General features: G+C 46.0%; 1 protein-coding gene across 1 annotated transcript; it reads left to right on the top strand.

Moving 5' to 3' along the window:
* Positions 1-41381: 41381 nt before the first annotated feature.
* Positions 41382-62728, top strand: DMBX1 (diencephalon/mesencephalon homeobox 1). Its single transcript, XM_039384729.1, has 5 exons — positions 41382-41427; positions 55920-56085; positions 60148-60326; positions 61501-61855; positions 62328-62728. The coding sequence occupies exons 2-5, from the start codon at positions 55932-55934 to the stop codon at positions 62726-62728; spliced, it is 1089 nt and encodes a 362-aa protein (XP_039240663.1). The 5' UTR covers positions 41382-41427; positions 55920-55931.
* Positions 62729-71521: the final 8793 nt, after the last annotated feature.

Raw genomic sequence — 71521 nt, 5'->3', positions numbered from 1 at the left:
CCACTCTCTGTGCTGCTCACCCCCTACATGCCTGTGGCTCTGCCTCATCCTCTACAGCAGCTTCCCCAGAGCACCTTCATCTAATCCCAGCTCTCCCTGGGGATTCAGACAGTCAGAAATAACAGCCCTTACCTGTCTCTGATGGAGAGGTAGGCAGAATTAGCTAATGTTTATAAAGCTCTTAGCAGATGACAGTGCTGTTGTGTAGTACTACACCCATATTATAGCTGGATGCTGCTTGATAGTCAGGCATGGAATCAATTTTTGAATAATGGATGTTAAAAATGCCAACTATGACACCCAGCCATAATGCCTGCCGTGTGCTGAGTGCCTACATATTGTTTCACACACTTAATATACAGTGGAGGCACTGTAATTACTCCTTGCTAATCCCCACACTTCATAATCTGCCCATACATAGAAAACCTGGCTGCCTCTTCCCACCTCTCTGCAAAGATTTCAGAGCACACGCTGCACCTAGCTGTCACTGTGCTAAGACACCTCTCTCCTTTTTTTTCCCCCCCAAAATACTGTGAGTTGCCAAGCAAAGATTTTACTCATTGCACTTATCCAGATCCCTCGACCTGTTCTCAGCCTGCATCTATTACCAGCAGTCACTGAGCATCAGTGGGATGGGAAAAGTTGTCCCTCCAGAGGGGGAAAGACAGAGGCTCTCAAATAAACACTGCCAGAAATTATGCACAAAGGAAATACGTTTGTTTGCAGCGTAAACTGTGGGAAATGTGGGCACAGAGGGCTCAGCCTCACTTAGAATTAGCCATCTGAAAAATAATATGGAATCTAAACAAATCTAGGCAAGTTGTCTTTGTTTACAGTTCCTTGGGCTTTGAGCCAGCTTCTGCTGCCAGTCTAGTTCTGTTTCTGCTAGACTCATCCACTGATACCCATGAGGGGTAGGTGAGGTCATGACAAGGACACGGGGTAGCTGGGAAGTGACCATGAATATCCCCAGACTGGAAAAGAAGAACCTTTTCACCAACAGAAATAGTTTGAAACAGTCCTTCCAGCTGGAGCAGAGGGACCTGAAACAATCAAACTAAGCTTTAGGTAGAGCTTATTGGGATGAAAGAAGGGTAACAATAATTTAGATAGGTATAGATTTGTCCAGCCTCTGGTTCAGCCTCCTGCTCCAAGCAGGGACCACTCAGCATTATATCAGGTTGTCCAGAGCCTTGTCAAGCTGAGCTTTGACTGTCTCCAAGGATGGAGAACCCATAGCCTCTCTGGACCCTTTTACAGTGTTGACAACAGACTGCACAACGTGGATAGCAGGAACGGGGGAAGAGGGCAGGTGAACAGAAAGGGGAGAAAGCCCAAAATACCAGTCTTCATCTGCATCACCTGAACCAATCCTGCTGCAGGAAAGGAGTTGTGCACATGCCTTTCCTCTGGAAAAGTCCCCATCTGCCCCCCCAGTCCATCTCATTGCCTCCAGGCAGCAGCACAGGCTGCAGAGGGACTGCTATTGGGGAATATAGCTTTATTAATTAGATCCAGGCCCAGTTTTCTCACAGGAAAAGCAAATTACCTGCACTTGAGCTGAGTAGGAAAAGCCTCTTTTCTGCTCTTATTGCGCATTTTATCTCCCACTCTACCCATGAGTTTTGTGCTATGCCAGAACCCCTGCATGGGCAGGTCCTCCCAACTGGAACTAGGGCACTGCAACACCCCTGAAGATGAGTCAGAAGAGGAAGAATTTTTCTGGGATAGTGACTGGATTTTACCCCTCGAGCTCCATCTCAAACAACTCTCCACTCCATGAAAGCTTTAGGACTTAAATGAGGTCAGATATGCCACCATAGATGACACAACACTGATGACCTGAGGGCTCAGATACAAAAGAAAGGGTCCTTGAGGCAGCCTTTTCTCACAGTCACCCTAGACATAAAGCCCACTCGGCTTTAGAAAACAACCTGTGGGTGTCATATATGGAAACACTGTAAGGGTGCCACCACCATCTCAAAGCAGGTCTTTACTTACACATCATAGAGGTAGACTGAGGTATGCAGCAGTGGAGAGGGAAATGTAAGCTGGACCTGTCCCCTTTTCTTTTTAGTGGAATTGCTTGGATTTTTGTGTTCTATCATTTAGGGGCAACCCAGATATGGACCAGGGCCCCAGGATGCTGCATGTTGACATATAGCAGAAAGCCAATCTCTGCCCAAGCGTCTCTAATTCCCCCTCCATACTGAGGGACCAGGGGTCAGAAAATAGAGAAACTTTCTATTTACAAGTTACAGTTTAAAAACAAAAACCTAGCACGTTTACAAGGCTGTGCAAAATATGCTGCTTATTCAGGTGCTCTGCTCTCCATGTTCAGGCTCTGCCTCCTTAAAGTCACTTATTGGTTTAGCCCAGAGTTGCAGCAGACTAACACCGCTGAGTCTCGGTTCACAGCATCTGGGGATCCAATTTGGTTTATTTTAAACCTAGAGAGTGCTGGGGAAGCAGGCTGACACCCACCCACTCAAAATCAACGGTACCAGCGCCGTGACTCCCCGTGCACACATGGCACGGCCGCTGCCCACCGCGCTGGGAGCCAGCAGGATCTGTGCCAACCCGCCACGCACAGACCCGGCATCGCGGCCCCAGAGCTCTGCGAGCCGAGCGAGACAGGCAGCACGCCAGCCTGAAACGGCTCTGAGCCCAAAACTCGATTATTGCTTAACTTTCCTGCCAAGCCTCCAGGTCCCTCTGTGCTAAATCATTCCCCATCGATCCGTTCCCATTATAAAGCTCCTGTCTCCCCCATGAGCATGCGACTCCATACGACTCGACTTCCAGCACAATTGAGCTCGGACCCTAAAAATCAATACTGCAGCAACCCAAGGATCAGAGGCCAATGAGGTCTTTAACAAACGTGTCTGGTGCTCTTGACTTGAGTAGGCTTCAGCCTACTTTGAGGTCCTTTCTGATCCATCATGGGTTTGTTCAAGTTGTCATAAAGCAAATTTGCAGTCATTGATCCAGGCAGAATGAAGTTGTGAATATCAGATGGGGGATGGAGGGGGGAGAATAACCCTAGAGAAAGAGTTTTAATAGCTTATAGGCAACACATGTCTGAGCCAGAGAAAAGCAAATTAGGAAAATGCAAACGAAATAAGCTTTTGCTTTTTTGTTTTTTTTCAGCCTTTCTTCCCTCTGGAGAGGGAAGCTGCCCTGGCTCTTAAGAAAAACAAAAGGAAACAATAAATATTATTAACTATAATATAGGGCAGGGTTTTTTCCAATGAGGGCTGTGTTTACATATACTTGAGATATTAACTGTAAACCATGTTAAATAATGATAACTTACAAATATATAGAAAATAACAGGCCAGATCCTTCTCTGCCATGAAACCATGTGGCTCCTCTGAAGCCAATTCAGCTCCTGCCAGCAGACAGGATCCAGGGAAACTCATTTCAAAGCAAAATAACTGAAGAGGGAGGAAAGTTGCTTTCCATATAGCGCGATTCCAGTGACAAATGACCCAACCACCTGCAAAATGTATTAACGAGGCTTCTCTATGCAACAAATTGCACAAAAGCCAATTGAATTTAATATAAGGGTCATTCATCTCCCTGGCTTTTTGTTACTTTTAATTCAGCTCCAAATCTTTTCAAAACTCATTAAATGAAACATAATCAAAATTCACATTTCTGTACCTTTTCTTTTCATTCCAAATCAGGACCCTAGATCCCAACACTCCCAGCTTGGCTCAGCTCTGCTTCCAGAGCCATCACCCATCCTCTGCACAGATAAAACTATTTCAGGTTTTGAAGATCACTTAGAAATGGGGATCAAGATTGGGATTTCTTGTGCAGGAGATGTTCGCTTCACCTCCACATTATCTAAAACATTAGTATATTCAGAGCAAATATGAGATGTTCACTGAGATTTTAATGGCAGATCTGGAAAATGAGAAGCAGCTACAAACCAGGAACCCTCCTGAGCTCTGCTCTTGCAAGCTCTGGGGAGAAGAGCAATCCCTGCCTTCTCCCCACAGTCCTTCCCTGGACATTTCCAACTGGCCTGCCATAATATTCAAGACAGGTCCCAGTTATAACCCTCACTGTAATGGTTTGCTCCCTGCTGTGCCAAGCTGGTGGACTCCTGGCATCCCTCACTCCCATGATGAGGATGCAGCAGCAGAGCTTCAACAGGCAGTGCCCTGAGTCACCTGTCCTCTCACTGTCAACAGTTCTCACTACCCTCTCTCTCCATCCCTCTAAACAGCTCAGGATTTGGGGACTGGCAGTCTCATGCAGAAGGAGAAGGGGCAGGGCTGGGTGAACAGTTTCCATGCAGATGTTTCCACCCTGATGTCGGTGGGAGCCACTGAGTACCGAGGAAAGACAGCTTGGCCCTGTGAAATGGAGAAGGTGTTGGGAAGGGAGCTGTAGAAGAATATCAGAAAGTAATTCAGCAACGGATTCACTGTGGTTTACACCATCAATAATTTCATTCCCCAGACTTGTGCACCCATGTGCATCTCTACAGAAGCATGGGGCACACTGTCCCTGTGCTCATCAACCCCCCGGCTCCCCTCTCCTTTAAGGGTGTGAGCTGAACCCATTTGGTACCACAAGATGTCATGAGCTTGCTCCATCTTCTTGCCTGATCTCTGAGTAGCAGCCTCTGACTGCTCACAGCTTTCCCTGTCACTCAAGATTTATCCTTTAAGAAGTCCCAGTGAAACTACCCTCGGGTTCAGTCATCACTGGTTAGGCCCAGAAATCCCAGTTCAAGAAAGATTTTCAACTTTTCTCCCGTCACTCACTGTGGCTGAGTGGTGACAGGGGTGTCCCTTTTACAGGAAAACCCATGATTTCATTTTTCCTGCCAGTCCAAACAGTAATAAAAACAAAAAGTGCTCCTATTCTCTTCCCTGCCAAGTAGGAGTGAGTTGAGGTGGATGAAATTAAGTTGCCTTTTCAATTTTGTTTACATTTTTCACCTAAGAGTTTTGGTTTGATGCTCATTTTTAGCCAAAACCTGAAAACAGTCTGTCCTGTCACTCCTGTGTTAATGAGACTGAAAACAGTTTCCACTTCTGACCAGTTCTTCTCTAAAACCTTTTGTGCTTCTCATATCAACATTATCCATCGAAAACGGGCTCAGGGAGAAATTTCCAGCTGGGTGCATTTGCATCTTTGCACACTTGGCCGTTTCCAGGGAAGTCAATAGGGCAACCCAGCAATTTTAAGCACTTCTGCGGAGCGGAGGCTCGGTACCTATGCTGTCCCCATCTCTGTTTCATATTGCGGTGATGGAGGAGCAAACAAGACTTCCATTCCTGATGAACAGAGAGAATCAAGGATTGCTTTCACTGCCTTTGATCCATTTGTCTGAAAGCATCCCTCCCTTAAACTCATTCCCTTTTAGAGCCACCTTTCTTCAATTGAAATTACTCCTTAATTCCTCCTTTTCGATCACACCTGACTAGTAGCTTTTCTTCATATCCATCAGGCCTTGTGCTCACCGTAATAGTCTGCATGAATGTTTGCTCATAATACTGCTGCTTCCAAGTGATGCAGCCTCCACCTTTTACTCTCTGCTCCATCTCCACCCATCACTTTACCCCGCTGCCTGTCTGAGAGCGGCTGCACACACTTCTGCAAAGCGTTATCTCATTATTTCAATTCTATCTGCTAAAGCATTTGGAGAGACAGTGTATTAAAGACACTATATAAAAATAAATTGAATCGAGGGGAAATCTATATACCTAAAGTTGTAAAAAGGAATAGTCTCCGGTGATGACTCCATTTCCAGCAACGGCATTGTAACAAGCCGGAGCCCATCTCCCAGCTGAATTTTAAATAGATCTGCTCAAATTGAGCAGAGCTGTCCAGGCTCGCAAGGCTGGGGTTGTGTCCCAGGGAGCAGGGGCTCAGGGAGGCCTGGGAGAGGAGTGCACGGAGCAGGGGATTGGTGTATCCCATTCCTGGGCTCCTCTGGACCACTGACCCACCAGCACAACTCGCCCAGCTCAACTGGGAGCTGTAAAGAGGGACAGACTGCCTCTCACTCAGCTGGAATAAAATATTCCTATCTGGAAGAAATATTCTCCCAGCCTTGCACAGTGACCACGAGCACCCATACAATGCTATTGCAAAGGAGGAAGGACCTATAGCCAACCACGGGATGCTTTCAGCACCTCATGCTGCCTGCAGCCCTGAAGAGCAATGACTTGGTAAGGTGTTCCCAGCATCATTTGTTCTCTCTGTCTTCCCAGGACTTGAAGGTTATTGCCAAAAATACGTTTGCCATTCTTTGACTTGTTCAGGGAGCAACCTGCATCCCAGGTATTTAATGATTCAATTCAGTGGCTTTGCTCAGGTGGTGAAATTCAGACCCTTCAATTCCTCAAGATTCCTCTATTTTAATAGAAATTAAATCTTCCAAAGGGCAGTGAGAAAACCAGTGGAGTAGGCTATAAGGTGGGAAAGCAGTTCTCTCAGAAAAGCAACCTTTGCAAGTCTTGATCACAGCTATAGCAAAAAAATATAACAATAAAAAAACCCCAAATGTCTGGAGGAATTTCTCCTCCCTTTCTTCCTCTCTTTCCAGCTCATTATTTCTTTATAGGTTCATTACTATCAGGTCTGAGACTCGGGCACTGACCCACGAAGGCCTGGAGGGAGGAAAGCTTTCAGACACTGTCAGACCCAGTTGGACTGATTGGGGAGAGATACAGAGAGGAGAGTGAGGTGACAACCAAAGGGAAGGGTTTCCTGAGGCCTTGAACTGGAAGTGGCAGGATCGGGCTCCACTAGCACGTGCTCAGCTCTGCACAGCCTCAGCATTTCAGCTTCACTGGGAATGATGATTTTCCAGTATACCAGACTCTGAATCCAAAGGGGATTTACTGAAATCCCAGGGGAAAAACTTTAAACAAACAACGTACAATAAAAAATATTGGTCTTTTCTATGTTCACCAGTTCAGGGGTTCCCAACTGAAGCCTCCTTTTATCAGGACTGCTGTGCTCTCCTCCCTTCCCATGCTACAGTTCTGTGTATTCCTGTCCCCTTCCCTGTGTATCCTTGAGAAGTTGTGTCAGTTCAAGGAATTGGTCTGGCTGCAAACTGAAAGAGCAGGGGGTGAGGAGTTGGGAAGAAAGAGAAAAACTAAGCATTTTTCCAAAGCAAAACACTCTTCCTCTTGGAAATATCACTGTGTTAAATAACCTTGCTTGTTGTTTGGGTTCCCCCTACGCAGCCAAATCCAGGGATGGTCCTCAAGCCCTTGTTTGATACAGCATCATGAAGCCTAATGGCCCCTGCAGGACCACTTCTCTACCCTGACCTGGGATGCTGGGATTTTAAGATCTTTTGGGGAGATTTGAAATCTCCCAGAGGACTGCAGTGATGGTATCCTGTTTGCACTCATATTCACGTGAGAGCTGCAAAGGCTCTCATCCTCATTTTTACTGTATAGCCCAAGATTTTCTGCTGGACCCTCCAATTCTTTCCCCAGTTTCTCTTCAGGCCCATTCCCCTACTTCCTTGGCTGATTTTTTTCCTTGCTGTATGTCCCTACCAGCTTATTCATTCTGTGGTGTTGATTCTCCCTGCAGCAGAGACTGTATCTGCTTTCTTGCATTCAGCAGCACACCACAGCCCTTCTTGCATCTGAGTTTTGGGTTTGCTAGCAAGTGAGGGGCAGCACTTAGCTGAGTTTACAGCTGAGTAAGCCTTTCTGCTGCAAACTCTTGGGAGAGAACATTATCTCTTAGTGGTGTGTGACATGCCTTGAAGAAGGGACTACAACAGGTTGGTGGAAAAACACTGTAATAAATAACATGCCTGATGGTCATAACAGGCAAGTGAGGACATATGACATAATCGGGGGATAATAAAGAATCTCACCAGGCTTTCAGGAGCGTGGGGCTCAGAGGGACACAGAGCAACAAGGCAATGCCACTGCCGGGCTCATTCCTCGCTGCCAGGAGTGAAACAACTTCATTCCAGCCACTGAAAAGTGTTTTTTGTGAGAGCCTGGGATATATTCACTGGGGAGAAAATTACCTGTCAAAAGAATGATAAAGCCACGGTGTGCTTTGCTACTGGAATCCATTTGTTCTGACTGGTGATGGGGAAGAGCTCAGGCTGCATCACGTTCCTCTACCAGGTCTTTTGCTGCTGAATGGATGGATGCAGGGGAAAGTATTAAAGAGTAGTGTCTACATTTATATCATGGTGAGATGATATACTGAATAGCTCTTTTTTCAAAGTATGCAATCCTCTGTATTGCCATACTTAAGGCTAAATCCACGCATGTGTTTGCAAACCTGAGCCTGCAAGTAATATGTACTTTGTAGGGACTGACACGGTTCCTGGTGTGGCTGTGACAGGGGAAATGTGTCACATACACAAACCAAACCAAGAGCAGGAATCACCTGTGCTAGAGAAAATCATGGCAAATCACACCCATTCACACCATGCCCAGGAGCAGCTCTGTAGATGTCCCTGTACAAGAACTTGTGAGCAGTCGTGGCAGTTTCACAGTTGTTTAGTTGTGGGTCACCTACTCACAGCAGTTAGGGTGGAAGGCACTTCAAGAGGTCACTTGTTGCCATGTTTCTAAGCAGGGATCTAATGCTGCTTACAGCTAACTGGAGGTGTTTAGAAAGACAACAGAGCCAGAACATTTCTCAGCAGTACCAAACCATGTAAGATGGAGCAATATCCACAAATTGTGGCTTGGGAGGTTCATGTTGGAGAGCAGGGAACAATTAAACACCGTGCAGGTGGTGCAGCACTGGGACAGGACACCAGAGGTGGGGGTCCTCCATCCTTGGAGGTGTTCAAGCCCTGCCTAAACACAACGATGGCCAACTTGATCCTGCACTGGCAACAGCCCTGCTCTGGATGGGAGGTGGGTCTGAAGAACCCAGAAGTACCCCAGCATCAGGCCAGGATGGCACTAATTATCCCCTTCTCACTGTCAGGTCTGCTATGGCCACCTGCAGTGTGGTGCCAGATGCCACACTGTAAACAGCTGGGGATCCTCTAAGCAATCCTGTGGGACCTGTGGACAAGGACAGATGGGAAGCAGGTTGTGCCACACCTCTAAATCCTCTTCATAATGTCTCACTGGTCATGCTCACCTATGAAACCCTTACCTAATCCATTCCTCTGGATACCTAGAAGGTGCTTGAGGATCCTCTGCAGTTCCCATGGTGTCTATCATATACATCCACTCCTTCAGCTGTAGGCTTCCCATCCTCCCAGCTAATGAGATGTTTGCAGGTGAGTGGTAAAAGGAAACCTTTCTATCCCACATGTAGTGACTGGAAAACAACAATGGGAAACTAAAAGCCAAGGCAAAACTCTTCAGAGCAGACAGTAGGAGAGAAGTGAAAATGCTATTGTCATTCTTCCACATGAGAAGAGTGACAAAGGGAGACCTCTCTACCCAGCCTTCTGGGTGCTGCTCAGATTTTCCAGCAAGGTCACAGTAATAAGCAATCAGCTGATTGAAACGCCACATTTCAGCCAACCAGGAGAATAAGAGGACTTTCTATCAGGATTCTCCACAACAGAGCACTCATTGTGATAAATGAACTGGAGAACAAGACAAATGAATATAACCCACTGCTGTGCATGGATTCATCAACTCAGAGAAAGCTTCTGACAGAGACAGAGGGAAGCAAAAGACACTACACGGGGAGATTTTGGAGGAGGGGGGACACAGGAAGGTTGCACTGAGCTCCTAGGAAGCACAAGGGTTGAAGTGGAGGCCTGTGGTAGGCCCTTGCTGAGGTGACCACAAGGTTATGGGGAAAAGTAGGATTTTACTGACCTGTGGTTGCTCAGAACTGGTGTTGGGCACAGGGAATGCACCATTTATATGACAGCTCCTTGCTGTCTAATCTTGACTCCCTGATGTGTGCACATGGATCAGACCAGTGAAGACAGGGTGGTCCTCGAGCAGGCATAAACATATGAAAAATCAAAGCAAATTTCCTGTATGGTCCTGCTGTTCTCCAAGGCAGGCTCTGGGATGACAGGACCTTCACCCATGGATATACCCTTCCCACCTCCCACGTACCACAGACAGGTTCATGGTCTGTGGCTCCTTTACCTGGCATAAAGCCCTTTTTAACCCAGAAGACAAAGATATAATGACATCCATTGCTGGCAGCTGGAGCCAGCAAGGTTCAAACCAGTCAGAGCTCGCAAATCACTGGCAGTCAAAGGTAATTAGCCATTGCAATGGATTACCAGGAGTTGGAAGGAACCCTCCATCACTTACCTTCTTCATTACTGACAGTCAGGAATTCAGGAGCAGAGGCTTTCTAAAAGACACAGCCAAGCCTGGCCAGAAAACGCTGGGAGAGGTTCAGGAAGGATGGAGAAACCTTTTTTACGGGGTCACTCAAAATTGCAGCAGGCCTTGCTGGCTCTTTAAATGTAATGTTGGTGACTCCCATTATGCCATTCTGCAGTGTCCAGTCAGCAAATGGAGTTAGCAAGGAGTCGGGTTCAACAGAGGAGTATGAGAAGCCATTGAACTTGCCTCTACTTTCAGGATTAAATTCTTGTCCAACATTTGTGTTTTGCAAAGAAATTTAAATTCATATCATTGTAGATGTTAGGGTGATTTTTTTCTCCCCTTCCTATGATGCAGAAATAGCCTGCAATGAGACTTTGTTTAAAGCTACGGAGTTAATTTTCTATAATAATTGTTAACAGTAGGAGTTTTTCTTTCTTCAAGCTCAAGGGAGAATCATGGACAGATTTATTAATGGTGTCCCCTATGTGATTGATGGGCTGTCGAACAGGGAAACTTCACACCTGAAAAAACTTGAAACAAGAACACTTATACCAAAAATAACATCTGTGCCTGGTACCTCTGCAAGTCTCTCTGTAGTGACTTGTGCCTGAGCCTTCTGTCGTGGCTTAACCCCAGCTGGCAACTCAGCCCCACACAGCCACTCACAGCCTGGGTGGGATGGGAGAGAGAACTGGAAGAGTAAGACTGAGAAAACTCGTGGTTTGAGATAAAGACAAATAGGTAAATTAATAGGTAAAGCAAAAACCACATGTGCAAGCAAAGCAAACTAAGGAATTCATTCACCACTTCTCATGAACAACCAGGTCTTCAGCAATCTCCAGGAAAGCCAGGCTACATCACACAGAACAGTTACTTGGGAAGGCAAACACCATCTCTCCAAATGTCACTCCCTTCCTCCTTCCTCCCCCAGCTTTATATGCTGAATGTCATATGGTATGGAATGTCCCTCTGGTCAGTTGGGGTCAGCTGCCCCAGCTTATGGCATCACAGATACAGTGATGGATGATGTGAAAGAAGGGAGACCCTCTCTCCAAATGGGTGAGCAGGCAGAGAATAGATTCCCTCCCTGTCAAAGAGTTTCCTCCAACACAAGTCCCTATCAAATCTGGCAAACGAGGCTCACACATGTAATTTTTCACAATGCTACTCCACTGCCTTGATCAACAAGGTTTTATGGGACACCAGCACACCCTCAAGCACCAGGAGAGCCAGAAGTGTCTCTAGGGGCACGTAGGGTAGTTACTGAAAGGCAGAAGACCTTGTGAGTCCTCACAGGTGAAATGAAGCAGCACTGGAAACCATCTCTGCATGTGATAGGAGTGGGGAAAAGTTCAAGCCTTTCCCACTGATCACAACTTCTATTCCCATGGCAAAAAATAATCTGTTTTAATAATCTTAATAATCTTTCTCTAGTATCCTTTGTCCATATGGCTGGTAATCTGGCTTCTTAGGAATGAATTATAAAAAAAATCCTCAAATAGGGATCTGAGGGCTTAGCTCAGAGAATCAAAGAAATTAGAGGCAGAGAAGCCCTAGCTGGCTACTTAGTCTTCCTTACCATCCAGGCCTCCTTCCCACAGGGTCCTGCCAGCTGGAGGGACAGTTTTGGATCAGACTCCTGAGTGGAAACCATGTCCCAGCTCTTCCCTGGCTTCTCATCACTGTTGCCATTTCTCTTGCTGCCTCATTTCTCCTCCCACTTATCAAGACTACCTGTCCTTCGGGACAGCAAATGTCCCTTGCAATGACTTTACACAATGCCCAGCATACAGAGACTGGGGGCAGACCCTTGGCATGCTGTGCCAACAGTGACAATGAAGTACAAAATCTTCCTGTAGGAGGATTTTTGTCCTCTTCCAGGGTTTACCAAGGCCTTAGATGGTATCACACAAATGTTTCTTCCCATCTTTGTCTTTAGCATAGGATGTGGGCAAGGAGGGAGCTGATCCAGCTGCTCTCTGGTGCAAATCAGCACAGCCACTGACTTCACTGGTGTGACCCTACTCTGATGAGAGGAGCTGGCTGAGGCAGTTGTTGCTGGGAGGAGGAAGCTTGTATCTCATCTATTTTTATTTGTGAAGCTTCATCCTGACCAAACCAGAGCCACCCTGGCAATACTGACACACAGGAGTGCAAACAAGACCTAGGGCAGAAAGCAGGAGCTGCAGGACCCTGGCCTGCTGGTGGTCTACAATGGGCTTTTAATTTATTTAACCATTGGTAAACAGATGTAATCAACATAACCTTCCCCATCTCCTTTGGCACCACATCAGAGCCACAGACAAGCTCCGCTGGGGACCGGCCGTCACATTGGGATGAGACTGTGAAGCCTTGAGGTTATGAGACCACTGCTGTGAGTTTTGCCCAAATCTTTACATGCCCAGTTGGTCTCAGCAAGACACCATTAACTTACAGAGGAAGAAGAAAGGAGCCCCATCTGGAGCTTAGAAAGCACAAATCTGCCATTCTCTCCTCACAGGCTGGGGCCGTCTGAACAGAAGGTAAAGGTTGCAGGGAGATGCTTTCATAGGGAACAATGCATGGGAAACAGAGACAATACACTGTGATCTTTCCACTCCCTCTCAAGTACTTCTCTTCGGGAGCAGGTACCCAAAATCAAGAGCAAAGAAAACTGCAAGTTAGGATAATCAGTTCTGCTTTCAGCAATTCTTCCCTTGCTCTTCTCTAAGCTAATAAATACTTTGCACTATTGCACCAGTGCAGCATTACCAAGACCTCTGATCAAAGAAAATACAACCTACCCATGCACTGATTTTATATTGCAACAGCCAAACCTATAAACCAGACGTTGGCCACAGTCACTGCAGGTAGTGAATTACATCAGCTTGCTCTTAGGGGAGCTCCAGGTGCAGGATTTTAAAGGATTTCAAAGAAGTGTACTGTCAGAAATGCTGAAATCTGTGTGTTTTCTTTCCCTGACAGAAGCCCTCCAAATTGACGATAGTGCTGTTTGTCTGCTCTGCTCTGAATAAATTAGTAAATGAAGTTATTTCTTTTCCCCTTTTTATTTTGCTCTATTTGCATAGGCAATCTCTGCATTCTGTACTTATTTTTGAAGCATGACAATATTTCAGTCACTTCGGAAAACAAATCAGGTGCTACAAGTCCTTTTTCTCACATCCAGCATGTCCAAGGGATGATTGCCTGAGATGTATAACAGCTGCTTTGATTCCAAATGGGAGAGAAAAATTTCCTTGCCAGAAGAAGACAATCTGATTTCCTCAGTTACTCTAAATCTGAGAGGCCCAGCCACTTGTTAGGGTCGGCTTAAGAAGTTTCTGCCACTCCATCCCCTTCATGACAATCAGCTGATCGATCCAGGATGAAATCTGTCCTCAAAAAAAAAAAAAAATACAAAGGAGAAGGGCCTTTTTAAGCTTCATTGTTTTGCTAACTGAGGTAACAGCAGTGCCCCAGTGCCAACAGGGCAGTAAAAGACAGTAGAGTAGACAGGGAGGAAGGTGCTTCCCAAGACATCATGGTTCTGGAGGACAGGTTTTGTTAAACAGTGATGTGTAACTGATGGTGCCTTGGTTTCTGCAGGTCTCCTCCATTGTATATTTCTTAATTATTAATAATAATAATAATAAAAATTATTTCCTCAAAATATCCCACTTTTGGTTGCAATTTTAGGTATCCAGGAGTTACCACAGTCTGGCTCACGTCTCCGATCCCAACCAGGAACCAGCACCAGTGTCTTTAGCTGGAGGTGCAATAGCCCTGCTTGATGGCAAATGGACCATGACTACACGGAAATATCCTAACACCTGGAGATCAATTTAAACCCTGAAGCATGAGGTTTCATATCCCTTACAAATCACTGGGAAGCACTAGCTGTCACTGAAGCTAACCACGAAAATGTCCGGGTATCAGCACCAGAGACAGATGGAGCTTTTCCTTTTAATAACACGTTGCGTGGAAGGGAAAAAAATTTACTTCTTGTTTTTAATTTTTTTCCAACTTTTGACACGTCCATCACTGTAATTATAACTGAAGTTAAAACCTCACCAAGTGCTTTCTAGACAGGTACTGCTATTCAGACTTCACAGCATGGGCAAACTGAGGTGAAAGACAGCCACTAACTTGCACTGAGCTAGCAAGCATATCAACAGAACAACGCACTGAATAGTGGACTGTGTTGCTTCTGTCTCCCATAAATAAATCTCAGGAAGTCCAATATAGCAGTAAATAGAAGCTGGGCCGCTGTGTGCTATGATTCACAAGAAGAATAAAGGAATTCAGTGGTAATGGAGGAAAAAAATATGGAAAATCCAGTTGCACATCCAGAAGGGAAGAGAGACCAAAGGGGAAGGGATAATCAGAAGGAAGAAAAATCTGAAAGCAAATGCTTTTTAATTATCATCATTTCAAGGGAGCACAGAATGACTCCACATGGTCCCTCATGGTTGTAGAGAAAGACCCAGGTCAGGGCAGAGGGCAAACCCAGGGTCAGATTCTTATTGAAAGCGAAAATTGTTCTTATTGTGCTTAACACCAGCTTTAGGAATATTAAAGAACAATTTGGGTTTTGTCAGTTAATACACTCTGGCCTGTGGTTAATGTGGCACTAAGATAGATTTTTTTTTTTTTAAAGGCTATTAATCTAGCAAGATTTTTAAAAGCTCAGCAAATATGATGTGACTCTAACATACTCCATCTAGAAATTACCACCAGCCTCATTCACTGCTGCAAACATAATGGTTCTGATCGACAGGTCGTGTTCACCAACCGCAGAGAGGTTACAAAGACTGGAGGCAGATCAGCTATCAGTCTCCTATTTATTTAAAGGCACTCTAGTTTTTTTCACTTGTACACCACTGGAAGATGCCCAAGGGACCTTTGAAAGCCTCCAGCTCTCAACCTCACTCACGTCTATGCTCATCACCCTGTCATTTCTCTGGCACTGGCAGATGGCCTTGTCAAAGGTGCTATCTACCTTAGAAAGACAGTACCCTTGTCCAAGACACTAATTTCCTACTAAATACAGTCCTGTCACATGTCACTAAAAAGCACCATTAAATGGGTGTGTCAGGTCATGAAAAAGACTGATGAAGTTCTGGTCCAAGATTCCTGGAGACGAACCACACCCTTTTACCAAATTGTCAGTTCTCAGGAGAGGCACCATCAGAGGCTGATCTCAACTAGAGAATCCTCCTGGGACTTCTGTGCAGCCCAGCACCAGTTCAGTTTGTAAAAACATAAAAAGCAGACCATGGGGAACCACAAAGGGCTGCAGTGAATCTCATCGGGGCCTGATGTGCTGGAGATTCATGTCCTGCGGTGGGAAAGGTGTCCATCCCTCTGCCCTTCCAGCTCAAGTCCCACCTCCTGCCATAAAGGAAGGGAGAGAAGTGGAGCTGCTAGAGGGCTAAGAGTAAAGGGGATTTGTCTGCAGAGATTTAATTCAGAGATTTCTCCAGTGGCACATTCCTGGCTTCTCCCTGACCTGATGGAGGCACCTCACACTCCCAAGATGGGAAAGTTCCCCAGGGTGTTTGAAAGCCCTTGAAAAGGTCTTGCAAAATGACACCCATGTTATGATATGAAGTGAGAAACAAAGAAAAGCCTGGAGGGATCAGCTCCAGCCCCTCTCTCCACTTATACGGCATTTGTGCTTAATTTTTTTTCTCTCCTAATGTTTCAGTTCTCATCTCTTTCCAGTACCACCCAAATGCTATATATAAACACCCCTGGCCTCATCCTTAGTTGGGGGAACACACTGAAATTACATGGTTGGTGTTACTGGGATCATCGATCCCTTTCCACTTCCCATCTGGCATTACTGCCAGATTTTTACTGCTACTGCTTTTTGCTGGGGACACACAGCATCCTTATGGCACATCCGAATGGCCTTAGAAATAAAGGAATGAGACCTTTCAGCCAGCAAAAACCTGTAAATAAACAGTTTGGGCTGGCAATCAATGGGCAATCTCTCTAAGCCCTGGGATTGTTCAGTTAGATTAAGCCTTTCTAATGAATTCCTCATTGAGCCACTGAACAGAAATGAAGCCTTGTTAGCTCATTATCTTTCTAATTAACCCATTCTAAACCTGCTCCTTCCTCACCAGGAGGTAGCTGTGCTGTTTGGGTTTCACACTGAGGTTTATCAATGACCCCCTGAGAGCCTTTTGTATCAGTAACTGAGATTTATTTGAAATGACTGAGGAAGGCAGCTTCCAGTTTATTCCCTGTGCCAGATGAAGGTCCGAATACTATGTTATCCTCAGGCTACAATTTCCCAAGGACAAGCCATGTGTTGTGAGCATCTCCAAGCCCTTTTCTGCAGTGATGAATGCTGCCCCCCGCCCGCCCTTGTTTGCATGCAGATCGCTGGGCTCGTTAAGCTGATGAAGGGGCCTGCCCTCCCTAATGGGGGCAGGGGGCTACACTCGGTCTGCCTGCGGATAGCAGGAGTATTTCACCGCTGGCATGGACTGTTCTCGGCTTGGTTTTGTGTTTATAAGCAGGGTCCATTTTCGGGCAAACACAGCAACATGTCTAATAGATGGAGAGCCCTCCTCCCGAAGGATGACTGCAGGAACCCTTTTATTTGGGTTTATTTGTTTTGAAGGAGACAGGCCATATAGGAACATCCAGTAGAGATCAGTCCCATGGTAGAAGGATGGAGTGATCAGCCTAGTCGGTTCAAGCCTGGTGTCCTCACAGCCCACATGACAGCAATCTCTGCTTCTTGTCTTCTCTCTGGAAAAGAGAAGCATGTAGCAGCTTTTGGGATCATGTGCTCAGACATCCCCACTCTGAGCCTGTCCTTACACTCAGAGGTGGACTTGCATCCCACTGCTCTCAATGCTGTCAGTGACAGGCCTCTGTCACCTTTTGTCACCTCCCTCCCTAAGCAGCTGATAGGACTTTCTCCTCTTTCTCCCTCCCATTCAGCAGCCCCTTTCTCTCTTGGGCTGTCCCTTGGCCTTGTTCCCACTGGGTTCAGGACCTGGCTGACAACCTTTTCTGCTGGATACCTGAGCTGAGAGCACACTTGTTCATCCCAGTCTATGTGTCAACAGCACCCAAGGCAAGTCACATCCACCAGCAGCATCCCCCATGGAAACAAGAGAGGCAGAAGGATTCCTACTCTCTCTCAATCCCTTTCTGTATCTCCTCAACAAACACACAGGATCTGCTCAGGATCCCATGTCCAGGCACTTCCCACTACATTCAGCTTGGGAAGGACAACCCAAGCCATGAGCCTCCCTGAGCATCACCATTCCACAGCTCAGGGACCAGCATTGCCATCCCTTCCTCCCACACCACTGCTTTTTCCACCCTTACCTGGATCATCTGCCAAATAGCTCTGGCTGACCAGCCACAAGCACTGAAATATGGATTTCAGTCCCAGGTCCAAGTCTGGCACAGTTTGAAGTGCCTAATGCAGGTTTTCTCAGTAGAACAATGCCAGCCTACAAACTGCCTTTAGGGCAGCTTTAGAAACCTTTTTGAAGAAAATGAGATATTAAATTCTTTGGTTTTCCGCTTGTTTCATTATTTTCAGTTCCTGTTTCTCCCCTTCCCCCTATGTGGCTTCTGGGGGGCCACAACTGCAATCCACCCTGCAAGATTCATTCAAACTGAGCAACATTTTAATAACCCGACCAGCCAGGGATCTCTAAATCTCTCCTAGGAAAGGAGGCAGGGAGGATATAAACAAAAATATGCTTTGCCTAATTGTTTCTTACATCGTCACGAGCAATTGAAAACGGCTCCTAGGGCAATATCCATTACATTTTGTAACAAAGGACTCTAAATGAAGGAAGCCCAGGCGGAACAGCAGAGTCAGAGCTAGAGACAAGCCTGGCATGTAAATCTGTGCCAATCTGCCCCCGCCGCCACCCCAAATGCTCCCACAAGACCTAGAAACTGGCACAGCAAGAAAGGAATTCCAGCACGTGCCACACCGGATCTCTGTTCCTTGGGATACCCAGCAGCTGGAGGAACCCCCTCCCCTCGAGGAAGACGGCACAGCCACCTGCCTGCCCATTCAGCCCACCACACTTCAACATCCACAGCCCACAGCTCCCTAATGGGCTTTTGCCAGGGCCCACATCCACCCACAGGGCTGCAGCTGGTTCTTGGGGCCAGAGCTGGTGTACAGGGCTATGTTTTGGCAGGGGTACAACTGAAGGGGTGAATGCTAAGATGAGTTAAGCACATCTTTAGCTATTAAGAAAAAAAAAAAAGGTGATTTAGGCTGCATGGTGTGCCAGATCACTGCCTGGGTCTCTGAAATTATTTTGACCTGTTCTTGATGTATATATTAGTCTATCCTGCCACCACCATCTCTCCATAGAGGGATGAAGTGAGACTCTACTTATGGTCCTGCCATATTCTTTTTTATGTATTTAGTATAGCCTTAGTTGGACTTTAAGAAATCTAACAAGATAGGTACTTTTAAAAAATATTGAAACAGAGTAAAAACTGCAGCTACGAGCTCCTCTGCTAAACAGTTTTGCAGAGTAACAGGGAGGAGAAACACAACAGTGTTAAGTGGGCAGACAGTGTGTATCAAGTGTATTTTCTAACCAAGATAATTTATTTTTTCAAGGAATTTCTGAGTTTTAGACTGATTTTTCTTTCTTTTTTTTTCCCTCTTACTCCAAGTAGTCCAACTTTGTATTTTGAAGAGGGTATCTCTGTGCTCTTGGCTGGTGGATTGGTTCCTGCATGCAGCAGTCTTTACATTTCAGAGGCTGTTTCTAGAGGCAGCTTCCCAATTCCAGACACAGGCAGGCTATTGCAAAGCAAAGTGATTTTCATGCTTTTCTGTGCTCTGTCCATCACGGGAACTCAGCATTTTTTTTTCTTGGAAGGACTCTGCTGTGACTAAAAATCTCCGCTGTGAGCTCTCATGATTTGAATCCCTGGCTCTGATCTCTTCAAACCTCAGCTCCTATGAGACAGGTTATTCAGATTGCTTGTGGTCTACCCCTTTCCTGTGCCTCCACCTTCCCCTTCCCTTCCCTTCCCTTTCCTCCTTGTTTTACCCATGGTTGTCAAAAAGCCTTTCAAACATGACGTGCACACAGAACAGTGCCTTAAAGTCAGATGACAAGGCAAAAGAGACCTTACTACACATTATTTTTATAATCTGAAGATTCATTTTGTGACAACTTCATGTCATTATCAGTAGCTCTTTCACAAGACGTTGGTATTACAAGCAGATACAGATGTTAAAGCATAAAACTGCTCTTTGTGCATGGAAAAAAACATCAAAACCTCCTAGATCTGCCTTAATATTTTCACTCCCAAACATTTAAAGTCCCATCAATGTCATGAGAGGGATTTCACGAGATTCTTTCGTTCTTTAAATGTGGGCTTAGGAGAACAGGGAGATGATCCTGAACCTCCAAAATAAGGAGGAGCTTAGTTCTTGGGCTCCTCCAGCTGCCTGTCTACCATTCCCTGTGGGTACTGTGGATAGGAACAGCATTAAGTTGCATTTTTTTACCTCCATCCAATTTTTTGAGAAATGTTGGTACGCCCTCTTGCAAAGGAAAACACCCAGAACAACTAGGCTCCACATGTAGCTGATTTTATGTGTATCATTATTTCTGTGCAAGGAATGGGGCAAAATTAACATAATGCAGCACCATACCCAAATGCTGAGACAGCCCAAGGAAATCAGCACCGTGCTCACTCTTACAGCACTTACCTCCCTTCTCCTCTTCCCCCACTCCCTCCTCTGCCTGAAGGTCCCCCCATCCAGCCCCTCCAGACATGTCCACAGGGATCTTTAAAACTCTATAAAAAACATAAGAAGCTGTTTTCGACTATTAAGAGAGACTGTTGATAACACAGTTCCAATAAAAAAAAGTCTGTATATGTGCTTTCTACAGCTTCCCTTGGAAAATAATTCATTTCTCCCTGCATTATATTTCATGGTAACCTAGAGACTCAATATGTTCTGGATTACTGCATCCATTTCTGTTTCTGCTCTAATGGCCCACCAGAGTATGAACCTTCCAACCAGAGTCCCCTAAATCTGGTGACTGGGGAGCTAGTTGTACTTTCTTGTTTTCCACTTGATAACTATCCCCTTCCAGCATTGCTTTTATGGCAGTAATCTTCCTAGGCTGGTTGCAGATTGCTTGTCCTGGCTTTTTTTCTTGCTTGCTTTTTTTCTTTTTTTTCTCTTGTCCTCCAGCCACTGGAGCCAATGGTCACTGTGGACTATCCATCACGTTGTTTTTTATGTCAAATTGGAGTTCCCCAGGTCTGTTTATTCCTTTTCTCTTTTTTTTTTTTTTTTTTTTTTTTTTCTTCTCATCCAAATACCACTGCAGTTTGGCAATTGCTTGTTTCAGTGAACTGCCCCTTCTATTCAGAGAAGGGAGCTGAGATTGCCAATGCCTATCAATATGCTAGAGATATCCTGGTTTTAATTGTATGGCTTCATATCACAAATGACGGGGCAAACAGAGGAAGCTAAGCAAACACCTCTGTCCCCTTACCGCTTTGGAAAGGAAAAGACATTAGAAAAAGCATGAAAGGTATGGAGGAAATAAATCAAGCCAAGTCCCAGATGCCTGTTGGTACAGCCTTGCTCAGTACCAGGAGCCCAGCCCCATGCACAAGTCCTGACTATGTCATGGAGTCCAGGTGTTGTCCACAGGACAGGCCCCATCCTGCCCCGTTTGCATCCGAGATTCAGGCACATACACAGTCATGTATGGTTCTTTTTCTTCATTGCTCTGAGAGAGAGATAAGATGGAAAACTTCAGTGTTGCGGAGGGGAGTAAATTAGAGTTCAAGAAATCAGCCTTGGCAAAAAGTAAGGGCTCAAATATGAATCCATAATTGCATTTAAAATGTACAGGTAAAACAGCTTGTCCCCAGGTATGGAATAAAAGGATACCTAAACTTTTCAGAAAATTAACCCAAAAGCATTTTTTTCTCAAAGACATTTCTGGGAGAATGAGAACTATTTCTTCTACAGCTTCTTTCAGCCCACAGGTCTCACAACCCTTTGTCAATCACCACACACACACACACTGTATTTGCTTCACTTTTCCTATCCAGCAATAATTCAGATCTGCATCACTTTTACTCACTTTTAAGGTCACTTCTAGGGCTTGGCTTCTCCAGTCTCCTAATGTTGTTGCTTTTCCTGCTCAGAACACTTGCTTTGGAAGTGTTTTCTCTGCCTTGCTGCCATTTAAATGTGCCTTTGAGAGAGAGGCAGAGAATCAGCTGAACTCTTCATAGCCTTGCTCATCTGTCTGCAGATTTGCCTTCAGGTCCTGCCAAGTTAAAGGTGTGAAAAAGGCCATTGTGCAGCTCTTCCCAAGGCCAATTCCTAAGGTTAGACTGATCTTAGCATCCGTACCCGTGTTTACAACTTCCATTTTCTAGAACAGGTTGAGTTCATTGGCATTAAAAACTCTCTATAGTGCATCAGTCTTAATCCAATTTTAAAAGGCAAGGCCAGCAACTGTGTTAAAGGGATTAACTCTTATTAAATATAGTGTATTTGAGTAAGCCCTACGGGAAGGACTCCAGTTGCTCCTGTTTGCGTGGATGGAGGCAGTCATACCAAGTTACATCCTAGGGACCTGGCAGTAAGATCAAGCTATAAATGACATAATAGTACAGGAAAATAATTTGTAAAGTATGGAGGTAATTGGAAAGCAATGTCCTCGCCAGGCTTTATAAACATTAAGAAGCAAAATCTTCCTCTCCTGTAAATTCACATGGGAGGAAAAAGGCATGTGAGAAGCTAACCTGCTATGGCAGAGAAGCTGCTATCCAGGTCTCACAGCAGACTGTGAGCAGATGTAGTAACATTTTAGACTGTTGAAGGCAATGGAGAGGGGTAGACCTCTGTTCTCCAAACTTTGGGCGTATCCAGATAACAGCTAAAAAAAAGTGTTATCCAAAGTAAACGAATTCCAACCATGAAACACCAAGATTTTCCTCCTACCTCCCTATAAAGGATTGAATTCAACACCTGGGAAAGTAAGACAGGCAGGGGTTAGTTACATCATCCCACATACAACCCACCAGCAAGCAGAGCAGGGAGGCAGAGCCAAAGCCAGCTGTCCCCAGGTGTTGGTGGCTTCTTTCAATCCATTTTGCCATTCACTGCAAGGGCACAAACCCCCTGTTCAGGAGGTTCCCTGAGCTGCCCACCTTGGCCCCACAAGCATCTGGCTGCATGTGCCTGTAAGGACACAGGCAGGGACCAGCCTGCACAGAGGCCACTTTCAATTCACAGCCTGGCAGTGAAGGAGCATTAGTAGCCTGGAAATTCTTGTTCCACTGCTCCTGCAGACCAGACTGGCATTCTCTCAGTATGTCCAAGTCTAAGGATGGGAAACAAATGATGTTGATTTAAAGACAACCTAACACTGCCCAAGAAAAATTGACTTGGCAAGCTTGAATGTGTGAAAGCCCCTCTTACCCGCCCCACGTGGTATAAGCAGTACATGGGAACAATACTTAGTGCCTCTAAAACAATGGTGAATTTCAGCCCCACTAGCAAATCCCTGCTTATTCATTCCTAACGGGAGCAACATATATGGATTTGTAAATATTTTAACCTAGCTAACAACTGCTGCCAGGGGGTTTCCAAAATCAAGGCCCTGGAGAATGACCTTAATTCTGATTCAAAAAAAAGATCACAGATTAAAGAGGAACTTGTCATCAGCTATTCCCTGTAATTAGTTTAATATGATCAGCTTTCCATGATAATGAAAGGCAGCATCAGAGCTGTCCAGAGAGAAACTTCCAGTGGATAATAAATACTGACAGATTTCAACCAGATGGCTTTGCCAGACTGCAACTTTGCAAGTGATTTTGAAGCTCAAACATTAGTGCTTATTACTTAGAGATCTGCAAGCGGTTCCAGCTGGGGCTTAAGGGCAACTAAAACATACGGATAAAGACTTTGATTAAGGGGTAAAAGATCATTTTTGAAAATTACTTTCAGTGAGCACCCAGAGCCTTGCAAGTACAGCACGCTCCTCTTTGGACTGGGGCTTTACCTCTGTGGATGGGCTCTTAACTGAGCACCCCAGACCACTGCCAAACACAGCACGGGTGAGAAAGTGCCCAGCAGCCACAGGGCTGAGCACCAGGAATTACCAAGATGTCACTTCTAAGCATCTTCCCCAGTCTGCTTGGGGTTGTCTTCAGCCCTGGGGAGGACACAAGGAAAGGATGGGCAGAGGAGGGGACATCTCTGAGATCCTCTTAAGGTAGAGATGCATAGAAGGAACACAGTCTCCACAGCGATGCCCTTTGCCTCTGGCCCCATAGGCTGGACATCCATGAATACAATCCCTTATTACCTTGGGGTTGCTCCAAGGACAGGGTCATCATCAGAAACAGCCTGCAGGTTTGGTGTCAGCAGCAGATAAAAGGGAATACAGGTCCCTGACTCCAAAATTAGAGGTATGAGATCAGTCTCATTTGCCAGACACAGGCACTGAGGGCCTTGTGAGGCAGGTCCAGGCTGTAGGGCAGAAGATAAGTCCACCTGGACCAGTGGGGAGCTGGAGACCCTGGAAGACCCACACTTAAGAGGAGAGTAGTTCCCTCTCCCCAAGCTCAATCGTGATTTAACACAAACCTCCAATGTTCAAGCCCGTAGGGTGTCACAGCCCACTCAGACAGGCACTGGTGACACCAGTTGCTGGCCAGGGAAAGTCCAGCTGCTTTCCTTCCATGGGAGCCTTCGGAATCACATGTTGCTGGTGACCAGAGCGAGATTAGCAGTCATGGGGCGCCTGCAACTCAAAGGCAACCCACCCTGTGTCCTACCAACACACCTCCAGGCCAGGTGAAGGCGATGCCCAGGCGAGAAGAGTACCAAGGCTGCACCTCCATCCCTGAGCACCCTGAGGGGAGAGCCCCGAGCCCCCGGGCACACGTGTCACCAGTGCCCGCTGTGCCAGCGCGGTGCGATGGGTGAGGGGAGGAGGAGGAACACAACAACAAACTAGTTTTCCCTTCCTGAGTTCAAAGATACATTTCAGCTGTCTACTTACTGCTCCAGTCGGGGGAAAGCTCCCGGTGTCTGAAGGGGCTTTCTTGCTTCTCTCGGCATTATGGCCAAAATATCATTAAGACTTCTGTAGCTGGAACTGAGCTGTCAGTAAGAGAGAGAACTTGACTGAAGGCATTTTTGCAACCAAGGGATTTTAATTTTTCTCCCTTCTTTTGCCTTATCCAAGAGAAAGAAATATAACAAAAAACCAAGACAGGGATCTTTCAGCTGAATTTATTTCTTCCAGCATTTGCTGCAATGGGGACATGTTTGGGTTTGCTGCTTGCTTGCTGTTTGCAGGGGTTTTTATGAGTTATTCACATCCAGTGTTAAGAAAAGCAATAGGAAGCAGAATAGGCTGAAGGAGAGAGCTGGGGGCTTTGGGCTTCAGATTCAAAACCTGGAGCTGAAACTCTGCTCCCAGTCACTTTTTTTTAGGGTGAAAAATAGAAGTGATATTGCAGTAGTAGTTGTACAGTGACCACAGATTTCAGCCAGGTACATCTAGATAACAAAAGAGTGGATTTTACAATCTTATAAAATATCTCATTGTGCTCAATAATGGCATTAAGCCTCAAAATGTTCCCACCAGGTTATTCAGTGCCTTTGTCCATAACTTGGACTTTAAAGTCAAGAGATAAGAAAGAAAAACAAAGTATAATGTCACACATTTCCTTTCTGGTTTTCACACTTTTGAAATGATACATAGATCACTTCCTACAGCTTAATTTAAAGTCAAAGGGAAGAGTCTAGCACTATCACAACTCCTGGACCTGGAGATTTAAGGGTGGAGAACAAAAGAGATTGTTTGCCAGGCTATAGGCTTTTGCAACTTACTTTTCAGTGAACAGATTGATTACCAGCACTGAGCTCTAACTGGGTATTCCCACATCCCACCACTTCCCCCTAGAACAGAGGAAAAATAAAGATCCAAATCTAAATCTAGGGAAAAAAATATCCCCCACTTCCACTCACTACCCAACTTTGGAAAACAAAGGAGATGCCCTCAGTCCACCAGATGCTTTTTGGGATAAGCTTTACCCAAAGAACCATCTTTTTTTTTCTTTTTTTTTTAATACAGATCAAACCCCTAAGACAGAGCCCCAGTGCAAATTCCCTGATGCTTGTTTGACTTCATTAGCACAAAAGCAAATGAAGGCGCTTTCCCCATTGTGCTGCTCCAGTGGAAGAGCACTGAAAAGGCAAAGTACCAGTGACCTGTGGAAACTCTCCCAGGCTGCTCCATCAGAGGGGCAGAAAACATCCCACTTTGCCTCCACAACTCTCAGTTGAGCTCTTTTGAGCCCTCTTTACCTGCCAGCTTCCTGCAACTGTTTTGGGAAAGGCAGAGCCCCCAGCCTCAGGGCTGCATCCCCCAGGGCTGTAAAAATTACATCTTTTCCAAAGGCCAGCAGGAGGAGAAGCATGTTGGGAAAAAAAAAAATCCAGTTATTGCCTTTCAAAAGCTTTATTCCACGTGACATTTGATCTCCTGGACCTGACCATGGGCTGCAAAATCCAACCCACTGACTCATTCCTGTTCTACAGAGTGGGGCTGGGACAGGGGTGGGGGTGTATCTTTACTCTGGGGGTGCTCTGGGGTTCAAGGTGTTAAAATTTCCTACTGATCATACCTCTGGTCCACTGGGGTTTCCCTATTCCATGCCTGCTGCTGAACACACAGCAGATCAGCAGGTGACACAAGGTGCTATGAAATCAATCTGTTGCTGAGCCAGTACCATGCAGGCCAAACCAAAGGCTGCTTCCAAAAGATTCCAGCCCTGTGCCACAACACTTCTGCAGGGTCATGATTACCTGGTGGAAAACCGCTGCTGCTTGGGTCTGCAGAGGGAAAAACAGGTCCATCAAAGGCTCTTTGTGTGAGCCAGGATGGGGGCTCCACTCAGCACCCACCTCCTCTCCTGCCTCCCCTTCCCCTCCGCAGCAGCAGAGCTGCTCTGGAGAGCCCAGTGAAAAGCTCCCACCTTGCTCTGGGAGGAAGAAAAGAAAACGGCTTAGCTGTGGAGGAAAAGACAGCTACTATTTGCTATTCAAATCAGGAGTCACTTCTGGGCACAGGTCAATGAGAAAGGGAAACTTTCAGGCTGAAAGGATATGGACCTTGGAGATTTTTGTCCAGAAATGGTGTTTGCTGGTTGCATACACCGTCCGCGGGCAAACACACCCCGCTACGCCGGGCGGACTTCAAAAGGGCCCTTTTCAGTGTGGCTGAGCAGAGGGAAGCTGGGGGTCTTGGGGGAGCTTAGCCAAAGATTATACACGTCTCTCTGGTCGAAGACAAAGCTCCCGCGCCCGGGCAGCCGAGGGCTGCAGGGAAACACGCTCCCTTCTCACTGATGCACGGTGAGCCAAGTGCAGCCAGTGGGGTGCGGTGCCAGCAAAGGGTACCAACATCTTGGAGATCATCAGTGGCTTTGCTCAAAGCTGAAATGGGACCCACAGCCATTGGTGCAGGCTGGGATGGGTCACAGCACGAAGGGTTTGGGGGCTCCCTCGTGAGCTGGATCCATGGAGAACGTTCCCAATGACTCAGGCAGAACCATTCCCCATCTAACTGCAATCAGCCAACACGTGGCACAAAGATGTCATGCTCGACAACGTTTCACAATGGGAGAACATCCAAAGAGTCTGCACAGACTTTTTCAGCACGTTGAACATCAAAACTGCTTCATTTCAGCAAGTTTCCACACAGGGGGGAGTTTCCTCACTTTATTTAACTTCTACGTTTATTCTATGTCAAGATATTTCCACAACTTATGTTTTATTCAATATCATGTTTGTGCTGTATTCAGTATTTACTCACATCCTTTGACATCAGAACACCAAAATTATCCACAGACAACTTTGACTTTCCAGTGATACTTGCACCAAAGCACATTTCAAAGTGCTGGAATTCCCCTGAGGACAGAAATGCTATTTTGGTTTTTTTGCTGCTCCCCAGCCAGATTTAAGGACAGATCTGTGACAAGGAAAGGTCCCATCCCCACTCTGGAGCAAGGTCACAGTATGGGAGTGGATGGGTGGGCAACCCCATCCCTCCCTCCCTCCCTGCCCAGGTGTGCTGGGGGAACAGAGGTTTGCTAAGGTCCCCCTCCTCTCATCAGCAAGGTGTTCGGGCTGTATCAGACACGATGGAAAAATGTGGGTATGGATCTTCCCTGCTCCTTGAGAGCAAAGCACGAGTAAAGATGAAACCATGATGCTGTAAACAACCCCACTCATCATCCTCCTCATCCAGGAGCAATCCAGGCAGATTGCTGAATGCCAAGTGCCAGGATAAAAAACAGAGGAGGAAACCAATGCGTTTAACTGGTTTCCTGCAGCACCCGGGGAGTGCAGTGGGAGTGAGATAGACACCTGCTCACTGCAGAGACTCAGACCAGCAGGGTCCCCAGGGAACCAGAGTGGTTCCCCGTGATTCCTCCAAGCCCAGCATTTTTCCCACATCTGAAGCAAAGCAGCGCTAAGCCTCACACACACACACTAAGCCCCCAAGTCAAACTATAACACTTCTCCTACCTCCTGCAAGGGAGAAAATTTTAAAAGGGAAGAAAAAGTCAGCATTTAGCTCAGGTTTGGAGTGAAAACCTAACCTGACTGTTTAAGACCTTGATTACTCCTCACTACCACACTTACACACACCCATCCTGAAATTAATAAAGAACCATCTTTAATGCAGACAAAGTGGCTTCAGATGTGAACCATCGGCCCATTATCAGCATTGTGTTTGTTTTTCCATATTGACCGTGTGTGTAATATAATCCTTGTTTATGATAATTGATTTTCCTTGGACTGCCTTCCTGGGAATAATATGCACACTTTTTAACTCTCTTTTTAAAGATCAAATGGCATTTAGGCCTGGTGATTTGAATCTGAGTTGGTCAGAGCATTTAATACAATAAGAGTGAGCTTAAAGGAAAGCAGTTAAACCCTGGATATTTTTCTTATTGCATAGCCTGAAACCCCTTGAATTGAGAGGAAAGTTTGCATCTATTTTCTTGTCGTCTATTTTAAAAGCTGTCAGAGTTGGTTAGTCTCTCTTAAAATTAGTCCTTTGGATCATCTTCTTACTAAAAACAAAATCTGAGCTTTTTTTTTTTTTAAAGCGATAGCGGATTAGGGCAAGAAGCTTTGTTTAGCTAAAGCGAGGGATTAGAGGAGATTTGCCCCCATAAAGTTGTGGTTTGATGGTGCTTTTATCCCTGGATGTTGCTAAAGCTGTGTTGCTTCAGGATTAGGAGCATACAAAGAGTCTCCTTGTGCTGTTTCACAGCCAAGAGAATGACGGGGGGGGGGGGAGAGGGAGAGGCAGGGGAACACATGCAGCAGAATTGGGAATTCCTTGGTCACACAAATCTAAAGTTTAAACCCCCTGACACAAACTTTGCTGGACACGTTGTGAATGCGAGATGGCCAGAGCTCTAGTGGGAACGGTGGATGGTGGAGCAGAGAGGGTGAGACCGCCTGAACCGCCACCTCCCAGGCTCCCGCCAGTGACTTCCCCCCAAAAATGAGCAAAATTCGGCTGGGGTTGGCAAGAGAAGGGTGAAGGGAAGGAAAGACCTCACCAGGGCTTGAGCAGCATTTCTGCTGGGTGAAACCTGGACCATTATCAGCAAACCCCGATGAAAAGAAGCCACAGCACTGCTACAGACATGCTAGAGCCCAGCAGTGGGAGACCAGGGCATCTAATTTATTCAAACACTAGCCAGCTGTGTAAGGGAATGGTGTTCCTCAGCCTTCCCACCTTTGGGAGATGCTTAAATTTTAGCATATGCTGCTGAGATGTCCCCCAGCCAGACCCAGGTACTCTGCCATGACTCTGACAGAAAGCAGAATAAAGTGGAAAAGCCTCATATAATGATATGCTTGCAAAAAAGCTTAAAGTAAAATAGAAAGAAATCAAGACCGGGCACCAAGTGGTGATGGCACTTCATCTTTCCTGCCCACAGGACTTCCAAGCTTTAGGACACAGACTGGCATCTTTTTGGCAGGAGCCAGAGAAACTCCTAAAATTTAAGGTTTAACACGTATGGGAGATTTACTCCTACCCAAATCAAAATACAAAGGGGCTTTGCACCTGCCAACCCCTCCTGCATGACAAGATCATTTCAAAAGCAGGGATGAGGAGCAAGAAAAAAAATAAACCCCAACTCAAGTCCAGCAAAACTCCTGACAGAAAACTTATTTCTATCCTGCAGCAATTTATGTACATCCCCTGCTTTTTCTTTATTTGGGGGGACATGGGGTCGTGCCTTGGTACCCACAGCACTTGTAATAAAGCTGTGAAACAACATGTGCAGCACCACATTGAGCTGCAGGGTCTGGGGGCTTCCCATCCTCCAAACCCCAGTGTGTGTGACCCTGTGTAGCTGTGCCAGAATGAAAAAAAAGAAGCATCCTTGATTATATGGAGTGAGGGAATCAAACTCTTCCCTCCAGAAGAGGAAATTACATTTTACCCAGAGATAATACCCACTGAAAAGAAACCCTAAATGCCCCTCTTGTCACAAGCAGACTATTAGATCAGATTTTTCTAGAAAACTAAACAACTCTGAAAGTCTTTGACTTTATCAAAAGACATTACAGATAATAAATATTACAGCCTAAGTATTGTAGGTTATAAACATGCACTCCTGCAAGTATTTGAACATGAGCATACAAAAATATGCATATGTACTTTTTTAAGCAAACACCCTCTTTCGTTTGACTTGATACCAAAAGGTTGCTTGAGTTTTGTTAAAACCAAAGGAGTGCTGAGCCCAGGCAGGAAAAATACCCACGAGAGCACATAAGGCAAATTATCTTGTTTTGAGCCATGGGTAGAGTCAACATTCGAGAAAAAAACCCGAACAAACAAACCAACCAAAAAAACAACAGTGTAGAACAGTATAAAAGTAGAGTTATATGAAAGAAACCAAGCAAGGGGAGAGGCACCATGGGCACTCAAATAGCCAGGCTCCACCTGACCGATCCCCAGGGCCAAGGTCTGTCACCCTCCAGTCTGTTCCAGCCACACTCAGCCCTGACACAGCTTCATGAACCCCTGTTCATCTTCCCAGTGCTCTGATGGTCCCCTCACCATTCCACCTCTCAGGGTTGAAATCAGAAATAATGACAGCAGCTCACATGGGATTCCTAACACCCATCCCACAGGAAATCCAACTGTTTCGATGCTTTTCCAGTCCAAAGCAGAATTAAAGAAATGGGAGAGTTCATGTTTCCTGCAGAACAGCCATTGCGGGGGACAGAACTACACTCGGAGAAGTCAAAGTATTTATTTTTTTCAGGGGGAAAAAGTAACATTTTAGTCCTCTGAAAGTCTGTTCTGTTTTGCTTTTCCCTTTGCTTTGCCATAAGAAAATTAAACATGAATTTCTATGTACCTCTGAGGCATTTAGGGCTTTGCAGCCTAGTTTACCTTTTCTCCTGTAGCTCCTGCTTTCTGACCAGCCTGCATTTGCAGTGCTGGACCACAGGTCAGGCAGGTTCCCTCGATGCACTAAAAAAATTCAAATAGTAAGCACAATACCTCTGTGAGGTGTATCCCCCATAAACACTAGAGAAACACAGCTCTCTGACAGCAGCGCTCCATTGGGAAATACTACTTAATTTTCCTTTTCTCGACTTGTAAATACATGTTATTCAACCGTGAAAAAAAATCCAAAATATTCAAATTCAGAGTGGGCTAAAGCTAAAACTGGACCCAGCTCTCTTTCTGATTTTTTTCAGAGGTGGTATTTTAGTCCATGTTTACCTCCTGGAAGGCTGGTATATTCAGGGGGGCAGACATAAAAATCATCCATCAGTCCTCATTTTTTTGCTTCCTTCAGATGTGCAAGCTGGCAAGATGCCCAAGGCTTTTTCTTCCTTGTGTTGGGCTGAAAGAAAGGTACAGAGTCTCAGCAGCAGCTCACAAACTGGAAGGCACAGACTATGCCCTACAGGAGTTCCTTAAAGCTGGAGTCCTGTTCCTGCTGCTGAAAGGGATCATTAGATGGGAACGGGACCCTGAGTAGGCTACCTGACACCAAAGTGGCCACACCACAGGGTTTCATTGGACCAGAAGTTTTTGTAGAGTGGCTAGGGGTGGTGGGATGGGTGGGAAGCACATCCCAGGGTGGGCAAAAGGTGCTTGGAGGGATGGTCCTCGGGAGGAAGGTTTTTCCTCCTCGCACTTGCTGGTGCCTGGCCGCTGCTCCCCACCACTGCCCTTCCCCTTGGCTCACAGGAGCTGACCAGGAGGGCAAATAAAACCCCAGGCTGATGTGGAGTACCGATTTTCAACTGTTTCTTGGGCATCTAAAGTCTGAGCTTTTATCCAAGCAGCCCTCACCTCCATGGATAGAGCAATGTCACTTGTTCGCTCCCTCCGAGTCCATTCTCCCAAGCATCGGAACACACGGACATTTCAGCCCCCTGAGATTATTTCACTATTGATTGAGTGCTCTATCAGCTGCAGCTACTGAAAGAGGAGCCATAAACCTGAAGGATAACAAAGCCTTTGTGGCAGGGGAGAGGAGGGAAAAGCCTTTCTCTCCTCTGCACCATCCTGGTAGCATTTTCCTTTCCTTGTGGGGCACTTGCCAGCAGCAGAGCACTGTGACTCGGGGACACACCTCCTTAAACAACAAGCATTTTCTCTCCAACATCTTTGCATCATATGACCTTCAAAACAAATCAGAAGGTAAAATAAACACATAAAAGCAGCTGGGGTATTTGGCCTGACTGAACTCCATCAGGGCTGTGGAGCTGGAGGAATGCATTATCAGTTCCGAGCAATTTTTGATTTTTCCCCAGTGTGGGACTGCAGAAGTGGCCTTATTGAAAGGCCAGAATCTGCTTCTATTTCAACCAGTGACAGGTACATTTATATTAAGTTGATTCCCCCTTGAAATTACCCAAGTTTAAAGAATTATCTGTCTGAAAGGGGTGGGGAAAAAAAAAATAAAGAAAAAAAAGAAAACCATGCACCAGCAGTGGTTGTTCAGGATGATGTTCTGGGTTTGGAAATTACCTATTTAAGTCAATAAATGGGTTAGGAGGGAGAGAAGGAAAGGAAGGTAGAGTTTGGGGTTCTTAATCATAGCTTCGCAGGCTTTAGCTGCTCTCCTACTGTTGAAAAATGTTTCAAAAAGCAAAATAAATGATCTTCTGGTTACTAAAGTATTGATTTTGCCTACATCCAGTAATAAAGAGCAAGTCACCTGTAGGTAAAACTCTTGTAAAATATATTTGATACTATAATAGTCTGGAGATAGAGTTACATGCAGCTGAGAGAAGCAGAGGGATGACAAATCATTTTTAATAACGTGTTTACCTAACATATTTCATGTTGTGCGTTACCCAAAAACTAAGCAGGGCTCATTTTCCTTTCCCCTCCTCTGTCACCCCCTCAGAGAAACCCACTGCAGTGGTGTGGTGGCACAGGGGATGGCACCACAGTGGGCCACCTTGGCTGGTGTCTGCAGCCAACACATCCCCACAGAGGGGACCAGTGCAGGGACACTGGGGTGAAACACTTCCCCTGGCTGCTCAAACAACACAAGGCAAGGGCTGGAGCCACTGTTGCACAAGTGCCAGTGGAGGTGGCCAGCGGGCCATGCTCCTGATCTGGGAGGAAAAGTCCATATTCCCCAGTCCTCTTATGTCCTTGAAATTTCTCCTGCAGAAAACACAGCCAGCCCGGCTGTGTGCCTGGGAGGTGGATTTTTATCCCCCAGGAAAACGTATCTGTCATTTTGCTCAGAGGTTGGTACAAAACAAATGCAGTCAGGCGTTTGAGCATCCGTTACCGAAGGCCCGAACTTAGTGCTAAATGATGTAAATCCAGATAAATATCATCACTTTGGAATAAATTACTTTGGGTTTACACCAGTGAAATAGCACGGAAGTGTATCCAGCCTCACTGCCAGGACAGGCAGAGCCTACACCGATGTACAAGAAACCAAGATTTGGACTTCTTTCTGAAAAGATGGTGAGGGAGATGTAGCTCTGGGCCTATCTGCTAGATGAGGGAAAAATCTTTAGTCCCAATGGCAAAGCCCTCCTTTGGTTTAAGTGATGGGAGGTTGGGATAACCCAACTGTCAGTATAAACTGGACCTGGGTGCACACTTGGATGTAACCGAGGACAAATAGAATCAGTGCTCTGGAGGATAAACCACAGCAGACAGTGATGTTGGATTCAGAGTACCCCACAGTGCAGAGTTGGACCTCAGCTAATGAAATGGAGAGCTATTGCAACAGTGGCCTAAGGGTTCAGAAAAATCAGGACCAGAAACACCCTCATTGCCTCGAACTCCTTACATGACCTGTACCCGTACAGGGGGGCACATCCTGTCGTTCCCAGAAAAAGCAAGTCCTCTTATGGATTTACCTTGTGATCTTAAAAACAAATAAAAAATCCCCCTGGTTGATGACACCTGTCCAAATCATGGGGTGCTGCAAAAGGAAGCCAAGCTGAGACTGACCTTCCTTTGCTGCTCATGTGGGAAGGGTCTCAAGCTAGAAAATGTAGAGCATCTCCATGCAAAGCCCATAGGCAGGACCTGAATTTAAACAACTTTCTGGAGTTTCTGTTCTGCTTGGATAACACTTTCAGCACTCCAGAAACTGAAGAACTGACTCCACATCCTTATCACAGCCTTCCTCCACATTCACATTTCTTTTCACGAGTCCCATCAGGGTGTAAATAACAAACCAGAGCGCAGTGGCCACGTGGAGAGCTCTTCACCTCTCAAACAAGCAAGAAAAGGCTTTTCTGGCAAGGAAATGTCTGTCAGAGGAGAGGCAGCATCCCACCGTGTGTCCGAGGAGTGTGGAGAATATTAAAGTTGCAGGCAGACCCAAGCCATAAAGGATGTCTGTGAAGCTGTGTGGGTGGATATGTTCATGCCAGGTTTCGGTATGACCATTGTAAAGCCCCAAGAGATTATTTCCCCTTAAATTAATCCATGGGTGAGACAGATACAAAAAAAAAAAAACAAAGCACAACCCACCAAACCGCAACCCACCATGTTGCCCACCCTTCACAAAGTATCTGGGCAGATCAGGCTTCCCCAGTTCCTCCTCTGGCAGCAGCAGATGGGCTGAACCTTCAGCCTGTGCTCAAGCCCTCCTGAACCATGGGCCTGACTGAACAGTGGCATGTTTTCAGATGTTTCTTTGCCTTTTTTCCTTAAAATACAGAAAAATGTAAAAAAAAAAAAAAAAAAGAAAAAGAAAAATTCAGCAAAATACGAAGGTAAAGGACCCATAATGACATTAAATCATCAGTACTGCAGCCTCACTGGGGAGGAAAAACATTTTTCTCAGAAGATCTCAAAACCAAGGAGCTACCAGGTCTCTTTTTTGGCCACGTGGTGGTTGATGGACCAAGCTCCTGTTCATGCTCTGTCCCCCACATGACCTGAGTGATGTCATCTGCCCCCAGCGCTCCATCCTCGCTCCATCCTTAGAGAACAAGAGATGTTTCGTACCCAAACTACAACTGCAGCACGCTGCAGCAGCAGAGTCAGTTCAGAACCACCCACATTTCTTCCCTGGTTGGCTATTTTTTTTCCCCCAGGCTATTTAGTTATTTCGAATTCCTGAACTGATGGATAAAAATTGCATGAGGATAAGGAGCAGTTTGGGCACTGGATGGCCCCAGACCAGAATAAAGCCACTGATAAAGGGCTGTGCATCCAGCCAAGGTGTTGACACACAGGGAATTTGGGGTGCGCCAAGTCAGAAAATGAAATTAATAACATTTTAAATTAAATAGGAACACTTCTGATATATTAGTGCGAAATTTCAATCTTGCTGGTTCTTTGTGGGCAGCCTGCGAAAAGACAGGAAGGAAAACACCTGTGCCTTTGTGACAGAGCAGTCCAGAACTGGAGTGTCCCTGTGGGAGGATGGACCCCGAAGTCCACTGCTCCCAGGAGGGAAGGGGTATGGCTGAGGGAGGCCTCTCTTCCCGACTCTGCCTCTGTTGGGCACATCGCTCCTCTATTTATTTGCCTTTTCTCATCACCTTTCCTGCTTATCTCTTTTGCCCTGGATGCCCTCCTTCATCTGCAGCTCCTGGGCTGGAAAGGGCCCCCTGTTTGGAAGGAGCCTCTGAACACAGCTGGGATTCACTGAATAAATAAATAAGTAGATCTGCCTGTCATAACTATACTTTAAATTCCCTGCACGGGAGAGACTTTCCCTTTACATTCTCTCAGCTAACACTTTTACCAGGAACCACAGGCTGAAAAAATTGATCTTTTTGGCTGCTTTCACGTAATGCTCTTGGTAGATTTGATTCCTTACAGGTATTTTTTTAAAAAATAGGCTAAACTAAGGAATGGCTTATTACAGTTACAAACTGCAGTTAATAACAGGAAAAAAACCCAAACCTTGGCTGCTTTTGAGAGAAGGTTGAGGCCAGTGAGGAAATATGAAGCATTTTTTACTCAAATACATAAAACTAGTTATTATCACAATTAAGGAAGGGCGGAAATGGGAGGAGGAGATGAGCTTGCTCCATATTTTGTGATATTCAGCTCACATTTTGCTCAAGGGGCGAAAGTATAAACCCACATGCCTCTGCAATCAGGGTATAAACTTTAGGTCTAGACGGAAGAGTTCTCTAACTCTTATCAGAGAAATGAAAGGCTGGATGAAGAATTGTAGGAAGTGTAAGAAAGCAAGTAGGAGAGAGAAGGTGTTGGGTTCCCTTTAAAGCAGGTACCTAAATCTGAGGATTTTTTTTTTTAAACCCTCTTTAAGATGAAGGCTCTGCTAATAACATGTCCAGAAGATGGCTCCTGGCAAATTGCTTTGTTATTCTTGTCAAAAAAAAAAAGTCCCTTGGAAGCAGTCAATTTTAAACCATATATCAAAATGATTAATTGCCCTTAAATGAGCAGATGTTGAAGTACCCTTGAATGGGGCTAACGCTTTTTGGATTGCAAACATAATGTATTCATGGACTTGGAAAAATATCATTAGGGCTATTAATTAGCTATAAGCACCAAAAGCTTTGGTGACTCCAAGGTGTTCACTTTTTTTTTTCTTTCTTCTTCTTCTTTTTAAGACTTAAGGGGGAACAACTGGTTTTGCTGGAATAAGGTTAGCAGGTATTTTTTTTGAATGCTGTGCAGAAAACCTTGTCAAGTAGTTTAAACTGGAAAACCTGTAAGAAATACTGTCTGACCTCTAAACATGGGTAGGAACTAGCCCCAACAACCAGGACTTAAGGAGAGAGCACAAGTATAGTGGGGCAAAGAAAGAGAAAGGAAGGAATAAAAGAAAGAAACCTGACATTGCAGGAGGCTGCTTAGAATATAATTCTGCCCTCAGCTAAGAGAAAATGTGCTAAACTGCAAACATTGTATGAAGGTTGGAGTCGATTTGGGGGGGAAGGTGCTTTGTGTCCTCTTAATTTGGAGAGAAAGAAACTTTTATTGCATAGTTGACCCCAGAGGAAAAAAATATAAATTCCTCTTCCCACTAATCTCACTTTACTCCAAACCTCCAAGAGCAAAAGGAGAAATGTAGCAAGCTGTGGCTTGAGACTTTTTAGTAACAGAAAATCCTTAACTGTGAGCCAACTGTGAGCCTGTTTTGGTCTCTTTTCAAATACTGCATCAAATATATTTTCAATGAATTCATGAAAAAAAAAAGGAGGCAGGGAAGAGAAAAAAAAACTTTTTAAATCTGTTTAAGTTTATAAACAAGATTAAAGAAACAATGTCAAGGGTCTTATGGAAATGGTGATAGTGCCCCTTTAAATAAGAGCAAGTGGAGATTTTCTATATCACTGTGCAGTTTAAATCTTTCTTGATGGACCGGACACTAGTCCTCCTTAAATCCTTCAGAAAGCTGCTTTAAGGAAAAAGGCTGCGAGGAATTTCTTCTCGCTTTAATTGCTTAAGAAACGGTTCCCACAATGAGCTGTGGCCTAGATTTGCCTCTCATTTAAGTTCTGATTTTTAAAAGTTCACAAGTTAATCCCCTTTCGGTCTCACACGAATGCGGTTGGCGTCGGGGACAAAGTACTGGACAATGTCTGGAACATTTCAAACCCCCAAAAGATGCCCCATACCAAAAAAAAAAAAAAAAGAAAAAAAAAAAGCGGAGGAGAGGAAAAAAAGAAAAAAAAAAAAACCAACCCAAAACAAAACCAAGCGAAGTGGCCTTGATTTAGTTAAGTAGCCATTTTAAGACCTTGTTGCCATTATAATTTGAGGCAAGTAGAAATCCTCTTGCACTGTATCTGCCGTAGATCCCGGGGTAAGGAGGTTTGCCAGTGTTCTAAGTTTTCTTCCTTGTTCATCTTCCAATGATGGAGGTGTATTTCTCTTTATTCAACGTTATTTATTTATTAAACGTTATTTCTCTAGCACAAATTACTGTCCTGGCAAGAGGTGTGATAAAATTTACAAAAGGAAAAAAAAAAAAAAAACAAACACAAAAAGGGAGAGAAAGAGGGAGTTAATGCATTAGCTGTTTAAAACATAACCAGCTTGACTTTGATTTTTGTTGTCCTGGAGGAAACAACCACGATTTCTCTTCAAATGCAAACACATAATTCTGAGTGGATGGGCATGGCAACGGAGGGCTGTGTGTTAAATACCCGAGACAGAGAAATTACATACATTTCTAAATAAAATGAGAAACTCGCAATTTTCTTCCAATATTACGGTCTGATCATTCCACTGTTTGTTTTGTTGTTTGGTTGGGTTTTGGTTTGGTTGGTTGGTTGTTTTTTTTCCACAAAAAGCAGTTTTTTCAAATTAAAAGTACCGGTTGTCCTTCCCATCATATAGGTGAGGGTGCTTAGAGCCTACATTGAAACCTGAAATTCCCGGTTCACTTAGGAAAGACATAAAAATTGGTCTTTGAAGGGGATCTTTTGGTACAAGTATAGACTCAGTCAGCCAGCCAAAAATATTACCGGTAATATCACAGAAACTTAAAATGTCCTTCCTACATGGCAAACTAATAAATTCCTCCCACCCCGCCTTGTAGTGCAGGATCAAGTCTGGGTGGCAGATTTATTTATTTTCACATTTCATTTTGTTCTGCGATGCAACACTTACAGACAAAAAATTGTCCGATTTCTGCCTCCTCCTCCCCCGCCCTTTAATTATTATTATTTATTATTATTGTTGTTGTTGTTATTATTGGCAGGGGTGAAAATGACCATTTCTCGCCCAGCCAAGGCGTGGTTTTGTGTCGGAGCCGGTGCCGGACACAAGTTTGTGGAGCCCCGGCATGGACGGGGTGGCTCGTGAGGGGAGCGGGGGATTCGTGGGGGGACCCCCCGCTGCCAAGCACCCCTTGCCGGGGCTGCCTTCCCTCCTGTGCATCCCGCATCCCTCCCTCGATTCCCCGCGTTTTGAAGAAGAAACCCTCGTAATCTCGACACCACTGGTACCGATTTTCCCTGATGCTTTGCCCCCATCGATACCTCGGGGCGGGGGGGAGATGTGATAAATCAGTTCTGCGGACGAACTGGGGTCACTTTTCCGAGTTGCGCTAAACGCGCTATTTACTCGTTTCAGCGAAGAAGAGCTGAATTAAACGCAATTATTTATTTATAAGGGCTGGTTAAACAGCAGAAATCTCGTCGCTGGAGAGCTCGGGAAGATATTCTGAAGACAGAGGGAAACTTATTATTTCTTCGAGGGGAAGGGGGGAATTAAAACTAAGGGTTTTTCGTCGAAGTCATCACAAAATCTCCCGTGCTTAATAGCTCAGCTAGCAGAGAGTCGAGACAATGGTGACATCGCGGTCGGAGGGGTTGGGAATTCGTGCCTGGGCAGCAAGAGACGATTCAGAAACAACTGAAGAGACGCGCTGCCCTCACCCCCGACAGTCACAGCCCCCCCGGCACACGGGGAACCCCTTCCCCGCTGCACGGAGCGGAGGAGCCCTGCAAAGTTTGCCGGGTTTTGAGCAGATTTTTGCCCCCCGGGTTGCGGTTTGTGCCCCAGACCCTGCGAGCCACAGGTCCGCGGGGCTGCTCCCAACCAGGCTTTGAGGGGCGAGGAGGGGCTTCTAAGGGGGTCGCTGAATTTTGGGAAACATCGCCTGGCGGCTCCCCTCCGTCCCCCGTCCCAATTCGTTGTGATTAGCACAGCAGGGAAGGTGCCAGTGGCAAACTCGGGGTTGAGGGGGTGGTGGCGTCCTTTGCAGAGTCACGCGAAAATAAGCAAGGAGGGCGACTTCTCGTTGGCTTTGCGGGGTGGCGCCCGGGCCAGTCGGGGTACGGGTCCGCGGAAAACGTACCCGAAAAGCGATCACGGCAATCAGTGCGCCGAGTTTCGCCCAATCCTGGCCAAAACCGGGTGGCTGTTAGTTAGAGGGTGCGAGGGGAAGGCAGGGCGAGGGGCTCCCCTCGTTCCTGGGGGCGAACGGGACTTCGGCGGAGCGAGGGCTGGAATAGGTTGGAATAGATTTCAATAGGTTCACCCCCTCCCTCTCTTTCCCGAAACAATCACTTGGTACCCTATAACCTCTGGTTTAAAAAGGACAAATATATACAATAAAAATAAATACAAGAAAGTGGCACTTCGAGCCTTCTGGTGTCCCGAGCCAGACCGACTTCCTCCTTTTTTTTTTTTTTGTCAGAATTTGTACAAAATATCAAGCTCAAATTAAAAGGTCCTCTCCCCCCCCCCCCCCCCCCCCCCATTCTTTCTTGTTCCCTTAATTCCTGTCTAAACGGTTTTGCTCTGGGAGAAGAAATCTTTTCTATAGGAGGGAGAGAGGAAAAAAAAAACCTTCAAGAAGAGAAGGGTATTATTGTTTTAATCCTCTTACCCGCAGTCATTTTAAAACAGGGTGTTTTGGAGCCTGAAATGGCGTCTCGTCTCCCAATCCCATCCTAAATCCTCCTGGGCTGGGAGAGAATCTAAAGGCAAGGAGCTGGCATCTATTAGCAATCTCTCTAAAGGCTTTAAACTGCTCTTTCTGCTGCGAAGGCATGGCAAAGCTGAAAAGCAAACACAACCACCGCTCCAGTTAGTGAGCTCTGCCAGATAACCAGCCCGGCCGCTGGACGGGAACGTACCTGCGAAAACCCCGCAGAGAGAGAAAGAGAGCAAGAAAAAGAAATAAAAGAAAATGAAAAGCTGGATTTCCTATTTTTACATACCCGGGGGGAAAAAAAATGTATTTCGGGGGAAAGTAAAAAAAAAAAATCTTAAGCGGGGAGATGCGTTAACTGCTCGTTCCTTCCCCATCGAAGCCCCTCGGGTTTCCCCCTTGCCCGCTGTCCCTCTCTCTGCCTTCCCCGGCCCTCCCGGCCCAGCAGGGCCGCCCGTGCGCTCCCGGCTGCCGGAGCGGAGCTTCCCCGACGGGACGGGCAGCGGATCCGCCACCCCACGCTCCTCTGGGCTGCTTCCACGGCTCCTAATTTTATCTCTCCGTGTTGTGTCCGCGTCCGTTCCCCCGTTCCCCGCTCCCCCCCCCCTCATTTTAAAGAGTAGCTGAGAGGTGCAGCAGGCTAAGCTGGGGCAAGCGAGGCGGCCAGGAGGAGGGTGGGGGGCCGCGGCGGCTCTATAATTAAGGTAGGGAGATTATCCCCCACCAGCATCACCACCCAGGGGCCATCGGGGGAGAGGGAAACTTCAGGGTCTGCTCCAGCGTGATCCTAAGCGGGGGGCGCGGAGAGAGGTACGGCTTCCCTTCCCTGTGTCTTACGGACCCCCATCGCCCCCCTCCCCCGGTCCTGGGGTCTAGCCCTCCTCCCTCCACCGGCATCCCATCCGCTCCCAGGGATTTAATTAGGCGTTTACACCTCGGCTTGAAGTAAATGACTGGTAAGAAGTGCTGGGGGTGGGGGGTGTATCAGCAGCCCCGTTTTGATTGACAGGGTGGAGGACCATTGAAAATCTTGCTGGGTAGCTCCCGGGTCGCTATGAAGCTCCTTTTAAAAATCCTTCTCCAATGCTGACTCCCGGTAGATGGCAGCTCCGCCGGGCGCGCAGGCAGCGCGCAGGCAGCGCGGGCGGATGGAGTAGGGCGGGCCGGGGCGCAGCGCCGCGCTCCCACGCGTGTCACCGCTCCCACGGCGGGCGGACAGGCTGCCCCACCGCCCCAGGTAAGAAACTCCCCCCCGCAACCCGGGCAGCGCGGGTCCGGGTGGGCTGGGGATACCGAGGGTGAAATAAGAGGAATTTGGGGCTCACTTGCGAGGAGGGGGAATCTCTCCGGGGGGGGTAAGGGGGGAATCCGCGGCCAGTGGAGAGGCCGCCGGTGGGGATGCGCGCACAGCCGAGGAGGGGAAGCCCAGCCCGGGCTCCAGAGTAAATTCCATCCCCTCCTATCCTTCTTTTTTTTTTTTTTTCTTTATTTGGAGTATACCACTCTTTCAAAAAAAAAAAAAACAAAAAAAAAAAAAACCCAAAACCAACACACTACCGGCCCGGGGCCTTGTTCCCGACTGATCCTAACTCAGAGCCCCTGGGCCCGCTCTGGTGCCGGGTTTAGGCAGCTGCCAGGGATGAGAAGGATGCAATTCGGAATGGTATGGGACGCGCATCCCTCAGTCTGCCGGGCTCGGCGGGGGGAAGAGCGAAACTTTCCCTCCATTTACATAAAGCTGTTTTAGTAAGTTGCGCAGCCTGGTGAGAGCTGCCGAGGGCAGAAACCCCCGCAAGCGGGGCCGGGAGCGGGGGAGGCCGGCGATGGCCCCGCTGGGAGTGGCTCTGGGGTTGGTTTTTCTTTCTGATGCGGCTGGAAGTTGAGTGCGGAAGGGACGGCAAGGGAGGGCAAAACTCCGGCAGCACTAGGAAAGCGTTCTAGGACGAATCACACCCCCACATCATCCCTTTGCGAGGTTAGACGGCAAAACGGACGGGGACCGGTCTGTAAGGAGCTGGGGAGTGAGGGAAGGGGCAGTCTTTGCTCCCCCCACACTTCCCGCTCTCTCTCTTCAAGGGGTATATAAATCCCGGACCTGCCCTGTCAGCCCTTCTTGATAAATTAAGGGCTTCGCAGTCGAAACCTATTTACACCTCCATTATAGGGCTAACCAAATGGGGACCCGCATGCATATTTTTACCGCAAGAGATCTCATACATCTCCGCCAGAGTCGCCCCTCGGGCCATGGGATAACAGATAGGGAAGTGGGGGTCGGTTGTGCTCCGCCGCGACCAGCACTTGAGCGGAAAAAAGTCCGCGTCCTCGCTCGGTGCTGGCTGCCCGGGGCATCCGGAACCCGTCCGCCTTGCACGGGGCAAGGAGAGAACGAGGGTGACCTCCCCGGGAGCCTTGCGGGGCACCGGACACACGGGCTCCTTTAGTCCCAAGCAAGGCCCTCGGGGAAGTTTCTCCTCCGATGGAGATGGGGTTTGACTGCGACACTTGGCCGCTGCTGTCCCTTTATTTGGGGAGAGAAGGGGCAAGAAGCGACCAGTACGGAGCCCTCCGGTCCCCGCGGTCGGCGACTTTCCCGGCTGCGGTTTCCATTAATTTCCAGGGATAGAGCCCGGGCGCCTGCGGGGTAAAACGGGGTCAGCGTATCCGGGGACGGGTCCTTGGTGTCCTCGAGGGTCGCCTCGGCGAGGCTGTCCGCAGAAAGGAGGGAGGGGGCAACATCCCCCGTTTCCCGGTGGGATGCCCGCACCGAGCGCTGCCCGATCCCTTTCGAAACGAAACGCGGGCGGAGTGAAGTGGTACCGAAGCCCGAGACCCAGGAAAGGCTCAGCCCAACACTCCAGTCCCTGGATGGGCGCTTTGCGGGATTTCCCCCGCACCCTCTGCTCCAGCCGGCCGCGCTCCGGATGTGTCCCGCATTCCAGCTCCGCTTTCAGCGCCGGGGAAAAAGAAATGTCCCCGCTCCGCCTCATCCCGTCCCCTCCGGCGGCCCCCTCCAGTTCCACTTGGTTAGCTCAAGTTTTCCATGTAAATGACAGTAATAAATATCTAATCATGTCCCGCAGCTATCGGCGGCTCGCCGAGCAGCCGGCATTAATGAGACATCCAGGGGAAGTGGGGGAAAGCAGAGGGGGGAAAAATAAGGAAAGTTTTTCCGCTCTCCCCGAAATGGTTTCTAGAAGCGAGACCCGGCCGAGGCGGCGAGAGGATGCGGGGAACTGCGGGGCGTAGAGCCCCTCGCTCCTCCGGAGCGATCGTAGATGTGGGTCGTGTTCAGGTTCAAACCCATCCCCTCTAATTAACCCCCTTCCCAAAACCCCAGCGATTCCCCCTCGAGGGAGTGGCGAGTCCGCTCGCATCCCGGGGCCGGGGGCTGCCCTCTCGAAAGCCCCGCGGAGATGCGTGTGCCCCTCCCCGCCGTGATTGCCAAACAATTAATGGAGCTGCAATGAGCTTTGAATGCTGATGGTGGGCCGGGAGGGGGGTGAGAGGGGTGGGAAGGCTGCGGCTGAAATTAAACCATGAGAGTTGGATTTGTTCGCCTAACGCTAAACAAATGGACTGATTACTTTCTTTCCAAACGCATCAGTCATACTACATTAAGTAGCAGAGAGCTAATTATCCCAATTAGGAGGCTGATTTATAATTAATGGCTTGGACCAAGTGATAATTGGATGTTAATGGATAACAGTTTTGACTGAAGTAGCCTCCCGCTTCCCCAAAGGCAGGGCTGGAGGGTTGGTTGGTTGGGGTTTTTTTTCCCCTTCTCTCCTTCACCTCTGCACGGAACACAAAGCAAATGAGAAGCGAAATCTGCTCGTAGGTGGCTCGGGTGGGACTGGCCGCGGGAGCCGCCGGCCGCTTCCCAGCTTGCCCGGGGTTTAGCGAACTGGGCTGCGGGGGTAACCTTTAGTACCCACCTTTCCAAGCTTTTCAAGCAAGCCCTACTGCTTTTTTTTTCGTCCCCTCCCTGAGTTTCCAAGCCGTGGACAACTGACCCTGCTGAGTTCCTCACCCACCTCAGAACGTGAGTTGTGTTCTCGATGAGGGGCAAAGGCTGAGCCCCAAGGGGTGCTCCAGTGCAGACGAGGCTGTCCCTCTGCCCTGCCTGTCCTAGGGAGAGCAGGATGGGGCTCCTCCCGAGGAGGAGAGGTTTTACGCCCTCCCTGGCCCACACTCCCTGTGCAGTGGTGGGCAGAGTGCGAATCTGCAGGTTCTCACTGCTCTGCTTTTCTCTTAACCGCATCTCAGAACTGGCACGCTGACTGTTTAGCTTTTTTCCCTTCCATGTTGACTTTTCACCCATGAGTAAGTTGATGCAACTCAGTCCTGCTTCCTTGCTTGCCCCAGCTGGAAAGACTTGGACCTACAACCCTTTGGCTTTTGGATCATGTTTCTAAGTTCAGCTTTTCCATTCTAACTAAGAGCTGTAATGGGCACAGAATTCCTTAAAGAGTAAGAGTGACTTCAACCATGAGTTAGCCCATGACTGATGAGAGGTTGTATTAAATTACACCAACATACTCCATGCAAAAATACACCTAAAACTGTACCATCGGTACACAGAAAACCAGTTTAGATCAGCTTTCCAGCATTTCCTGCTGATTTAGAGAGGTGTTGATGACTGAATGAGAGATTCTCCTCATGCTAACACATATGAGGAGGCTCCTGTAGTGATCTTATTGCCACGTCAGAAGGCACAGCTCTTTCACGGCGCTGGTGCAGATGTTGCTTCTCCTCGGTGCCACTGCCACTAACCTGCATCAAAGAAATGGAGCCAAAGGAGCTTCCCGCAGATCAGAGAGGGGGCAAGCTGGCCAGGCAATATTTTGCACAATATAGTTGTAGAGGGAGTGACTTCAGTGGGTTTTGTTCCCGGTGTCTTTATCCTTCAAAAGGATGCTTTACAGAGAAAGAGGGCAATTGCATGAAAAGAAGCCAGAGTGAACTGTTTCTTTCTCTTCTGTCATTATCGCAGCCAGCACTGCCAAAACAAAGAGCTGGTCCAGCTCTTATGATGTGGCTACCTACTGAATATACTGGTAATGCTGTGGGTAAACCCTTTATCTAGAAGTAGTCCATGTTTTCTAAGACTCCAGTGATTTTTCAGCGGCATCCCAAAATTTCAGCTTGTCAAAATGCATCTGCTGAGCCACTGATAAATGTCAATTGGGTTTAAACCTTTTCAAAAGGTTGAGTACTGATTTCCACCACTCATGTCTAAACAGAACACATTTACAGCTACCTCGCTTCATTTGGAAAAACACAGGAGTAGGGAAAATGCTGAAGAACATGGATTCAATAAATCCAAAATTTTCCAATCCTATACACCTAATGATAAGCTAACCTACTTTGGGGGAATTTCCATCAAAATATGCTTGTTGTGAAGAGGGTGGAGAACTTGTAAATGTAATTAAATATTCAGGAATTAATCTGTGGTGCACTGGGTTAGCCAAACCCTGGAACTTTTCCCACCAGTTTATTCCACTTTTAAGAGCTATTGAAATTGATTTTTATTTCCCCCCCCTCCCCTTTGACTTCATTAGGTTTTGGATCAGACTCCTCATGTTTTCTAAAGCAGGTCTGGTACAGATATAGCTCCTGGGAAGGAGAGTGTCTCTGAGAGGAGCTGGGAGCAGGATGGACCAGCAGTTCTCCAAAGGGTGGGAAATGGGCATTTACAGCCAGGAGTTGTAGGTAGACGATAATAAGAACGTGATTTCTTCCTGGTAGCTGCTGGCACAGCTCTCTTAGGACCAACTTTAGCCTCTGTACGGCCAGAGCAAATACTGACTTGAGAAATGCTACTCTAAAACTGAAAGTGTGGGGGGTGATGCTTGGGAGCTCCACTAGGACCTTCCAAAGAAAGAGTGACAGTTGCACTGGGGTAGACCAGCTGATGGATCTTGGCGGGCGGAAAATGTTCCCCCAGAGGGAGTTGTGGAAAGCTGATGTCCTCAGCACCGGGGGGAGAGAGCAGACATGCTTCTGCTGAAGGACTCCACATCTCCCCTCAAAAGCCAGTGAACATTTAGCTGCTCTGCCTGCTTTACAGCCCACAGCCCTTCAAAGCACAGATTCACCTGCTGGTGGCCAAACTACATTGCTTACCTTGGCAGCCGCAGTTAATTCGGTGTATGGATCCAAACGCTTACGGGAAAGGAAGCATTACATGCAGCCGTGGTGCTCCCCAGCCCCTGGCTCTGTTTTAAGGTGGCACGAGTCTTCCCCCCCACCCCAGCCCCGCCCTGTGAAAGCCACTGAATTCAAACGGCTTTTTTTAAGTGGCAGGATGACGATGAGTGTTAACACTTGGAGAAAAAACTTAAAATTTCTGGTTTAGGAATTACTTTAATACTTCTAAGGTGTTAGAAGAGCCTCACAATTGCATGGCTTGCTGGAACTGCCCTTCAGAATTTATTTTTTTTCTTTTTGACTAAAGTAGGATTTGTTTGTCATTTTGCCTTATAGTTGACCTTAGTCTGAGCAGAAGCAGTTGCCACCATGTGTTTTGTGACTGTTGTTTTGAGTGCTGTAAAAACCATCTTCAGGGGCAGAGCCAGGGTGTAGCTGAACTTGCAGAAACATCCTGGGTTCATGCTCTTAACTCTGCTGCTTTCAAAATTTGCTTGTTCTTTATATTTCTCCAAATCATCTTCAAGCAGAATTGCACTTGGTTGTCACAGCCTCACAGGCTTGTCAACTAACCAGCTGAAAGAGCACCTAGGAAAATAGTTTTGTGCCAGCTGGGTTAAACTCCAAGAAAGCAGCACAAACCACATTTGTGCATTTCACAAAAACATGTTGCTCTCCTCCTTGTGTGTCTACCTAACTGCTCTCAGCTTAACACCCAGAAATACAGCTCCAACTTTTTACTCGAGGAGTAGTGATGGTGGGTGGAGAAATCACCCTCCCTCCATGCCTCATTCCAGTTGCTGCCCCTGGAGCTGAGGCATTGCACTGGGAATGCCTGGAGTAAGCGTGCATTCCCTTCTGCCAGCCTGGCTTCCAGGCTTGTAGCACCTGAGAGCAGCAGGGGCAGGACTAGGAATGTCTTCAGCTGCCTCAGCAAATCTTTACAAAGCTTATCTGTCAGGACTGCAAGCGCTTCTTGCAGTGTCTGATCTCCCTTGTTAGGGCTCGGGACTAGATCGTAAGATCAGCGTCATGGTTGTGGTGCTCAGGACAGACAGAGGTCATTGTCACTAAATGTCACAGGCTTGAAACATATTTTGACAGGACTGTGCCATGGGTAAAATCCTTCAGGATATCGCTCCATCTTCCAGGGACAGTGGAGATTCCTGAACCCCCAACAGCAGCCCCAGGAAGGTGCCTTCAAGCCGGTCAATTTGCTCCTGGAAGAAATCTGCAGTCAAATATGCTGCAGGCAAAAGCTGTTTTGGGGGCAGAGAGAAAGCAGCGAGCCACCCTCATGCTGCCAGCAGCCCTGGGGAAGGACAGGGTTTGGGAAGTCTGGTTTGGAAAATTCCCTTTGCCAGCATTAGGGAAAACAAAATGATGCTTCTCAAGCAAAGCCATTTTCACAGAAGTGAGGGGAAGGTCTGAGCCAGACAAACTGTGTGGAAATACAGCTAAGCCAGAAACATGCTTGTTTTGGAAGGGGTGGGATGGGGGAAAGTACTTTTTTCATATAAACACCCAAGATAAACCCTTTAAGCTGTTTGTGAATTCAGTAGTTTGATTGCAGAGGCTTTAAGGGTACTCCAAGTCTTGAAGTCAGGGCAGTCTGGAGGCAGAGATGCCGTAAAGTCTGGAGAGGTGAGGGCAGGTGGGCATCACAGGTATGTGTGAGCCTGGCTGCAGTGGGATGCTGCTGCATTTCACAGCCATGGATGTGGAGAGTGCAGCAGCAGTGTTGGCAGAGCTGGGCTGTAGGGTTCAGTTTCCACTGTGATATTAATCATAAGAAATCTTAAATGCTTTTTTTTTTTTTTTTTTTTGCTGCTGACTGAACTGGAAGCAGAATGAGATGAGAAACTAGAGTCAAAGTGATGCTCATATCAAGAGCTTTTCTTATTTAGCCAGCAAAATACTTCACTTCAATATAAATTCTAAGAGCTTTTCCCGAGGCTTAAGCGCTGCTCTGAAGGAGGGAAAGGAGATTTTTCCTGGTTTGATCTGTAAGCACTCATTGTCTTGTGTAAATTATGACAAGCAACAGATTTAGCACCACAGTGATGTTTAGTGATGCCAGTCCTGGCTCGACATGGCAAGTTGCTGGGCTCCAAGCCCTAAAACTTATCCCTCACTCAAAAGCAGAGACTTTCAGGATGTCTTTATTTTACTTTAGACATAGCGAGCCTGCCCCTGTGAAGATTGCCTCTGCAAACAGAGGCACTAGAAAGTCTTTTGCCAGGAACCATCTAATCAATGGCTCAGTTCTGTTATATGGGGCTTTTGGGGGAAAAATGATGATTTCAGAAAAGCCTTAAATAAAAATTGCAGCAACTGATGAGAGTTACCTCTGTGAGCCAGGGCCTGTTATCTCAGCTGCTCACAACCTGGTGTCAGAGTTTTTCGAGTCCTACAATAAAACTTTCTTGTCCCAGCAGGATGCTCTGAGGTTTGTTTTATAAAACTCACAAGAATCTTATTATGCTTCCGCTACAAATAGATGAGCATTACAAACACAGTTGCTGTGCTCATCAGCAGCACAGCCTCAACAGAGGCAATTATTAATGTCTACCCCAAAACTGTGATGCTGTCCCTAACTGGAAGCATTTCCAAATTTCAGCTACTAGCAGTCCTCCTGGTTTTAAGGGAAATATCTCTTTATTTATACCAAGGTCACTAGTTATGGCTGAATGTGAGCTGCAAGAATTGGTGCAATTGGTCAGGTTTTGCTTTTGGAGAGTTATGACTCGTTTAAGTAGATCCTGTCCACTTAAGATCTCTGCCTGCAGTAAGAAATTAACACCATTTAAATCCAGGGATTTACATGGGTGTAAAAATATTGCAGGAAGATCAGAAATGTGAAGTCTTGGGAATTTTTTTGAGAACTGTTCTCAATTCCTTTATTTCAGTTACAAGAAGAGTCCTTTGGAAGCCTATTTTTATGGTGCATGTTGCTCTCAGACTTTGACGTTTGAATGAGAAACTATGATGTGTTGCAGTATTTCAAATTATTTATATTTCATCCACTAGAAAGGTGAAATTGTTTCCTTAGACATTTGGTAATCTCACGTGAGGAACAAAACTTGATTTATAACAGGTTGGTTATTATCTTACGTGATTTTGGACCTTTATATATCTAAAAGATTTAGGGATATATATAAAAAAAAAGATTGAATGATCTTGCATGGATCATTTATTCATAACCCCCCAGGTATGTAATTCATTTAGTACCAAATACATATAAACCCAATCTCTTTATATAGAGCGAGCCTGTTTTCCTAGAATGTGAGATACACAGAGTCAGAGATTCGTTATTCATCTTGCTGATTTAAAGTGTTCCTGAATAAGGAATTAAAGCATAAAATCATAGCGCAGAACAGCTTCAGGAGAGGGGGGTGGATATTTCGTTGTGATTTTATTTTTGATGATGTTTATTGCCAGTGGTGATAAGGGGGATGGGATGTTGTAGCACAAACCATTTGCTGTTATTACCTGTTAGTAATGAGCAGTGTGTTCCTGTGCTTTGCATAAACACGAGTAGTGATTTGTACCAACCTTAGCAGGTGCTCGGGCTGAGGACCACAATTTTCCTTTTATCTGACAGGGCTGCTCCTGGTTTTTTTCTGTCACCTGCAGGACCCTGAACACAAATCAGGAGTACCAGAGTTTTGTTTCATGTTAGGGGTTTTTTTTAACTGATACTTTCCCCATGCTCAAGCTGCGCCTTGTATAGGGCACAAACCTGAGGCCGTGCCGAGCTCTTCCAAACTTCAAATGCATCTGTGGTGAATCTCTCTTTCTAAGTAATGAACTAGAGTGTTGAAATTCCTTTCTGACAATGGCTTTCCAAAGCCCAGATTTAACTTTTTTTGTACAGCTTATTTCCCACATAAAGAAGGCCTCATACCCCCCCCCACCCCACCATCACCAACCTTCCCAGTATTGGGACAGCTTTGATGAAGTGATAATGTAACAACACCCCACAGTGCCTACCAGTAAAAAACAGACTCTGGTATCCTGTATCCTCTTCTTGAGTTCTCTAGGAAAAAATCAGTATTCTTAACTTACAGGGTTTATTGCCCCATTCTTTGTGATGGCACCTGAGCATCTTGTGTAGATCAATGAATTTAGTCTCAGTACTTCTTTGAGTTTGGGATGACTCACTATTTGGAGGGACAAGCTCAAGGGAAAAGAGAAAATGGTCCAAAACCCCTACAAAGCTTCAAGTCCTACTTCCAGCCTCAAACTCATCTCACCCAACAGTTTGCTTGAGAAGAGCAAATGTCTTGTCCTGTTTTTTTTTTTGTTTGCTTGCTTGTTTCTCCCTGGGAAAACTGGCCAGAATAAGCTATTGAAGAAAACCCCTCCATCTCACACAGTATAGATTTGGGGAGCAAATCCACTGTCTTGATTTAAAACTCTTTTCCTTTCAGAGCAGTGCTGGCACAGGGATCTGCTGAGGATGCCTTTATTCAGGACAGATCAGGACGGGGACAAGCTCACCAGCACTAACACGAGCTCTGTGGCCAGCACAAATGACACTTGAGTTTGCAGGCTGCAGGGATAGATCCATTTCTCCATTAATGAGTTGTGTCAGTTCTGTAATTTTGCTAAAGATTTTGTGTTTGGCCGGCAGGTGAAACCAGGTACGGACTGATGATGTTTTGATGGGGGGAGTAAGGCAGTGAAATGAGGACAAGAGCGAGCAGAAAATGGCCCTGATCTCAAATTCTTGGGTCCGCTTAATACAGCTCCAGAGTGAATTTTGTGGTTTTGTTTGGGTGGGGTTTTTTTTTTTCTCCTGATAAAAGGGAAAATATGGATTTGTTGCAAGGTACTTCTCAAAAAACTTCAGTATCTCATTTTTAAAAGATGTTTTATTGTTCCCAGGTCTGTTTTGCTTCCACACATACACAAGCCATTCAGAACAGGAGTTTTCACCTGGCGAGGAAACGCATGAGTCTCTCTTCGCATCTTCTCTCAGGACAGAATTACGTGAAAAATTATACAAAATTAGGTACCAGTTAAACAGGGAAACTTGCAAAATAGAAAAATTGATAAGCTAAAGCTGATAATGTTAAAACCCAGGGCCAAATCTCCCCTTCATGCCACACTGTTAAGTGGTGCACAATAAATTGCACCACTCTTGTGCTATACGACTTCATGGGAACCAGAGGCTTCCGAGGCCAGTGTTGGGAAGGGATGGATGGGAGGCATGTTGTTGGTTGGAGCTATCCCAGTCTGTTCTGGGATAACAGGGTTCCTGTTCCTGGCTGGTAAATGTACACTTTTTTTGCATCAGATTGAACAGCAGCAGCTGAATAAGGAGTGGTCTGCTCTCTGGGCTAGTCTGTGATGGGCAGAGACCTACATTGCCTGGTCTCAAAGCAATGCAGGGAGTGGAAAAACCTGGACTTCTCATAGACAGCAGCAGCTAAAGCTAAGGGGAATCTTGTGTCCTCTCTGTGAGGCTGGATCTTAGAAGGACACAGCCCCTGCAGTCTGAGAGGTCTGCAGGCTTGGGATGAAAAATAGGCACAGCAGCCGTGAGTCTTCCATAGTGAAAATATAAGTGAGAGGTAAAAAGCCGTAGGAGAATTTTTGGGACTGAGGTAGCAATGCCAGGATTGCGGAGGCAGAAGGAGGGGGAACCCCAGCAGGGTCTGGCACAGGGCGTGGCGGGGAGACCTCACAGCCTGGAGCTGTGAAATGTGGGCAGCTGGGAGAGAGCGAGTCTTGTGATGCTGGGGATGGGAGAGTCACTGATGCATGGCCCCTCAGGGCCACTGAAGGAAACCGCTTGCCCCAGGAGGTACCAGCCCTGGGCACTGCATGGCAGCACCCACCCCCCTGTGCTGAGCAAACGCTGCAGGATCAGCCCACAGGCTCTTGGCAGTGGTATTTTTCTCTCACCTATTGTTTTCCTACACCTTTCCTTAGCTCCCATCTCCTTTCTCCACTGCTCCCAACTCTTCAATGATCTCTAATGCACAAAAGCAGGATGAGGCATCCCCTTTCTTCCAGGATGGGCCCTACGTTACCCTCCCAGCTTATTGACTGCTCAAGCCCATTCTCTTCCACTACGCAGGAGTTCGAACTTTGCTCTCATCCTCCTCCCGGCTGTGGCTGTTCCCAAGGCCCTCCAGCCACCCAGAGACATAAAAGATGCATTTGCAGATTTTGAAAATTAAAACCATCTATACAGCCAGTGGGAAGGGATCAGCTTATTTGGTTGCTTAATGAAATATAAAGATTATTTTAACCAGTGTAAGCACTATTCGACAGCTTGTGAAACACAACAGTGGCTTGATGAATGGCTTTCTCCATTAAAAAAAATTGCTGCATGATGTCTTTTAAATATTTAATTTATTGGGGTTGGAGTGAGCTCGGAGCTGACAGTTAAACAGGAGCTGTTTGTGGTCTCAGTTAACTTTGCTTACGAGGCTGAACAGTCTCGCTCAGTAAATTCCCTCATTTTTTATACTGAATCTGGGATGATACATTTGCTGCACAAGTGAGTAGGAAGTTCTGCCTGTTGTCTGCACTGCATTGTACCAGGCAGTTACCACCAAAGCTGTGATGGGCATTGACTCCTGTCCTGAGTCCATCCTAATGAAGTCCTTTTTCTTTTCTTTTTTTTTTTTTTGGGGTACGCTTTCTTCTAGGTCACCCAGAAGAGTTTGTTCAGAGACATGTATACACATAAAATCATCTTTTAGCAATCAAATAAGTTGAAATATTCCTGGAGAAAGTGTTTCAGTGGAAACACTGGGCTCCAGACACAACACCATTGGCAGTGTCCTTGGAAGACTGAATAGTATGGGAAAATTCCCCTCCTCTCCCTCTTCATTTTTCCTTTAATGTGCCAGCTTGCTACACAACCGACGGCATGCAAGGGGGATTAGAAAAGAAAAACAGGCGTTTCTGTGAGTTGGGAGTCAAAGACACTTGGCCTCCCACGTATCTTCTGGCAAGGCTGAGCCCCGGTGTGGATTCTCCTGCATCTATTAAGGACAGAGGTCTGGCAGCAGCCCAGGGCAGTTAATAGGTTCTGTGTCCTCGGACGGTTTTCACGAAACACGCAGAACTTAATAAGCTTTGAGACCTCCACCCCGCTGGCCAAAGCTGGTGGAACCAGCCAGCTGGTTCACAAGTTAGGGGGCGGGAGGGGAGGAGGCAAAACAAAGTTGCAAATCTCTGTTTTGCTGCCTGTGTTGGCCAGAAAAGGCAGTCCTGCTCTTGTCTCTGAGAGGCAGGGAACAACTTTCCACCCGGCTGCGGCGGACTCGCTGATGAGGAGGACTGGCTGAGCACTGCTGCCCTCTGAGCCAGCTCGGTGTGCGCTGGCACTGCCCTGCTGCAGGCTGGGGTGGGATGATGCTCTCTGGAAATAAACCACACCAAGGGTGGGTGAGGCTGTGCCACAGATGTCACTGAAACCACCCAGAACAGTGTCTGAGTCAGAGACCTGCAAGTATTCCCCAGGTGATGGGAGATGTCCTCTGTGGCCACGTTAAGGGGACATGTCACTGGGACACGCTCCTGTCCCTTAAGACATGCCACCAGCAGCAAAGCTGTGCAGTCCAGGAAAGCAACATCACAGCTATAATTTCACTGTGAACCCAGTGTGGTTTATGGGAAAAATAAATATAAATGCTGAAAATCTGTTGGCGGGTAAAGTCCCTCACCTTGATCAGAGAACCAGCAAACAATTTTGGCATTGCTTAGGTCTTCCCTAGGCTGTGTTAGAGCAGAGCTATGGCATTTTTGTGTGAGGTTGGCATCTGAACAAAAAATGCCCATTTTCACAGCTTAGGGTAAGGGGAGTGAATCCAGAGTGGGTGAATAGGTAGACACAAAGCAGATGAAGGGCAGCAGGGTGTGTATTACATCTTTGTGGTGTCACCACACCTGGATCTGTCACCCTCCATCAGCGCTCTCAGTGCTCAAATGATGCAGTGGTGAAGCACAAGGGACTTGGGGAAACAGGAATGAGGTTGAGTGCTAGATTTCCAAATTAGGGGTTACTGCAGCCTCTTTGAGAAGACAATCCCAAAAGCAGAACTCACGCTGCTTCCCCAAAATCCCTCAGTCAAAACAAAACCCAAACGTCCTAGAGCAACAATGGTCATCCCTGAGCCGGCAGAGCATTTTACCCAACTCCAGCTGCATGGCTTCCCTCCTCCGATCCCGAGTGCCGTGACAGAGAGATGCTTGTGAGGGGGAGGTCACAAGATGCCCCAGGTCACTGCCAGACCCTATAGTAAAAAATTCAACTGCTTTTCCGAGCAGCTACAGCTTGGTCTCTGGATGTTAAACAGGGTCACTCCAAGTTTGTGCTTCCTACGTCAAGATGGAGAGAATGGGAGTTCAGAGCAGGAGGGTAGTGGGACCAACTCATTTTCATCTCTCCCTCTTCACTCCGAGTCTGTCCTCCATGGTATAAATTATGGGCAAAAATGAAGGTGTTTTCTCAGTACGGAAAATACAACAGATAATTGTTCTTCCAGATTTTTGCTGTTCAACGCATCAGGTTTCTCCTGAAACCCAACCATGGGTGTTGAACCACCTCCCCCCCAGCGTTTTAATTGTTTTCTAAGAGGTTGCCTAAAAAAGACGTCTGCTTTCCCTAAGTTAGTCCAGCTGCCCCTCTTTCTCTGAACGTTCATTCATTGCGCTGACTTTCCAGATGATGACTTGCTGATGTAAACGGCGGTTTAAAAAATTTATTTTGTGGCTAATGTTTCACAACTTCCTCTCTGATGTCTTACAAACTGCAGAAACGGCATCCTGGAGGCCCTCAGTCATTTACAGCAGGGATGAATGAAGCATCGCTTGGCTTTTGAGATCAATATTAGCTCAGTTTTACAGATGGTCTGTAAGGAAAAAGAGCTTGAAGTTTCATGCAGAGCCCACACTAGAAAAAAAAAAGCCATTAGTTTTCTGAAATAATTTCCTTGCTATTGAGCTATGAAATGTCAGTATTTATTGCAAACCTTATTCCCTCTTTAACCATAACGTTTTCGGTGTGCTATTACGCTACAGATTTATTTTCTTTTACACCACATGCTTTTTTTTTTTTTCTTTTTCTTTTCTGTATCATTTGTGTTTTCTTAAGAAGAACCTTAAGAAAAATGAATGGAAACAAATTACACATGAGTGGGTTCAGATAGGAAAGATTATTTGATATTACAGCAATGGGATTATGAAACAGTCCACTGTAAGCAATGGTCAGGACAAAATCCCAGCTAGTCATGGGATAGAGCTAGGTCAATTCATTAGAAGTCACAGTAACATGTTAAATTGTATTGTGGTGTGTGAAAAAACTTTCCCATCTTTTGATAAGCATATCTTGAGTGGGATATAGTCAGGTGCCGGGCTTTAAGCTTGGAAGCCAGACTAGTGTTGGTATAGGAATTGATTCCCGTCCCAGAACCTGTTGGAGTTAAGAGGTTGGACATGAGCTTTGCACGCAGCAGCTTAATTTTGAGCTCAGCATTTCCAAGGCTCTGCTGAGACACCAGGATGCTGGGACAGCACATCCCTAAGCCCCTTTCTCCTCCGGCTGATGTTTTCCAGGTTTATGTCACCATGCAGCACTATGGAGTGAACGGCTACTCCCTGCACGCCATGAACTCGCTGAGTGCCATGTACAACCTGCACCAGCAGGCAGCTCAGCAAGCCCAGCACGCCCCCGACTACCGGCCCTCGGTGCACGCCCTCACCCTGGCAGAGAGACTGGCTGGTAAGAACAACTCATGGCTTTTGCTGTTCCCCGGGGGAAAAAAAAAAAAAGAAACAAACCAGAGCCACAAAACCCTTGTTGCTTGCATTGAGGGAAACTCTTCTTTGTGAGTTGGTGTGTGACACAGACAGCTGGTACGGTGTGCTCCTCTGCACTGGTCATGTGGCCAAGCTCTGCAGGGGACACTTGCCCTGCAGTGCTGGCTGTCAGAGGGCCACTGCACCTTGCTGCAGACCGGCCTCTGATGGCTGGGAGGCTCAGGGGTCAGGTGGGTGCAGCCCCACTATGTGGGACTGAAAAGAGAGAATTAAAAAGACACTGAAATATGTTTTAAAAAGGGGACAGAAAATAGCAGAAAATTTTACTTTCTTGTTAGCAAATAAGAGCACAATGAACATGAGCAAACAGTGAATTGGACTCCCCCACCAAAGGGTCCAGACCTTGCATCCCCTGACAGCCATCTCTGGCCATCCCAGGCCATAGCTTGTTTTTCCATGTTGTCCCTTCAAGCAGGCGTTTTCCACTTCTGTCCTACACACCGCTCTTTTCCTCTGGCAAACAATCTTCATTTGGATCTTCTTTAGGTTTAACCTTGATCTGTTTTTTCCTGGGGAATCCTAGACCTTGACTAGGGTGACATTTTCATGCAAGTCCTGCTGCCTTCCATAAAAGAGCCTTTCAAGTCTGTATGACTTTGCCCAGACTGTGTTATTTACACAGCACTGTCGATGGTGGGACAGTGGGACAGGAGCCACTGGTCCAGAGCATCTGAGCTGGTTTTCTGTGTTCAGCCATGATTGTAACTGCCCTGCATCAATGCTGTCTTTAAAAGGAAGTGCAAAGTCCAAGTTGTGTTTTATGATTTGGAAGGGGGAATTGTTCAAAAGTAATAGATGGAGAGCTGAGAATATTTGGTATGGTAGGGCACATGTATCTGCTCTAAATTTTAGCCTGTCACAAAACATCCAGACCTGGCTGAGATCATCAGAGGCTCCTGTAATGCAAGTGAGCAGCAGCAGCTGCAACATCACTGTTTTGGTCAGGACTTGGATGCAGTGAGGTAGAGCAGACCTGACAACCAGGACACGGAAGCCAGAGCAAAAAGTTACTATAGATGTGATTCTAGAAACCACCTCAGAATGGAATAATCTTCCCTGACTGAAAATATGCCTCTGTTCCAAGATAACTTTCTAGTTGTCTGATATCAAAGATAAAAGAAAAATGTAGGAAAAAAAAAAAGATGTAGAGTGAATCCTAGCCTAGAGTAGGTGAAATAAATTATATATCCAGAAAACTTGTGGCCTAAATTTAACAGATAAGGGCCTACACCAAAATAAGGATGCACAAGTTTCAGGAAGATCCTCCCAGGTGTGTAGTCCACAAAGACATGATGATAAAGGTCTCGGACTCTTCGGATCGGTGAACCACAGCTGACTGTCAAATCTTCATGCCAGCAATGTTCCCTTATCCAGCTGTCAGTAGTGACCTCCTCAGACCACTGGTTCCTCAGACCACTCCGTGGCTGTGGGATCTCTGTGGCAGCATAGGGGAGGGAAGAGAGTCACTGTCCTCATCAATAAACAACCAAAGAGGAATTAAGGAGACCTGGACTCTAATTCTGGCTCTACTGCTGGGCTGCAGAATGATGACAGGTGGACACTTTCCTTGTCCTGGTCGTCCATCCCTTTATTCCCTCACCTTTTCAGTATGGAGGTGGTCAGGTGGGAGCAGAAGGCCCTGAACTCTGCAATGTGCCTTGCAGACCACGGATCTCAAGGTGCCCCTTTCCTGCTGCAAGGATCCCTTGAAAGATTTTTGTGATCACTTGTATCTTTTAGAGTAGAGCATGGAGGACTCCATGTCTTTGACCCTAACTAGGATAAAGCAGAGGAAGATAAAAAAAAGAATTAAAAAATCTATTCTCATATTCTTGACTGGGAGATTCAATTGGTTTCCTGACCTCTTATCTTTAAAATTAATAACCCAAGACTTTCCAAATTAAATCCCACAGTCCCCTTGTCTGCTTATCATAGGCAGGGTAGGCATTATATACCTACAAGCTGTTTCCTTTGCAGTTGCCTCACATTCTGTTACTTCTGAATATCTTTCAGTGCAGGTTATAGATCTCATTTGCCTTCCAGGGACAGTCAGAATAAAGCAGCACAAAAGCAAATGACCTTAAGTCAGAAAACAGAGGTTTCTGATTGTAACTGCAGAGCCTCACCTGCAATTTATATTCTCCTTCTCGCACAAAGCCTGAAAACATAGTTAAAACATTAAAATAATTGCTGGTTGGCTCTCGTTGGAGTGGCCAAACTTAATGCATGAGCTGCTGCCTCTGGGGAGCTGGTAAGTCTAACCTCTACTCTAGAAATTCGGGAATATTCCAGCCTGCAGGTAGGGTGTTTAACCAGTGCCCTTTCTCCTGTTTTCATGCACTTGAAACACAAATGTTAGCTTTTTAAAATGTTTTGGGGCAGCTTCAATTTCGTTTCTTGTCTTGCAACATCCCCTCTCCTTGCCTGGCTGCACTGTGAGCTGTGCCTGGATGCATCAAGGATGGTCCCTACCACCGGCGTTTGAACTCCCCGAGCTGCTCTGATACTGATACTTCGAGCACAAAAGTCCCTTGTATGCAACCAACACTATATTGTTGAAGACCTTTAGCCTGATCACATCTTTGCCAGGTTGCCAAAACCACACGGCTTTGGCAATCCCCCAGAAAGGCACTGCAAATGCTGACCTAGAATGAAGCAGCTGGAAATTTTGGAAGAGGAATGTTTGAGTGGTGCAAAGCTGATTTGCTACGCTCGTTAGCCAGCATATCTGGAACCTGGCTGTGTGGTGCTGGGGCTGGCCTGACAGCAGGTTTCGTTTTATTGTTTAGATTCATGTCACGATGCTCGTGACAAAAGCACAAGTAAACAGCAGCCAGAGCCTTCATCTGGCCCTGCATGTGATAATGCCAACTTTTCTCCCTGTTAGGTTGTTTTCTTGTATGCTCGTTCCTCTCCTCTACTGGAAGTCACATTCTTAACTGAATTAAAAATGATACCAGACACTGCTCTTTCTGCATTTCCTTTTTGAGAGCAAACCTCTCGCCAGACTGTTTCATTCCAAGGCTGTAGCACAGCATGTCCCAACTTGCATAATAAAGGGTGGGTTTTTTTCATTTTCAAGTAACTTATTTTCATTGATTTAAGATCTTTCTACTCCCACTAACTGTTGTGCAATAATAACGCCTCTGGTAAAATAATAAGCCCTTTACTCTTGGCCTCAGATTTTCCCCAGTCTGAATTTCTTCTCTACCCTCAATTTTCCAAGCACAGTTTGCAAAGTCAGGCCTTGTGAGTAGATGCTCTACTGAGAAGAGCTCAGCACATGAGCTCTGGGCTTGCAATCAGTGGGGCTGGACATGGTTCTGGCTGTTGTTTCCACCCCAGATGCTGGAGAGTGTTTGTGCTCAGCAAAGCTTTCAAGCTAAATGAACATAAGCACATGAGCTTAAATGCTTTGCTGAACTGGAGACCAGAACAGCTGTCCAGTATCATGCCTTGAGTACTACAGTGAGCTACATGTGAGTCACTACAGAAGTACAATGGGGGATCTTCCCACATTGTTTTTAATTGTGTTTCTTAATGAAAGATGCTTAGGCCATGGTAGGGTCGGGGCATCTGCGTGTCCTGCCCCACTGATGTTGGAGCAGATTGACTTACTTCAACCAAATTTAGCACCAGAGTCTCAGCAGTTTCCACAGCTGTCATAGAAAGAGGTTCCCTCTCCAGAACAGACTTCCAGAATCACAGACTCATAAAATGGTTTGGGTTGGAAGGGACCTCAAACACCATCTAGTTCCAACCCCCCTACCATGGTTTTGCCTCCTCAGACACCTCAATTATCCAGCAAAACGTGTGTATGTGTCTTTTTAGCAATAAAGCAAGAAAAAAAACCATTTTGTAGTTTCGTTTGATGTTAGCCAGTGCTTTATTCAACTGTCAACATACAAATTCCAATAATTAAATTGGCCACTTTTCTTGTCTTCCAACGGCTGTACATTTCAAGACATCATTTTGGAGGCACGTTATGGATCCCAGCACCGCAAACAAAGGCGAAGTCGCACGGCTTTCACTGCCCAGCAGCTGGAGGCACTGGAGAAGACCTTCCAGAAGACTCACTACCCAGATGTGGTGATGAGAGAGCGGCTGGCTATGTGCACAAACCTACCTGAAGCCAGAGTCCAGGTACTGCTATTTCGTGGGTTTGTGAGCGGGGATGTTTAAAAGAATTTAGTGGGGTTCCCGGAGGGTTGACAGCTCCCTTGACCTTTCAGGGTTCTTCCAGTGCAACCAAAGATTTTGGGCAGTAAAGCTGTCAAAGGTGGGGGCAGGGAGGCTAAAATAATCCAAATTCATACATCTGTTAAAGAAACTTTTAATCCACATACACATTTTTTAAATTTAGGATTGTCTGAAGTGTACACTGGTTTTCATTTGTTCTTTCACATTTCTTTGGGGGAAATTTTAGAAACAGCAATAGAAGTCTACTAATTTATTTGCAAGGCTTTTCTGGCTTTCTCAGGAGAGTAGAGACCCAAGTAATTCCAGCTGCTCTTTTCCACCAGTGTCAATATTTGTAACATCTCAGGCCAAGGTTTGGGTTTGGTTTTCGGTTTTTGTTTGGTTTTGTTTTTTTTTTAGTTTCAACTAGTGCAATGTGCTAGTTCATAACCTGCTGGTGGGGAGGTTCTTGCATTGCTGAGCTTTAAAAGACAAATAGCAAGTTCTTCACTGTAAAGAGAAAAAATAGTGGGAAAAATAGTTCTTTTATATAAATATCAAGACATTTTGATCTAAAAAATGTTTATTTCCTTATCTAACTAACCAAACAACACTAACAAGATTTGCAAATATATTTCTTCTAATCCTGTCTACTGATTTAGGCTGAAAAATGTAAGGATTTTCTCCTCCTTCCCTAAATTCAGTTCCCAGATAACAGCCTACGCCTGTGACTTACTTTAAGTGTTGGCACCACTTATAACCAAATGGTTTTAGAAACTAACAGAGTGTAAGCCAATGTAATGTCATCAAACATTACAGCTACAAGATATTCTGTTTGGGTGCAACTGCCTAACAAATTCAGGAAGAAAAAGAAAAACAAAACCAAAAAACCCACCAGCAACGGAGTGTCTTAAAGAATCAACATAGAGGCTGGATATTTTTTTTAAATGTGTTTGATGTGTTACTGGTAGGTGCACTGAAAACAGTAGGTCCAGCAAAGTGGAATGACCTTCGGGCACAGCGGGCTTGCAGTACCTCATTGCTTGGGGTTCCTGAGCTCCCAGGCTGAATGATGCTGAATTTGGCACTAAGCAGGATTCTCACTGTTTTTTCTCACTTGCTGTTTGTGGCACTGAAGGTCTGGTTCAAGAACCGGAGAGCCAAATTCCGGAAGAAGCAGCGGAGCCTGCAGAAAGAGCAGCTGCAGAAGCAGAAGGACTGTGAAGGGAGCCACAGCGAGGGCAAGACGGAGCCGCCTGTGCTGGAGACCCAGGCCACCACCCCGGACACCGAGAAGGTCCAGAGCCTCCCCAGCGAGGTTGGCACAGACCTCAACCTAACCCTGTCGGAGCAGTCGGCCAGCGAGTTGGCACCAGAGGACCAGACTGACAGAGAGGAGGAGTTTAAGAGCACCTTGGATGAGGCTAAAGTGGACAAGAGCCCTGGTGTGGACAGCAAGGCTTTGAACTGCAAGAGAGCGAGCCCAAAAGCAGGTGAGGGGCAGCATCTTCATGGGGGTTGGTGTCAGGACCTGGCGTTTCCAAGGGGGGTGTTGGTGGTTGGGTATAGTCCCACATTCCCTGTGGTGTGGGTGCTCACAGGTAGGCTGCCCACATTTGTCTTCTTGTCCTCAGCACGAAACAGAGCCATCGTACCCATAGAGGGTATGATGATGTCTGTTGCAGAAAGAGCAAAGACCTTCTGCTCAGGTGAGGTCTTGGGGAGAACAGTGCCCAGCAGCATTGGGAAAGCCAGAGCAAAGAGCTCAGCCTCATTTCTATACTGTAAGGTGCCAAGTATGGAACAGACACACGTTTAGCTCTCATGAGCTGTCACAACCCCTCTCGCTTGCCCACCAATGCAAGAGAGAAGCCCATGCTGCTGTCCCAGCTGTAATGGGGTGCAAATCAGCACCTGCATCCAGCCTGTAGGAATAACCCCCATCCCCTCTGTCTCCTGCTACAGAGTCCCCTATCAGCGCGACTGTGACGCCTTCATCCAGCAGTGGCCTGGCTCAGACTCACTCCTACTCCTCCTCTCCCCTGAGCCTCTTCCGCCTGCAGGAGCAATTCCGCCAGCACATGGCAGCCACCAACAACCTGGTCCATTACTCCTCCTTTGAAATGGGGACACCGTCTGCCATGCCCTACTTGGGCATGAACGTCAACATGGCGCCACTGAGCTCTCTGCACTGTCAGTCCTATTACCAGTCGCTCTCCCACGCTCAGCAGGTCTGGTCCTCACCCATCCTGCAGGCCTCCAGCTCCCTTCCAAGCCTGAACAGTAAAACGACGAGTATTGAGAACCTAAGGCTCCGGGCAAAGCAGCACGCCGCGTCCCTCGGGCTCGACACCCTGCCCAACTGACTGCCAGAGGAGCTACCATTGCCCACGAGAAGATGCACCAGAGGTTGGCACTAGACATGTCTCTCCTTCAATCCCCACGCACCCCCATCTCTTCCCGGAGTAAGGTGCTCCCTTTCAGGGAAGACTTTGCCTTTATTAACGTCTTATTAGCGCCACGATTGCATCAGACATTGCTGCCGGCCTGGTCTTCCCTAACTATTTAAGGAGGAAGGGGGAGAGGATTTATGTTCAGACAGATGAGCTGTCCTCTGGACTGCCATGAGTTAAGCCTGTAACGTTCAGGAGGAGCCCCCTCTCCTCATCCCCAAGATAAGGTGCCAACTGTGTTATATTCACCTTTTTTTGTTGTTGTTGCGTTCTTTGGGGAAAGAAAGAGCCCTGCTTTGTCTTGTATATAGTTTATAATGTTGACAGCACCCATCACCCGTGTGTTACTGTCAGTGTTACAGAACTGTGACCTCTTTTGCTTTTATTCCCCCTTCCTTCTCAATTTTAGTAGCTAGTATCAAAGTTACAATCAGCCACCCTCCCAACCTCAGCTGGTAGCTAGTTGCTCTTCTTGGGTCAGCATCCTAAAGGTGTTTCTAAGGAAGAGAAACGATTGTGCACTTCACCACTCCACTTCTCCCTTCTCTGCTGAAGCTAATTTTGTAACAGCTGGGAAATGATCTGAAGGTGAATTTCCTGTTTAAGCACTTCCTATAAGGCAAGCATTTTTCGTTTACTTTTTAATAGCACTTGTTTAAAGAGGACAACATATTGGCTAAATGCTGCTGGCTGGGAGAAAATAAAGGCCAAATTCACAGGATTATTTTTGATCTATATTGTTTCCTCATTGATCTGCAGTGAAGTGTAACCTCTATTTACAAATTTCGGAGTTTTCTTTTTGGAGAGCATTTTGGTCTAACTTTGACAATAGAGAATAATAAAAACTTTGTATGAACTCCTGGTGTGTTCATACGCCATGAATTACATGGATCTTTGACAAAAACTTGATTAACACAAGCTGTGTCTAGAAAAAAATCTCTGATCACCCAGTTCTATCCTCAAGCCCTCAGTTCAAAACTGGGAGAATGTAACAAGTGAAAAATGCCAAACTGCTGGAGGCAGAGCAGGTGTAAGCAGGGGCTTTATATTCTCTTTGGACCCGAGGGGGGATAGATGAACTTGCCAAAAATGCAGGGTTTGCAAGTAACCAAAATTCACCAGCTTCAAAATTACTGCATTGAACAGTTTCGATCTTATTGAAATGGCCCATCATTCACCCTTTGGTGATTTTCCTTGGTTTTTTTACCTTAAATCACCTTTTTTTTTTTTTTTTTTCCAAACCAAATAAATCTTTTGGACCCACTGCTATCGTCCTGAGCATTAGGGAGGGATGATATCCAGATCTAATCTCTAATATTGCCTAGGACCAAAAAAATCCAGACAGACTCTGGGGTCGGTGATAGGTTTGTATCCCAAGAGTGTCGACTGGGTCTGTCACTGCCAGACTAGGCAGAGCTGTGCTGTCCATGCAGATGATTTAACCTGAAGTGTAGACCCACAGCCTCTGGCTCCTCTTGCTCCCACCTTGCTTCCTACCGGGGCAGCAGCCAGGGGTCAAATTACCTCTTTAAAACATGGAGGGAAAGAATGTTTTCAGCTACACTAATGCCTCTTGAAAAAGCATTTAACTCCTGCAAATAGAGGTGTAAGAAAAGCCAAGTTTCATGGGAAACAGTGTTTTATCCCTCATAAAGTTGTAGCAAGAGCAGACCTCCGGAGGGGGCAGCTCATCAGCTGCATCAGCTTCCAAGGAAAGTGGAGCATCTTCCTTAAATATTTCTGTTGTGCCAGAGACTTCAGTTTGGGGCTTTTCTCTCATGCTTCAGTTTTCCTGACTGTGTCAAATCAGCCCCTGTGACCGGCAGAATTCTCCACTTTGCCAAAACCAAATGTATTTGTAGGAAGCAGATTTTTGGCTGCCGCTTTCAAAGGAGCCTGAATAAATTAAAACCACCAAAGCACATTTGCTCTGTCCAAAAACATCCTTTGAAAGTCCCAGCTTTCATTTTTTGTAGCCTGTCACCCAAACCAGGGGCACCCGAACAAAGCTTTAATTTTTCTCCTCCTTCCTGAAAAGGCTCTATTTACCTATATTTTTTCTGTCCCCTGCTAACTCCTGCACCTCTGTGGAGTTGCTTTACCAGAGCACAGCAAATACAAATTTAATTTAACACCCCTTCTGATGTTGTTCAGTGGTACCAGTGAACAAACGGGGTAATTGGGTGTGAGACCAAATGTGGACTTCAGCTCTCATGAAAGTAATAAAAGATGTTCATGAAACTGCAGTTCATGTCAGGGGGTATTTCAGGCAGACCACAGAGTGTGGTAGTTGCTCTTGTACCACCCCAGGTAAGACAGGCATCTCTCCTCTGCCCATGGGGATGGAAAGGGTGATGTCAGCTCAGACCAGGGCAGATACAGCCTTACCATAGGCTCATGATGGATACCACAGAATCTGCCATAGGAAGGTCAAAACACGTGGATTTATGGCCTGCTTCTCCAAGGTGAGGACAGGGAGCACAGGAGATAAGCTTGCTTGATCCAGCATTAGATTTGCCATGATCCCCTGGAGGGAGACAAGACCTTCCCCACTGAGCCATGGAGGGAAACTTTCCCCTGCCACAGTGCAAAAATTCACTTAAACATTCACCATCTTCACACATCTCGACTGACCCTGGTGCCTGACCCTCTTCATCCCCTGTGTTACTGCTGATATCCTCACAGAGGCTTGGATCAGCTACTGGGATCTTCCCTGATGGAGCATCTGTCACACCATTAAAACCATGGACATCAGCTCAGAAAGCAAATTGGGAGAGGAGACACCTGAATCTTCACCAGTCCGTAGGGGTATCTCTTCAGTGCCATCCTCATCTGCCTTGTGAGGTGCAGCAGCTCACTGAGGTACAGCTGGTCCTGGACCGGGGCATGTGAATATTTCTCACCTGGAGAGTTTTTCTCCCATTCTGAATCAGGATGAAAATATCTAAAATTTAAAAATAAACAAAAGAAAAAAAATTATTACCTCAAATATATATGAGCCCCTGAGGTATTTTATGCAAAGTTTGGGGTTTATCTTCTTATAGTCAAACTTGCGTGTCAGTGAGGGGAGTATTCTGACATTTAAAGCCAAAATGAATTTGCAAATGGAAAAAAAGCAAGAATTTAGGCTTCATCTTGCAAAAGTTTAATAATTATTTGTCAAAACTAACTTTGTCTTGCATATTGTTTTAGTGCCTCTGAGCTTTTGGGCTATTTTGGACCAAAAAAAACCCCAAAAAACCCTAGGGAGAAACTCCCCATCCAATTTAATCCTGTGTATGTAGTGGAAAGACTGAAGGGAGTGATTCTGCATCATTCCTCTTTGAACTTTGCAAACCTGAATGTTTTTTCAGGTGAGAAGAACTCCTGTGAATCTCCCAGTTTGCAGTGTGAGGTCTGCTTGTTCCCTGTCCTTCCACCAGCCTCAGCTATTTAGGAAAATGAGGTCAGTGATGGAGTCTTAGAACCAAAATGGATTGAGGTTCCCCTCCCCTCACTGTCCAGGCAGAGGTCTGACACATTTTAACAAACACTGCAGTTGGATATAATGCAGTTTCTTCCATCAAAGGCATAACATTCTTGGAGCATCACCAGACAGAAGAACTATTATAGGGAAGAAAAAGAGATATCTCTCTTCTCTGGATGCTGTGCCAACCTGGTGCCAGGGCAGGGCATCCCTGTGACAGTTTCAGCCACGGGGAGGTAAATGTGAAAAGAGAAGCAGCATTCTGTGTTCCGTAATGTAGATGATCAAGTTGATTTTTTAATACATGAAAAGAATGCCAAACAAATGCACAGCGTAGCAGAGAAGCTGGAAAAATAATATGCCCAGTCCTTTAAAAACAGTGGAGAGACTGGAAAAATTCTCCCTAATTCCTATTTGCAAACAGGTTATGTATCTGGAGATTTCCTCTGCTGGTCTTTTCCCCTTCCTATGGCTTTTCTTACTTTGCCTCTCCTTGGTGAACCAGCTACAGCTCCAAACCCTGCTTACTGAATTTTTAAAGGTTTTATATACGGTCCTTGTAGGATCAAGGCCCAGGAGAAAACCATTTACAATATTCAGGGTAAGAGTTTTCAGTTAAATTTCTTCCACTCTGCAAGAGAAGTCTGATAGGTATTATTAATAATAATAATAATAATAATAATAAAATAAAAAATAAAATAAATTTTAAAAGGCATTTAAACAGTGCAGGAGAAATGCCAAATGCTACCAGTGAGAAAATATCCAGTAATGATGCTGGGAGGCTGAATGGAGACATCGTTTTTCCCTTTTCTTGTCTTTTTTACTTCTTGGCTAACAAAGGGAAATGTCCATGATGGTGAACATGGGAATAAAGAGAGAGATATTTTTTTTTTTTCTGATATTTCCTCCATGAAAAATCACCATTTGCTGTGTAGGAAACACAAAAAAATGCTCCCAAATATGAAAATAACAATCAGCAAGCAGATCCCCCCCCACGTCTCATTTCTCATTTAGATATTTCACCATGTGAAGAACTTTAACCAGCTCTAGGTGTGTGTTGTCACTGCAGCCAGCCAAAGAGATGCTCATCTTTGCTGAAGAGACACCAAAGTGGGTGGACATAGAGGAGGGAACTGTAGTTATTTCTGTCCCTGTATGCCACGTGTGGTAATTCCATTGACATGACAATTTTGAATTACGTCAGGTCATTTCTGAAGAGTTCACACATAAAGGATTAAATGAACCTCTGTAGAAAAGAAATGCAAATTCAAACCCACCATATTCTATTAGTTTAATTACAGTAGCTATGAGACATAACTCAATTAAGCTTGAAAAAAGTCAATTACAGAACTTTCCTGCTGGTTTTTACAGGCTGTGTTGATTTTTCTTTTCCTCCCTGCTTATTCCTCCGTGTGCCCCTTGCTGATTTTTTATGATCTGTTCTAGAGCAGCGTAATACATCTCCATTTTTTTTTTTTTCAATTGAGTGAAAAACAGCTATTTTTCTGCATAGATCTGCTCTCAGCCCAAATCCACAGTGGAAAGATAAGAAAAGCAAAAACCCAAACAAATTTTCAGCGGTGCAGGAACAAACAAACCAAAAAAAATCCCCCGCTCTGGTGCGCGGCTGCGACTTTCCCACCACCACGTTACAAAACAGCCCAGTAATGATTAACGTTCCCTGTTTTCCACAGGCTTTGCAGACACTCAGCTTGGTTCCCAGCTGCACAGATGACAGCATCCTCATTGTCCCCGGCTCCCTCGGGCTGCCTGGGGGAGAGATGCGAAAGCTGAGGTGCCTCCTCTGCCTGTGGGTGTCCCCACCAGCGAAGGCTCTCGTTGGTGCCAATGCTGAGCACGGCCTCAGCACCTTGTGCAAAGTTCAGGGCGTGTCCCAGGTCGTGCAGTTCTGTGTGATTTGTAGAGTAAGACCCAGACACTACATAAAGTAAGACCCTCATCACTGCCGTGGCGCCAGAGTGGAGTAACTGCACCAGCTTCAGAGGAGCAAAGGACAACATTTAACTCCCAAATTGAGTTGTGAAGAATATACGATTTATCATATACTAACAAAAACATGCAGTTATATTTTTAGTAGTCTGGGTTTCAAGCTGGAAGTCCTCTGCAAAATCTCTCTAAGACACGTATTAAACCCAAAGCAAGTTAAATGGTGCACATGGTGCCCTACGAATGGCCAAAGCCCTTTCTAGCTGCTCTGGCAATTGAGAGGGTCCATCCCATGCAGCAGAACTTCAGATGTGTCTGTGCGATGGAAAATAAGTTTTTGGTTTATTTTCTCATGCCAGGAGGAAACCAGTTTATTCTTTTTTCCCAGGTTCTGACCCAAGGCATACAGTTAGCTCCAAAGTGTATCCGTGTTTGTGTGTCAAACCCATCTTGCAAAGGAACAAAGGCTTTTAAAGAACACAAAGGAAATCAAAGTAATATACTGTACAGATCGCTGTAAAATTGAGCTGTAGTGTAAGACCTTGTGCTTTAGAATTCACTACTGAGAAACTCAAATGTGTATCATATTTATTTATTCTGGTAGGTAAAAGAAGAAGAAGAAGAAAAAAAAAGAGTTTATATTCATTTCTGAAAAGCTGCAGCATGATGCTATGTACCGATTGTGCCAGTCCTGCTTTCTGTAAAATTATTGCCTGTTTTCATACTCCGCTAATAAAAAAGAAAAAAAAAAAATCAAGGAAAATTTATTTTGCGAATCAGTCATTAAACACCACCTGGGGCCGGGACCTCATGGAAAAGGCTGCGTGAAAAGGTGCAGAATAACAGCTTCTTGCTGCTGGGGTCGATGTCTCCAGCTGGAGTGGCCGCTGAAAAGTTCCCCTTGGCCACAAGACACTAAAGCAGTGGCTGCAGCACCTTGTGCAAGGCAAGCACAGGGGCTCTACTCTCTCATCACCTTCCAGCACAAGCCAGGAAAAGAATTCCTGCGTGATGAGGTGATGATGGGAAAGACCTGATCAGAGAGTGCATCTTTAAACAGTGGTGGAGGATAAATTTGACCATTCTCAAATGACTGAGACTTCCCTGTGATTTTTGAGGATGTTTCTGTTCTTTAGATGGAAGACCTGTCCCCTTTTGTAGGTCTAGCCTTGGTGGGCTGTGCTGCAGAAGATGGCAGAGAAGCTTCTACAAAACTTGTTTTTCTACCTTGCTGCTCCCTCATAGTTAGTTTGAACGTCTCCTGGAAGGTGAAACTGCTGCTTGGGCAAGAAGTTTCTAGCAATGTCAAGGGCTTTTCATCTTGGCTACAGGCCCAATCTGATGCCTGATGAAGCTGATGGAAAAAAAATTTCTGAGTTTATCAGTATTTTCCTGAAGTCATAGGATAATGAAGCTCTTGAAAAAAAAAAGTCAAATTATTCAATTTCAAGATATAATCCCACATCAATATGATTCCCTAATTTCTTTTTCCAAGTGCAGAAACATTGTAGAGGAAAAAACATAGAAGGGAAAAAATCATCTGGAAGGAAATGCAAGTGCATTTGTAACAATGATTAATAACTTTTCAGGCATTCTCAATAAAAGTGACTTTTTCCTAAACCAGGCAGAGAACCAGAACAGTGGGAACGTGGGCAGAGACTGGGAACACCCCTGCCTGCAAGAATTTTGGTGCTAATGTGTTTGACCCAGTTCCATCAGTGTCTTTGAAGACTGTTTGATCACATGCACCCAAAATATCAGCCAGCCAATTGTCCTAGACTGCAACCACTGTTGTTTTCTTTCTGCAATAAGGGGAATATTAATCATTAGATCTCCTTTTTCACTGCAGTTACAGGTCTGCTTTGAATATAAAAAACCATGTGGGTAAGGAGTGTCTGTGACCTTCAAGGCCACCAAACAGCTCAGTAAATTCCTGCCTTCACAAAGAGGGAAACAAATGGATGAGCTGTGATCATGTCCCTGCATGTGCTTATTTTCAATTAATAAGTCAATTTTCCCCTTACACAAGGTTGATGAGGTAAAGTCAGCCACCTGCTAAAACTGGAACCCAAACCGGCAGGAAGTTTAAGGTGATGTTTTGGCCCTGAAGACCATGTCCTAAAGTTATCAGGAGGTCTGTTCCAGAAAAATACAATGTGAGGGGAAAAATAAGATTTGAAAGAGCTCCAGAGCTCAGTATTAACTGCACATGTGGCATTTGGATCCATTTCCATAAAGCATAACATAATATTTGCTAAAGAAGGAGGAGGAGGAAGGGGAAAAAAAAGGCCACAGTTAATATTCTCCTTCGGATTCCCCATTTGCTGATTACTCTGCAAGCTGTGTAATTGGGTGTCTCTGGCAATATGATGAAATGTGCCACAAACATCAAAAAACGGTGCTATATTAAATCTGCTTTTCATAATCTCTTCTCATTTCCCAGACCTGAGACATTTTATTCAATTTTTCCTGACTAAGTTGATATGTAAAGCCATATAAACATATCAATGCAAATAAATACATATATATTTTTCAAACACTCATCGAAATGCACTCATTACAAAGATTTGCATCAAGGCTCTCTCACATGACTGGTAGCCAAAAAAACCATTTTTTTCTTAACATTGCATTATTTTTAAGAATAGTTTATGAAGCTACAGGCTACTTCTTTGTATTTCATTAACAAGCCGAACTCTATCTATCATGTTTCAGCCTTATCTTACCTGATTAGAAAATCATTTCCCTATTTGCATTAAGGGCAAAAAATCTATGCAAAGTCACCATAATGTTATTCAAGCCCCACAGCAGCGGTGAAGATCCTATTATACACTGGGGCTGCCTCTGTTTTCAGGAGCTGCAAGTCCAGCAGGGACCACGCTGGTCTTTTATTTTAACCCACTGCAAGGCACATGTCAGAGAAACCTATCTGTTAATAGTGCCTAAGTGACTTAAATACCTGCAGCTTCTGCCTGTATGTCACTTGTGGCTTTTGCATACATTTTACTTGGTGTCTTCATGATTTGTAGCCCCTTTCTGGATGAAAGCTGGCTTTTAGCTCAGCCCTGGGAAATTCTTCAGCGCCCTTCCATTAGTTTCTCCCTCTGCCAGGGACGGTCAGACCAGCATACCCAGGTGAGTGTGATTCCCAGTGGGATGAATCCCAGCCTCCCCCACCATCAGACTGCAGTCTGTCCTTTGTCTTTTGCAGATGATGAAGGAGAATATTTTCATTCCTGTGGTGGCAGGATAGAAATGGTAGGATTGCATCTCACTTGCACTAGGCTCACCAGATT

Source organism: Pipra filicauda, unplaced genomic scaffold (assembly GCF_003945595.2).
Source record: "Pipra filicauda isolate LSUMZ 115617 unplaced genomic scaffold, ASM394559v2 scaffold36_size6622888_pilon, whole genome shotgun sequence".
Taxonomy (NCBI): Eukaryota; Metazoa; Chordata; class Aves; order Passeriformes; family Pipridae; genus Pipra; species Pipra filicauda.
This window is presented reverse-complemented; position numbering and strand designations above follow the sequence as displayed.

Excerpts from the sequence above, each read along its gene's own strand:
- DMBX1 (XM_039384729.1), top strand. The coding sequence starts at position 55,932 with ATGCAGCACTATGGAGTGAACGGCTACTCCCTGCACGCCATGAACTCG. Across the intron at positions 56,086-60,147 it reads CCTGGCAGAGAGACTGGCTG|ACATCATTTTGGAGGCACGT; the intron begins GTAAGAACAACT and ends GTACATTTCAAG. Across the intron at positions 61,856-62,327 it reads GAGAGCGAGCCCAAAAGCAG|AGTCCCCTATCAGCGCGACT; the intron begins GTGAGGGGCAGC and ends CTCCTGCTACAG.